This window comes from Panicum virgatum, chromosome 3K (genome assembly GCF_016808335.1).
Source record: "Panicum virgatum strain AP13 chromosome 3K, P.virgatum_v5, whole genome shotgun sequence".
In the NCBI taxonomy this organism is placed as follows: Eukaryota; Viridiplantae; Streptophyta; class Magnoliopsida; order Poales; family Poaceae; genus Panicum; species Panicum virgatum.
The window spans coordinates 22277130-22342080 of record NC_053138.1 but is presented as its reverse complement, the minus strand read 5'-3'; the positions used below and the strand labels follow the sequence as shown (position 1 = coordinate 22342080).

Genomic DNA, 64951 nt, shown 5'->3' with positions numbered 1-64951 from the left:
AGTTTATAAAACATCCGGAGGTGTATGGACTCCACATACACTCTGGGTCTTGGTGCTTCACTCCTGTGGCTCTTCCGACGGAGCTGCTAAAAACATTTAAGCACAAACACTGAGTACAAAAAGGTACTCAGCAAGACTGACCCGACTACACAAGTATAACTATGTATATAGGATCAAGGAGCATGCAAGGTTGTATTTGGTGGACTGGCTCATTGTTCAAACATTTGGACTCCAAAACAGCAACTTCCTAAACCAAGACTCACATATAAACACTAGACCCAAGAATAAATCTAATTCATAGCCATCATGATATCTCTAGGTTCACAAGCAACAACTTGTATACTGGTCGCATCGTAATTAGATACGATGTTTAAGCGAGATCAAACGGCATTCATCTCCGAGAATTGCGGCGATTTTCGAATTGATTTACATCCTGCAGGAGATAACTGGGCACACGTCACGCACAGTTTCCGGTAAACTGCACATGGCAACCTTTCACGAGGAGGATACTAAACTCTGAACCAAGAATACCCAGACCCGGGTTCGCACCCCCGTGAAGGACCCCCGTCGGGCCTGATCACGACACGGGCCTGAGGTGGGGTAACGCTCAGTTCAAGTATTTAGGTCGACCAAGCTACCGGGCTTACTGGTTCCATATGTTAGCATATGACCAGTTGGTTCAACGTTTGATCAAGGTTAAACATACCATGGTTCCTTATTCTTTCTTTGGAAGTAAGGACAGTCAGAACTCCTCTTTTGCTCTGTACTCAACGACCACCATACCATCATCAACCATTGTCTGGTTATATCAGGTGAACCTTCAAGTAATATCTGGACCTTTGGTTGCTTTTAGCGTGGATTTCTTTTATACACTTTGGTTTGATCTATCTAGTTGAGAAGGTGGCAAAGATGTCCTTAAATCAAGGATGTTGAACATGCATCAATTGAGTTTCAAGCAACTCCTAGACTTAAACAGTTCAAATGCAGTACATAAGTAATAACATAAGTTAATTAAAATTAGTAGGCGTAGATGCTCCGGTGCTTGCCTTGCTCCGATTCGGAAGGTGAAGTTTCAACTTGAAGTTCTTGTATGAGCTTGATCATGATCGACTTACTTTCTCCTTTTCTGAATCCTCCGACGTCGGCTTGACGGGCTCGGCTTGGACGACTTTCCTCTAATCATAATGATATGCAGAGTCAGTGTATGCAAAGATATTTTAGAAAATGGATCACAACTTCCCTTTTCGATAAAGTTTCAATCAACCCTAACTACCCTTCTAAAAACCCTAACACATTTTATCATAATTATTTAAGCCTTAAACAAAATTTTAAACAATTATTTAAGGTTAACTTGAATTATTCTATACTAAGAAAATCATAATTTCCTATTTATTATTACTCTTAATTATTTCTAATAATTGGTTAAGAATTATCCATATTTTATAATTATATGAAATAAGGATTTAATTATTTATTTAAATCCCTTAATGAATAAGGAAAATAAATAAAAATCCTTAATATTAACCTAGGGCTTTTATGTTTTTAATGCATAAAAAATAAAACAAACCTAATAAAATTGGTTCGACTAATTTTGGAGATCTCTACAATTTTCTGGAATTTAAACAAGTTAAAAGCAAATAAAAGAAATCTAAACTATAGTTTTGCACAAACCCCCTAGGAAAACTTACTCCTCTCACTTCTACCCTCCCTTTTCTCTTTTCTTTTACTTAGACCCCTCTCTTTTCTTTTCTTCTTCCATTAACTCCTTTTCCCTTTCCTCTGCTTCACGAGACGCACGACAGGGCAGCAGCTCCAGGCGCCGGCGGCGAGCCTGCTGCGCGGGACCAGCGCTGGGCCACGGCCCCCTCCCCAGACAACCTGCGCGCCCCACTGGGTGCCCTCCTCTTCCTTCTCTTTCCTAGAGACTGAGGCCGGCGGCGGCAGCCTCAACCCCGGCAAGGGGTTGGCCACGGCGACCGGCGGCGCTAGGACCTCGGGGCCCCAACCAACCAACTGGTGAGCACCACCACGGCGCAAGGAACCAAACCAACCACTTTTCCCCAACCAAAAATAACTGGAGCTGGGCTCCCCACTGCGGCACCCCATGGCCGCAGCTCGGCCATGGCGACGGCGCGCGTTCCGGCCGTCCCGGCCATAAAACAGCACAGCAAACCACTCCTACTCCTTCTACGCCTTCTCTCTACCCCCCTAGACCGCACAGAAATGACCCAAAGCACTTGGAACCCCAAGCTCACCGGCGAGCTCACCTTCCGTACGGCGGACAGAAATAGGGGCACGGTGACCGGCGGCGACAAGGGATGGCTCGAACTGGAGTTTGCTCAAATAGGTTCGTGGCTTGCTGGTGGTGGTGTGGTTGCAAGTAATCGACGAGAGATGGCTTAATAGCGACGAATTTCGCCGGTGAAGGCAGCTCGGGCAAAGGGGAATGAACTGAGGAGGATGAGATCGATTTGGCCGCCGAGTGATATTTATTCAAACCTTTTCCACCATCCCTTGGCCAGCTCCTGCTGCTCCCTTGCTGCTGGCTCGGGCTGAGGTCAACGCGTGGGTGCGTTGAATTCACCCACGAATTCACCTGGATGCTTCGAGGAAGAAGATAAGGACGCGAAGTACTGTAGCATTCTGAATTTACTGGATCTGTGTTTACCTCCTCTGAAACAGAAAAGTGCAGCCCTCGATTCTCCAAATTCCACTACTAAACTTTGAAATCTGCCAAAACATAAGTTGTAGACCCAACATTTGGCTACAATTTTTCTTTCAGGAACATGTTCAAATTCGGCCATTATCATATTCAAAAACTGCTCTGAACTGGGCAGGTTCAGGTAATTTTCAGACTTCCAGAATTTCAATTCAAACTGCCTCTCTTTGAATTTGATTTTGAACAACTTTCTACACTTTTACATGAGAAAAAATGGCACCTATGTAAATCCTGAACATCCAAGTTTCCATTTTGGTACTTTTCATCCAAAGTTGAAACATAAAATATCATTTTATTCACCTCCAAATTCAGCCATTTATCACTATTTTCGGACTTGCAGAATCTCTTTTTGCTGAATTGTTGTTTTCTTCAAACTTTGAAGCTTCCAAACATTCTCAAAGCATCATTTAAACTTCCCAAACGTAGCACCATTGCAAAGTAGATACTTTGCACTATCTTTTTCATGCCAAACCAAGGTTGACTTAGTCAACAAAAGGTCAAGTAATTGGCTGTTAAACATGGTTACTTGGCCATTTTCATCATTTCATGTAATTGAGTCAATCCTCTCTCTCTTTCTTTGAATTTGAATTTCAAACCTATAGAACTTAATCTGCTGTTTGACACTCTTCAAAGGGCTTAGCTTTCAAACCTTTCAAACTTTTCAAATTTGGACTAATTCGACCAAATTTGACTTCTTCTCCTTTTATTTTCTTCTTTCCGTATTCTTTATACACTTAACCCTAGTTAATTAGGGTTAATCCTTGCTCATAAAAAGGTGGGCTGTTACAACACTTGGACGTGGATTTCTGCCCCTGCTGCGTTAAATTTATCCGCAGAGATGCAGGGGGTGGGAAGTGGTGGAGCGAGACCCCTAGACTAGAGTTTTGGCGGGTTTCACCCTTGGGGGCTGAGTGTGCAGCCCCTCTGTTTTGCTGGGACCAGTCTGACCGGTCGGAGGGACCGGTTTGACCGGTGTCTACATGGAGAACCCATGCACAACGGTCAGACCGGTGGGTTGCACCAGTCTGACCGGTGGTGTCAGGCTGAACCTCTAGGGGCAGTGTAGTATAGTCTTTTCATTGGCACAAATTCTAGTTTTAATAGTTGGAAGATTTGTATCTCAAGTATGTATTTAAACCCGGTTTGTAAAATTATTGTATTCGAAGTTGGTTTGTACAAGTGTGTTTTATCCTATTATGTCGCGTGTTATATTTTCAAGTATTCATTGTGCTTGTACCATCTGCGTCCGCCTTCACGTGGGACTACCGGTGTTGTTTCGATCGGGCCGTGGGTTGAGAAAGGATCGCCAAATTAAGCCATTAAGCTAATGCACCCGATGTGTTCAAATGACGGCCATTACGCTTAATTTGGAGTCTTAATTTGGCGGTTCCGTCACAGCTGGTATCAGAGCCGAAACACACTGGGGGTGGTATGAGCACGACTAATTTTCAGATATTACAAATTAAAAATGAATTCCCGAGAATGAAAGTAATTTAATAGTGTGGGTGGGATTACTTGTAATAGCCCTATATAGTTTTTGCTAGAGTGGTGAGTAAGTGTTCAGTGTTGGTGAGAGATTAATGTAAGGCGCTCATGCATCATGTTAATGTGTATTTTTCTTTTGCATTTGAAAACTTCTGTTGCAAATTAGGCATCATGGCATCCATTTTGTTTGCATGTATGGAATTAGTTTAAGGGTTGTCACCCAAGTTTAGAAGTGAAGTTTAGTTTCTGGGTGGCAACCGGTCTGATCGGTCCTTGACACCGGTCTGACCGGTTGCTCTACGTTGGGCCGGTCACAGCGCCATGCAGACCATGCAGACCGGTCTGACCGGTCCGTTGCTCCGGTCTGACTGGTTGAGTGCAGACAGAGGCCTCTCAGTTGTGTTCAAATGATTTGTTTCCTGCGATTTCATCCATGATTCGGATATTAGTTGCGGTCATGATTATTTTTATGTAATCAAAAAAATGTAAATAATCCAATTATGGTTGAATGCAGAATGGCAGCACCCCCCGAACCCTCCTGATTTGGCCCAGGCCATTGCAGCCATGCTCACCGGACGCGATGAGCAGACGACACTCCTCCGTGAGCTCGTGGCGCAGGGCAGAGCACCGCAGCCTGAGCATCACCACCAGCAACCTATCCCTGGATATGAGCAATTTCTGAGCACCCAATTGCCGTTGTTTCACAAAGCAGATGAGCCACCGGAAGCAGATAGCTGGCTCCGGACCATAGAGTCCAAATTCACCCTGCAACCGTACAATGATGGGGATAAGGCAGGATTTGCTGCCCAGCAGCTCAGGGGTCCCGTACGCACTTGGTGGGACAATCACATGGCCATGTTTTCCGAGGGCACTTGGTTCACCTGGGCCCAGTTTAAATAAGCATTCAGGGCACACCACATTCCAGCAGGAGTGATCAAAAGGAAGCTCACCGAATTCTTGGCCCTAAAACAGGGTAACAACAGTGTTCTACAGTATTCCCAGGCCTTCAACAATTTATCGCAGTATGCGGGATATCACATAGACACTGATGAGAAGAAATAGGTGTGCTTCAGGCAGGGACTTAGCAGCAAGCTCCAAGATCGCCTAGCGATGATTAAGTTTGACACTTTCAGTGAGCTAGTCAATGGGGCTATCATTCAGGAGGACGCCCACCTAGCTCACAAGGCAGAGAAGAAAAGAAAGGCGCCGGCAGTGGGATCTTCGAGCAGCGCTCCCCAGAGGTTCCGTCTGGTACAGTCGGGCCCACAGAGAACCCCTTTTCAGCACCAGCCATAGCAGCAGTGGGGATATAGGCCCCCCTCAGTACACATTGTCACAGGGGACAGCCATGCCTCCTGTTCCTCAGTAGGGTGAGCAGAAGGTATGGGTGCAGCAGCCGGGGATGCGCCCCAATTTATTCCCGTGCTACAACTGTGGGCAGCCTGAACATTTCGCACGCAACTGCCCGATGCCACCGAAGCAGGGCCAGCAGTCCGGTCAGCAGAGTCAGAAGCAGCAAGTGGCTCATTTCAAACTGGGACAAGTGCACTACACCACCCTTGAGGGTATTCCTGAGGGAGCTCCAGTGATGACTGGTATGTTTTCCATAAATGATCAACCTGTTACTGTGTTGTTCGACTCGGGTGCATCTCACACCTTTATCAGTAAAGAGTGTGTTACTAGACATGGGCTGGGTGTAGAAAACATGTCGAAGCTATATCATATTCATTCACCCGGGGGTCAATTGATAACCAAACAAACTACCAAGCAAGTGCCTCTACGGCTTCAGGGAAAAAATTTTACGACCCATTTGATCATGTTGCCAACCCAGAAAGTGGATATCATCCTTGGTATGAATTGGATGAAATTTCATGGGATTATTCTGGACACCTCATCACGTGCGGTGCACGTAAATTCTCCTATTCATGGTTCTATGACATTGTGTCTTATGAGCCCCACACCGTTGAACCATACGGTGAATCTTGTCGAGGACAAGAAGCTAGAGAACATACCAGTGGTATGTGAATACCCGGATGTTTTTCCAGATGATTTGCCTGAGATGCCACCTGGTCGTGAGGTGGAGTTTGTCATTGAATTGCAACCGGAAACAGCACCAATTTCCCGAAAACCTTATCGGATGCCACCGAATGGGCTGGCTGAGTTAAAGAAGCAATTGCAAGAATTGCTTGATAAGGGATATATTCGTCCTAGCACTTCGCCTTGGGGCTGTCCGGCGTTCTTTGTTAAAAAGAAAGATCAAAGCCTCAGGTTGTGTGTGGACTATAGGCTTTCGAATGCTGTCACAATCAAGAACAAATATCCCCTTCCCAGAATTGATATTCTGTTTGATCAGCTATTCGGGGCCAAGGTATTTTCAAAAATCGACCTCCGCTCTAGTTATCATCAGATAAAGATTAGAGCTGAGGATATTCCCAAGACGACCTTCTCCACCAGATACAGGCTCTATGAGTATCTGGTTATGTCATTTGGGCTGACGAATGCCCCAGCTCACTTCATGTACCTCATGAATTCAGTATTCATGCCTGAACTGGATAAGTTTGTCGTGGTTTTCATTGACGACATTCTTATATATTCTAAGAATGAAGAAGAACATGATGAGCATCTTCGCATTGTTCTCCAGCGTCTCAGAGAGCATAAGTTATATGCTAAATTCAGTAAATGTGATTTCTGGCTTAAGGAGGTTCAGTTCTTGGGTCATATTATCTCTGTGGACCCCAGCAAAATTCAAGATGTATTGAATTGGAAGACTTCAGAGTCTGTTACAGAGATCCGGAGTTTTCTTGGGCTAGCAGGTTATTATCGCCGGTTTGTACCGGACTTCTCCAAAATTGCTAGGCCCATGACGGAATTGCTTAAGAAAGGGGTGAGGTTTGTTTGGGACGACAAATGTGAACAAGCTTTCCAGACTTTGAGAAAGTTATTGACGTCGGCCCCTGTTTTGGCTCAGCCGGACATTACTCGGCCTTTTGATGTTTATTGTGATGCATCAGGTACGAGTTTTGGCGGCGCTCTCATCCTTGTTTTGGTTTAGTCGATATTACTCGGCCTTTGACATTTAATGTGATGCAACAGGCACAGGACTTGGCTGTGTCCTTATGCAAGATCAGCGAGTGATTGTTTATGCTTCACGAGCTCTCAGGCGGCATGAGGAGAATTATGCTACTCATGACTTGGAGCTAGCAGTAGTGGTCCATGCATTAAAAATCTGGCGGCATTATCTTCTGGGTAATCCAATTCATATATATATTCAGACCACAAGAGTCTCAAATATATTTTTACCCAGAGCGAGCTGAATTTGCGCCAGAGACGGTTGTTAGAGTTAATTAAGGATTATGATCTGGAAATTCATTATCACCCGGGTTGTTGCCACCATTAGTTTGTTTCAGGGCACCCCGACGTCGATTTCTGCCCCTGCTGCGTCAAATTTACCCGCCGAGATGCAGAGGGGTAGGAAGTTGTGGAGAGAGACCAGTAGACTATAAAGTCGGCGGGTTGCACACTTGATGGCAGAGTGTGCCGCCCTCAGTTTTGTTCAGACCGGTCTGACCGGTGTATACGTGGGGAACCCATGCACACCGGTCTGACTGGTGGGACGCACCGGTCTGACCGGTGGTGTTAGGCAGAACCTCTATGGGTAATGTAGTATAGTCCTTTTCTAGTGTAAATTCTAGTTTTATTTATTGGAAGACTTGTATATCAAGCATGTTTTTAAACCCGGTTTATAAAATTATTGTATCTAAATTTAGTTTATAAGAAGTTATGTATTATTTGTGTCGCGTTGTTCTATTTTCAAGTATTATGTCGTGCTTGTACCATCTGCACCCACCTTCGCGTGGGACTACCGGTGTTGTTTCGATCGGGCCGTGGGTTGAGAAAGGATCGCCAAATTAAGCCATTAATCTAATGCGTCCGATGTGTTCAAATGACGGCCATTACACTAAATTTAGAGTTTTAATTTGGCGGTTCTGTCACAGCTGGTATCAGAGCCGAAACACATCGGGGGTGGTACGAGCATGGCTAATTTTCAGAGATTACAAATTAAAAATGAATTTCTGACTTAGGATGAGATTGGTTTACTAATATGGGTGGAGTTATTCGTAGTAAGCCCTATATAGGTTATGTTAGCGTCATAATTAGATGTTCGTGTTTTGGTTGAGAGGTTAACGCAGCGCGTCCATGCATCATGCTATTTTTGTTTTCTTTAGTTGCATATGTGAGATGACTTATGAAATCATGCATCGTATCATGCATCATGGCATCTGTTAATTTTAAAATTTTGTTTGGGGATTTGTTTAAGGGGTTTAGTATACGACTTGAACTCTAGAATTTTACTTCTGGGTGGAGACCGGTCTGACCGGTCTTAGCCACCGGTCTGACCGGTTGGTCCACGTGCACAGCGCCATGCAGACCATGCAGACCGATCTGACCGGTCCGTTGCACCGGTCTGACCGGTTCAGCGCAGACAGAGGCCTCTAAGTTGTGTTCAAATAATTTATTCTCGGTGATTTCTTCCATGATTCGGATATTAGTTGCTGTTATGATTATTTTTATGTAGCCAGAAAAAAATGTAACTAATCCAATCATGGTTGAATGCAGAATGGGAGAACCACCGAACCCTCCTGATTTGGCCTAGGCCATTGCGGCCATGCTCACTGGACGTGACGAGCAGACGGCACTCCTATGGGAGATTTTGGAGCAGGGCAGAGCGCAGCGTCCTGAGCATCACCACCAGCCAGCTGTCCCTGGATATGAGCAGTTTCTAAGCACCCAGCCGTCGCTGTTTCACCAAGCCGATGAGCCACTGGAAGCAGATAGCTGGCTCCGGACCATAGAGTCCAAGTTCACCCTGCACCCGTGCAATGATGGGGACAAGGCCGGATTTGCAGCCCAGCAGCTTAGGGGTCCCGCACACACTTGGTGGGACAATCACGTGGCCATGTTTCCCGAGGGCACTCGGTTCACCTGGGCACAGTTCAAGGAAGCTTTCAAGGCACATCATATCCCTGCAGGGGTCATTCGCAGGAAGCTCACAGAGTTCTTGGCCCTGAAACAGGGTAACAACAGTGTCCTACAGTATGCCTAGGCCTTCAACAATTTATCGCAGTATGCGGGCTACCACGTGGACACAGATGAGAAGAAGCAGGTTTGCTTCATGCAGGGGCTCAGCAGTAAGCTCCAAGATCGCCTGGCTATGGTCAAGTTTGACACCTTCAGTGAGCTGGTCAACGGTGCTATCATTCAGGAGGATGCCCACTTGGCTCACAAGGCAGAGAAGAAGAGAAAGGCACCAGCGGCGGGACCTTCGAGCAGCACTCCCCAGAGGTTTCGCTTGGTGCAGTCGGGCCCACAGCGTGACCCCTTTCAGCACCAACCACCGCAGCAGTGGGGATACAAGCCCCCTCAGTACACTCAGCCACAGGGGACAGTCAGGCCTCCTGCTCCTCAGCAGAATGAGCAGAAGGTCTGGGTGCAGCAGCCGGGGGTGCGCCCCAATTTGTTTCCGTGTTACAATTGTGGGCAGCCGGGTCACTTTGTACGGAACTGCCCAATGCCACCCAAGCAAGGCCAGCAATCGAGCCAGCAAAGTCAGAAGCAGAGTGTGGCCCACTTCAAGCCGGGGCAAGTGCACTACACCACCCTCGAGGGTATTCCTGAGGGCGCTCCGGTGATGTTGGGTACGTTTTTAGTGAATGAATATCCTGTTACTGTCCTGTTTGATTCTAGAGCGTCTCATACTTTTATTAGCAAGGAGTGTGCTATTAGACTGGGGCTGAAGATAAAGAGTATGCCCAAGCCGTACCATATTCACTCACTTGGGGGAAGTTAATCACCAATCAATTTGTCAAGCAAGTACCCCTACAGTTGCAAGGAAATTTTTTTCCTACGGCCCTGATAAGGTTACCAACCCAAAGGATAGATATGATATTGGTCATGTCTTTTGGGCTAACAAATGCCCCTACTCATTTCATGTATCTCATGAACTCGGTATTCATGCCTGAGCTAGATAAGTTTGTCGTGGTTTTCATTGATGACATTCTTATATATTCCAAAAATGAAGAGGAGCATGCAGAGCATCTCCGCATTGTGCTTCAGCGCTTGCGGGAGCATAAGCTATATGCCAAATTCAGTAAATGTGATTTCTGGCCCACGGAGGTCCAATTTTTGGGCCATATCATTTCAAAAGATGGAATTTCTATTGATCCTAGCAAGATTCAGGATGTCCTGAATTGGAAGGCTCCTACCTCCGTTCCAAAGATACGGAGTTTTCTTGGGCTAGCAGGTTATTATCGCCGGTTTGTACCGGACTTCTCCAAAACTGCTAGGCCCATGACGGAATTGCTTAAGAAAGGGGTAAAGTTTGTTTGGGACGACAAATGTGAACAAACTTTCCAGACTTTGAGAAAGTTATTGACGTCGGCCCCTGTTTTGGCTCAGCCAGACATTACTCGACCCTTTGATGTGTATTGCGATGCATCAGGTACGAGTTTCCACTGCGTTTTCATTCCTATTTGACTCACCCAGCTGTGTCTTGGCCGTTGATATTTGTCGTAATGCATCAGGTACGGGTCTCGGCTGTGTACTCATGCAAGATCATAGGGTGATTGCTTATGCTTCCAGAGCCCTCCGGCGGCATGAGGAGAATTATGCTATGCATGACTTGGAACTAGTAGCGGTGGTCCATGCGTTAAAGATCTGTCGCCATTATCTTCTAGGTAATCCTGTGCATATATACTCAGACCACAAGAGTCTCAAATATATCTTTACCCAGAGCGAGCTGAATTTGCGCCAGAGACGGTGGTTGGAGCTAATTAAGGATTATGATCTGGAGACTCATTATCACCTAGGCAAGGCTAATGTTGTAGCCGATGCATTGAGTCGTAAAGCCAGTTGCAGTTGCATCTCAGCCACAACAGTGCATGACACTTTGTGCCAAGAAATGGAGAAGATGAACTTGACAATGGTGTCTGAGGGTACTCTTGCTAATCTTACCCTCACTCCAACACTTCGGGATCATATTATCGTGGCTCGGAAAAACAATGTTGGCATGAGAAAGATTAGGCAAAGTCTTGAAGAAAATGACCCTCGAGTGGCATGTTTTCATCTAGATGACGAGGGTGTTTTATGGTTTAAGAACCGACTAGTGGTACCTAAAGACCTGGAGCTTCGGAAGCAGATTCTCGATGAGGCTCATCTCTCTAGGTATTCTATCCATCCAGGCAGTAATAAAATATACCAAGATTTGAAACAGCGATTCTGGTGGACAAGAATGAAGTGAGAAATTGCTAAATATGTGTCCGAGTGTGACACCTGTAGAAGGGTTAAGGCGAGCCACTTGAGATTAGCCGGCCCTTTGCAGCCATTGAGTATTCCATCCTGGAAGTGGGAGGACATTAGTATGGATTTCATTGTCGGTCTACTCAAAACTTCCAAGGGGTATGACTCGATATGGGTTATTGTGGATCGTCTCACCAAGTCGGCCCATTTTCTACCGGTAAAGACCACACATACGGCGAAGCCATACACTCAGCTGTATATGGACCGTATTGTGAGTCTTCATGGAATTCCAAAGACAATCATTTCAGACCGGGGTGCTCAGTTCATTGCCCTGTTCTGGGAGCACTTTCACGCCACCCTCGGCATTCAGCTCCTCCGCAGTTCGGCTTATCATCCCCAGACTGACGGCCAGACAGAAAGGATAAATCAAATATTAGAAGACATGCTTCGAGCATGTGTGCTCACATATAGTCAAAAATGGGATGAGTGTTTGCCTTTGGCCGAATTTGCATATAACAATAGCTATCAAGAGAGCATCAGGATGGCTCCCTTTGAAGCCTTATATGGACGGAAATGTAGAACGCCATTGAATTGGTCAGAAGCTGGGGAGAGAACCTTCTTTGGACCCGACATGGTTAGTGAAGCAGAAGAACAGATTCGGGATATTCAGGAAAAATCTGAAGATTGCCCAATCCCGACAAAAGAGTTACGCGGATAAGAAGCGTCAATCTATCCTGTTTCAAGTGGGGGATCATGTCTATCTGCGGGTATCTCCAATGAAAAGGGTTCAACGATTCGGTGTGAAGGGAAAGCTCGCACCTCGCTATGTTGGGCCTTTTCTTTTTGTTGAGCAATGTGGACCAGTGGCATACCGTCTGGAACTCCCTGCTCACTTATCCACAGTTCATAATATATTCCATGTATCTCAGTTCAGGAAATGTCTCTGTGTTCCCACCAAGATTGTTGATATAGAAGAGTTACAATTGGAGCCCGATCTTGTATATCTAGAGCACCCAATGAAAATTGTTGATTTCAAGACTCGGGTCACCCGGAACCAAGTTGGCAAATTCTATAAGGTGCAATGGAGTAATCACTCCGAGCGGGAAGCCACTTGGGAAACAGAGGACTTTGTCCAGTCAAAATGTCCTGAATTGTTGCACGCCTATCGAGATATTCACCAATTCCTATCTTTTCAATTTAGCACTCCATTAAATCTCGCGATGAGATTTATTTTAGGGGGTAGGATTGTAACACTTTAGGTATTAATCACCTGTAATTAAAAATTTATTACAGTCATCAGTTCTAACTCACGCGACAAATCGCTAAACAAAAACTTTTCCTGTCAGCCTGGGCCAGACTGGTCCGACCGGTCGGAGCAACCGGTTTGACCGGTTGAACTGGTTTCCACCGTTTTGGGCCCCACAGTATTTAAATCACTCTCTTCTTCCTCACCTGTGCACTCGACCTCATCAGCTCTCTCACTCACTCTCCCCGAGCTCTCCCCTTCTCAAGCCCTAGGTTCTTCAATCCTTCCTCTTCCTTTGATTCCAAGGCCGGGGAAAGGATCAAATCCACGTGGTGGCTCATCTTCCCCTCGATTCCCTCCCTGGGGTGCCTGGGATTCGAGTTCTTCGTGCAAGGAGGAGTTCACTCAAGGTATGAAGGCTCGTGTGAGTCGATCTCCTTTTCTAGATGATCTTAGGTGATTCCATCTGGTCAAACACCTCCAATGGCACCTTGGAACTAGTTCCTAGAAGGATATTGGAATTAGTGGGCGATTTTTGCCACGCCAAGAATCCTAGTTTTGGTCTGGGTAGGACCGGTCTGACCGGTAGGGGCTTTGTGTTGGCAGTTAAGGGTTCATCGGAACTTCCGATCAAGGGGGTCGGAACTTCCGATGAAATACATCCAATCGGCCGAGGACCCTTTGTAGGAACTTGTCCAAAACTTCCGATAGTAGGACCGGTCTGACTGGTCTGACCGGTATAGTAGTGGCTGATAGGGTTCAATTAGGGTTAGTTGGTGCAATTAGTTAGAATTTATTTTGTTTATTGGTTATTTGTAATTTTTGATAATCATGCATGCATTCTCAAGTCATATGCATATGCATACATGTAGCAGCCGCGGCGGAGGAGATCGTATACGAGGTGGTTGCGGAGCCACCGGAGCTGCTAGAGCAGGCCCAGCAGGAGAAAAGGCGAGAGAACCAGGCCCAAGGCCCAGTGGACCCGAGTGTTGAGCAGCAGACTTAAGGCAAGTCCCGGTGCACATCCGATTATTTCAAATTATGACACCTTTATATGTCTCTATTATTTGTGCATTAGGTTTAGGATTTGTTTGAAACCCTAGTTGCATGATCCCTAGGTCTCCTTGAGTTATACTAGTATGTATAGAACGATAGAAATGCTATGCTTAATAAGTTCCCGATAGAAGTCGAGTGACTTCTTGTCACTCGCAAGATATAAGATATTTAGAAGTCGGGTAATTTCCAGTTACTCGCGAGATATAAGTTATATGTGTTTATATTACAGCCCCTGAGTTATTGAAAGTGATATGGAAATGTGAGACCGGACGGGGAGTGATGATGATGTATAGTATGGCAGCAGGACAGGGTTCCTGGGTACCTTAGCCCCGTCTAAGTCGGTTAAGGACTGGTCATTGTCGACAGTGCTGATCGGGGATTGAGTTGTACTAACCGCATGCCGGGAGTAAGAGGTAGTCGAAACCGGTAAGCCGAGTACTGCTTTGTTTCGAAAGTACAGGAACCCGCACCCAACTCCTGGGGTAGTCTAGTAGTCGCGGAGAAATAGGGATGCATATGTTTATTTTTGGTGGTCTCACGTTGAGCTTGGCTGACCATATGTCGTTGGGCTGGTTCCTGTAGTTCGAGGCGGGGAGGGGAAAGGTCGGTGCGTGGGGTCCGACGGGGCTTTTGCGTGCCATGTTGGTTAGGTCCAGCTTGCAAGGTTAAATCGAATTGATTCGCCGTGTCTCGTGGTTATGAGGGCATTGATCTCTTTACTGCATCGTAGTCTCATGATAGAATGAGGAGGATATGTATAAATATGACAATGAACACATGGAATTATTATGTGATTGCGCCAACATGTTTGCTATAGTTGATTCATGCAAACATTAGATTAGAGTTAATTTGTATAGAATCTGGAGCTAAAATACTAAAAGTAAGGAATTACTTTAGTCGCTTTTCTGCAAAATAACCACCAGCCAAAAGCCTTGCATGTCTAGGTATGTGGGCTAAGTTATACCCACTGGTTGGGTAAGTCTTGCTGAGTATTAGTTGCTCAGGGTTGTTGCCACCATTAATTTGTTTCAAGGCTCCCCGACGTCGATTTCTGCCCCTGCTGCGTCAAATTTATCCGCCGAGATGTAGAGGGGTGGGAAGTTGTGGAGAGAGACCAGTAGACTATAAAGTCGGCGGGTTGCACACTTGAGGGCAGAGTGTGCCGCCCTCAGTTTTGTTCAGACCGGTCTGACCGGTGTATACGTGGGGAACCCATGCACACCGGTCTGACCGGTGTTGTTAGGCAGAACTTCTATGGATAATGTAGTATAGTTCTTTTCTAGTGTAAATTCTAGTTTTATTTATTGGAAGACTTGTATATCAAGTATGTTTTTAAACCCGGTTTATAAAACTATTGTATCTGAATTTGGTTTGTAAGAAGTTATGTATTATTTGTGTCGCGTTATTCTATTTTCAAGTATTATGTCGTGCTTGTGCCATCTGCGTCCATCTTCGCGTGGGATTGTCGGTGTTGTTTCGATCGGGCCGTGTGTTGAAAAATGATCGTCAAATTAAGTCATTAAACTAATACACCCGATATGTTCAAATAACGGTTATTACCCTTAATTTAGCGGTTGTCGCAATCCCGAGGACGGCGGCGGCCTGCACTCTCGTCGCATGGCTGCTTCTAGCACTTCCATGTAAGCAGCCTCTCTGCTCTGGATGCAACCCGGATCATCGACCAACTATCTCAGAATCTGTTCGGGGCGTGCGCGAGGGCTGCAAGCGCCGCCGTCTGTGCTCGGAGCGGACGAGTGCTGGCCTGCTGGGTGCTGGACCGCCGCCGCTACCGCTACTGCTTCAGGACCGCGAGGTGCCGGAGGGCGTGCGCGGAGGACCGCTTCGCCGACGGCCGCTGCAAGCACGGGTTCCCCTACCTGCTGCCCCTCTGCGAGTGCCTGCGCCCACGGTGCGCCGCCGCCGCCGGAGGAGGAGGAGCGACCAGCCTTGCCGCGCTCCGATCCATCCCGGAGTAGTACAGTACTACACTACAGTAGCTACAAGTACATGCTCGATAAACATCGCAAGGTTGCTGATGGGTAAATAGAACTGCTGGGGTCTTACCAAGTTCTAAGTTCTAACCATTTCCAAAGCCACGACGGTCGGCAGGGCCGGATCAGGCGCAGAACAGCAGGGATGAGAAAAGTGAAAAGCGGAGGCATGGACACTAGGCGGCCACTGCCGGTGGCCTGGCCATGGCCAGCGATCGTGTCCTTCACGGGCTCACCACGTGACCATTGGCCTCCAACCAGGCCCCCTCTCTCTCTCCCTCTTCCCCACACCTTCGTCCCCCCCACCCGCACACCAGGGTCCCCTCCGGGCCGCGTGGCGAGGCGGCACGCACGGGGCCGGCCTATGGCGCGAGACCCACCATGTGCGAGCTGTTAATTTACCGGATTCCAATCGCACGGCACGAACCGATCTCCCCCGGTCGGGGCCACCGACCGCCGCGTGAGTGTGCGTGACGCTCCTTCGTTTACCAGTCGCGCTCTGGCCGCGCGCGAACGAGCATCCACATGATCGGCCGGCACCGGCAGTTGCAGATCGCACAAGCCGGGGGCGGCGGGCGAGTCACTTCCGCGCGTCGCTTTGCGCTGCTCCAGGAGGACGCACGAGTACACGACGACGCGGGCGGGAGCAGCGATCGCCGACCAGTCACGGAACGAGGAGGACACAAGACGGACGACGGCTCCGTCATGCTGCGCTTGCTTGTGGGAGGCATTCGTCCGTGGACAAGCAACAAGCACAGCAAGCCATGCGGCGACGCCGAGAATGCAGGGAGGCACGGAGCTCGTGCCGTGCGAAGCTCGTGCCGTGTGAGTGAAGTCGATACGATTTCAAAAGTACATACAGATTGTGATCTGGCTTCAAAGACTCAAAGGCGGATTAACCAAGAGAACAGCGAAACTGAAACTGACTGTTTTCTAGTTTATGTTCTAATAATCCAAGGTTGGAGGGAATGGGAAATAGTACTCGCTCCAGAGCCCCAGTTCCTGATCTGGTGGCTGAAGAACACTAACTGCAATGAGTAGTACAGTACTAGACGCGGACTTATGATCCTCCTCCTAATCAATTTTGATGGCAAGTGGAGTAAGTAGTACAGAGTAGTGCTAGTACTTCTAGAGAGTTTTTGAGTTTGCTAGAGAGGGGAACCCGAAGCAGGGAGGCAGGGAGGGGCCCAGCCGGATCTCGGGTGGATCTGGATCAGGCGGCGGGGGCGCAGCAGCCGGGGCACCGGACGAGCCCGTTCTCGTTGCAGTCGGCGCAGGCGCGGAACCCGCCGCCGCCCTTGAGGCTGTACCGCTTGTGGCTGCCGTCGCAGGCGCCGCAGAGCACGTAGCGCTCGCCGCCGCAGCGGGCGCAGGCGGAGGGGAAGGCGGGGGCGGGGGCCACGATGCGGCGGAGCTCGCCGGACTCGTGGAGGCGCCGGACCTCCTCGGCGCCGCCGAGGTGGCGGCCGCCGACGAAGACCTGGGGCAGCGCCACGCGGCGGCGCTGCTGCTGCTCCGGGAGGAGCGCCGCGAGCTCGGGGAGGAAGGCGCGGTCCATGGAGAGGTCGCGCTCGTCGACGGCGGCGCGGAGCCCGCGCAGGATGGCCCGCACGGCGCGGCAGTCCTCGTAGGTGCGGCGGACCACGCGGAGCGAGGTGAAGTAGAGCACCACCCGCCCGCCCGCGCCGGCGGGGGCGGGGGCGGGGAGCTCCCCCGCGCAGCCGCTGGCGGGCGCGGCCGCGGACGAGGGCTGCTGGAGCGTGCGGAGCACCCGGAGCGCGGAGGCCGCGACGCGGATGCGGTGGAAGACGCGCGGCGACGGGGAGGCGGAGGACGGGTCCCCGGCGGGGTGGTCCGGCGCGAGCAGCGTCCGGAGGTCCTTGAGGGACGGGGAGGGGAAGGAGAGGCGCGGGGACGCGCCGGCGGCGACGAGCGCGGTGGAGGTGGACGCCGCGTTGGAGTCGGAGCTGCGCGTCTTCACCCACGACGGCCACATGGGTGGGATTGGGGAGGGATGCCGGGGCGGCCGTGCGGGAGCGGCGTCGAATGAATGGGAGGAGGTCTGTGCTGTGACTGTGCCCACGCACGCCTAGACCTCTTTGTTTGATGGTTTAGGCCAGTTGTGCGGCGTGGGTTTTATGGGAGGCTGGATGTGGATGGGATGAGCTTTCGTGCAATCCAGCCCACTAGAGCAGCTTCCAATTACAAGCTGATATGCAAATTCCAAACGGATGCAGCCCAAAGTTCAGAAACAAAGTTCAGAAACGGGAGCGGCGTCGAATGAAACGGATGCAGCTTCCAATTCACTACTCTTTTCGGAACAAACGTATCCGAAAATCATATATTATGCGTGATTTTTCATCTAGATGCGTGTAGAAAGTACCTATGATTCTTCATTTCGCTCTACAGCCATGAAATATGAAGTTTTTTTTCCTATTTAGTTTGCTGTCTTTCCCAAATTTTTTAGCCTATTGTTTTTAGCTGTTTAGTCTTTCCCAATTATTTGAGAATGTGCGGGGGTCGGTAATATTCTCTCACGCTGAGTTCGTGGAAGCATCCAATAGAAAGTGATTTCTCCTGGTATCACGCCCATCCCAAGAAGAATAAAAGATTCGCCAAAAAAGGAATGGTCGATCAGTTTCCTGAAAGGGGAGTGCCTCGATAACACTCGGGTAAAATTCAATTTACAAATGGACTAACGGTAAAAACAAAAATCCATCATTCTGGACAAAACATCCAACGTCCAAAAAGATGACAAACAGCAAACATAAAATTGTTTGGGAACAAGAACAATAAAAAATCTGCGCTCGGGGTCAGCCCATTAGCTTCCACTTCCGACGTTGCTCTTCCAATGGATGTTGCCGTGTGAGGACGCCATGGTGCACAGGCTGGTGGTGGCAGCAGTCAGCAGACAGCCGGAAACTTAGCTTTCCATGGACCCGCGGCTCCCCGTGTGCAGGCGCCCGAGGACATTGCAGGGTGCCCAAGTACAACGACGCGGCGAAGATACTGGACTAGTGGCAAAGAAATGTTGGCGGCAGCGGACGGTGGCGGTTTCTGCGAGGGAGTACCCTGCCAGCGAAGAGCCTCAGGCCTCAGCACAGGAATTGGTGCGGACAGTGGCGAATCCAGCAACCAAATCAAGAGAGAGCTCATCTCCCTTCTCTTTCTTTCTCCCCTTCTCTTCTTCTTCCTCCCCTCTTCTTCATTTTTTGGTTTCAAAAATGAAAGGAGTGCTTAGGGGGTATCCATTGATTTTGGCAAAGTAGGGGGGGGCTTGATCCCCCCTAGCCCCTCCTTTAGATCCGCTGTGCGGAGCAGTTAGAATTCCTACTTCGGCGACGAGTCCTCACTTTGGTGACATCCATAAACCATAGCTGCCCAGGAAGAACCACAGGCATGGGCCGCCCGTATTCTAGAAATCAAAATTGGAACAAGAACAATACCATACAACCCACCTCAAACATCAACACAAGGGGAAAAAAATCGAGTGAAGACAAGAAAGAAAAATAGTCGAGTATTGTTTAGTAATTCGAAAATGAAGAGCAAAAAGGTAAGGATTTTGACAGGAAAAGGACAAGGAGGAGTTGCCTGACCGCTTTCAAGGCCTAAAACAAAAGGGCCATGCTGGATTTGGCCCAGTTAGCAGGTATCTTTCGGCCCTCATCTATTGCACACATCGGAGCCCCCTGTGAGCGTGCTTGAAGGTCTTTAGAATTAAAACGGATTGGGCTAACATACAGGTCTTTAGAATTGAAACGGACTGGGCTAAAATACACGCCCTTGACAATCGAAACTAATCGTCGAGGAGGTTACAGCTACAGTGCCACCGAGCGAGAGAGAGAGAGAGAGAGAAAAAAGCAAAGGACCAAAACGAATGCGTTTGCCGGGAGTCGAACCCGGGTTTGGAAGGCAATTATCCTAACCGTTGGACTACAAAAGCTTTGTGCTCCAAATGGTTTGAACCTTTTTAATTCGTTGCATGTTACATCTTGCCTTTAGGATCCAGTGCCCTTTGCACACCGATGCCAAAACCGAAAGCAGAGTGAAAGCGCGCAGCTTTGGGAATATGTAGCCTTTCACTGTTGGAAAAGAAACCTGCCAGCCGGCTCCTGAAAATTCCCCCCTCTGCACTCAGCTTTCGTGTACTTCTCCCTCAGAGCAGTAGCTTTTACGCCCCGCCCTCGAATGGGAACTGTTCCCGCTCTGGCCCTCCGCTGCCGCCGTCGATACTGCACTGCACGCCGTGTTCGGTTTGCCCCTTCGATCATTCAGGAGACCCGTGCACGGATGCCCGATGCCGTTGCACGTCAAGTCGCCGAGCAAAAAGATGTCGCCGGCGGGCACGGAAGCCCGGCACCCCCCGCCCGGATCAGGCGCGCAGCATTCCACCGGCACCGGGGGGCCGAGCTAGCTACAATGGGGATTCCAATTCCCTAGTCCACTAGCACCACCTGAGCACAGTGCACAGTGCCCCTCGCCCGTGCGAACCGGCCGGGCCTGACAGCGACAAGGCCTATTGCCGAAAACCGTGGGTGCAGAGACAGGAGCGAGGTCGGAAATACAGGAACGGACCCGTGTCGAGATCTCGCCGTCACGATCAGCTCGCTGATGTACACACGCATTGGATCCCCGTGGCGGGTGGCGGATCCAGTGCGGCTGCTAGATCCAAACAGACTGAAAACGATCCAGCGCGTAGAATTGCTGACGCTAGCTGGCTGGTTTCTTGACCGAATCGAATGAGGAAGTGTGGACAGAGCTCCGTCTCTTGGACTTGCTTTTAGCAGTCAGCAGATCGTGAGCGGCCAAGGCCGGGGCCCGGCCGGATATATCCCACGAAGTGGACAATTCTGCCAGCCGTTTGAGAGGCTTTGGGCGATCGGCGATGTGCCGATACGACATGGAAGAAGCTCATCACGCGCTTGTCGAGCCGCCATGCCTATTGGCATTCATGCGATCCGGAGCTCGGAAAACGCCGTGGCGACAGGGGCCGAGCTGGTGGCGTCGCTGTAGTCATGTGGAGCAAGCCGCGTGCGGCGACGACCGCGCACATTCTCGTGTGCAGTCGTCTCGGCCTTTTCCAAAACTAGCTCGACGAGCAGCTACGTACGTCGTCGTCTCGCCAGTGGCTGGGTCAAAAGTAAATCGCAAATAGCGTGTGGTGACCTCTCGGCGAATTTCGTTTCTGTTCAGGTCACGTCAACCGATGATTGGACGGGATTACAATCGAGGCCCCGTTTAGATCCAAAAACCCCCCACAGAAACCAAATTTTCCATCACATCTCCATCAAATCGAAACATTAAATGTAGTAAATGATCCATGCATGTAGTGCTAAATATAGGTAAATAAAAAAACTAATTGCATAGTTTTGATGTACGTTGCGAGACGAATCTTTTGAGCCTAGTTAGGTCATGGTAGGACAATATCTACCACAAACAAACGAAAAGTGCTACAGTATTTTTTCCACAGCGCTACAGTGCTTTTCAGGGAACTAGGCCTGTTTAGTTCCCACCCCGTAAACGCAAAAAAGCTGTAAACGCAAAAAAGTGCAAAGTAATCTTGCTAATTTGAAGTACTAAATGAAGTCTATTTACAAAATTTTTTGTATGGCTGAATGTAAAGCGCGAGACGAATCTAATGAGCCTACTTAATTCATGATTTGCAACAGTGATGCTACAGTAACCATCCGCTAATTATTGATTAATCATAGATTAATTAGCATCATTAGATTCGTCTTGCGATTTACAACCCATCTGTGCAAAAAGTTTTGCAAATAGACTTCATTTAGTACTTCAAATTACCTAAATTCCTTTGCAAAATTTTTTTGCGTTTACACCCATCGGATCTAAACAGGGCCTAAACACAGCCCGAGTAAGCTAGTAGTACTCCTGGCCTGTGCGTATATATGCAGTTGCACACAACACTACCGCGCCGACCCTAGCGCGCGCGCACGGCACACCCGACACCCCTGCGTGTACGAGGGGTCCCGTACGCACGGGCACGCGCGCGTGTCCCGCACCAGCACGCGGTACGGCCTGCGGCCTGCGGGCCGGGCGCGATGCCCGTGCCGACGTACCCGGCGCTCCGGCCGGTTCCCGTGCGAGCGCATGGATCGCCGGCATGGATCGTGATCGTCCTGGTGCCCCGCGCGTAGTATATGTATCATGCATCATGCTGCGCCGCACGCTGGCTGCAGGGGTAGTGGTTAATCGTGTGGCTGTCGTACACTGGTAGTAGCTAGGGACATGGCAGCCGTTCTTCTTGTGCATTATATCGATCTGCATGGATGGAGGATGGCACAATGCACGACTCGATCGATCGATCGGTCTGTGCGTGGAGCTCATCATGAGCGCTCAAGCTCAATAGCTCGTCATAATTTACTGGTTCGAGTAGTAACCGTCAAATGCATGATTATTACCCCCTAATAATAATAATAATCATCTGAGATGGCTCTAGCGCGCCCTCTAGTGTGGTCATTACGGAATGAAGCCATAATATCGGTTACGCCATGAGTGCCTACCACTAACAGAGGTGTGTTAATTTGGGCCGTCATCACACAACCATTTCGCAAGCATTTCATTAGGAGTTACAAGTATTACAATAAAGGAACCTCATATGCCAAAACGCAAAGGAAAAATACATAAAAATAAATAAAAAACGACCTAATACTAAGGACACGACCTAATACTAAGGACAAGCAGGAACCAGCCATTTGGGAACACACAAAAAAAATGCGGTGATCCAACATTGTCCTTCTTTCCACACCACGTTCTCGATCACATGATTTGAATCCATGTGTTGTTTGGTTCCACAGACTTTTTTTTTAATAAGTCTCTGTCACATCAAAAAGAATCTTACTATTTTGGAGTATCAAATAAAATCTGTTTATAATTTTTTTATAGCTAAGTGCTAATTCACGAGACGAATCTAATGAGCCTAATTAATCTATAATTTGCTACAGAGATGCTATAATAACCATTTGCTAATCATGAATTAATATACCTCATTAGATTCGTCTCGCAATTTAGCCCTAGGATTCTAGGGTTAGTTTTATAATTAATCTTTATTAAATACTTTTTAATACTAAGATTTTCTTTAATGTGACATGGACTAAAATTTAGCTCCTGAACCAAACACCCCAAACAACCCGAGTATACGTAGCTCCCACGGAATTCTAGCCGACCGATAGAGAAGTAGGGGAAGTATTAGAAGTCTATGTGCCCTAGATTCTTTGTCCTTTGCGTTGGAATATATGATGCTGCTTTTCCGGCCAAAGCCATGATCCACCGCAATGCCAGCGCTCCAACGGCACAGCTTGTGTGAATCATCTTTCCATGGGGCCTGAGGCTGGCTGAAAGCTAGCTCGATCGATCCCATTCGGCTAAAGAGAGACCCCTGTCATTCGTTTTCCATTAACCACGCAATCCTTTATTTATGAGGTGACGTATTTGGAAGAGTAATCAGCAAATATGCAAGAATGTCACTTCGCGGTCCTTTTCGAGGTAATCTATAGCTACTTGGAAGAGTGATTAGCGTACACAGTAGGGTCCTCTTTCGAAGGGAAATATAGTACGTACATACCCGTTGATGAGACTGGACCTGACGGAATATCTCGATGGATCATCCAGTTGCGATTAAAAGTGTTCACACTCAATTATCCGTACAACATACACAGCGGATGTTTAACAGGCTTTGAATGTCGATTTGGTAGGACTTCTTGACCAGTTTTAGGTGAAACCCTACCAAATGGGTAAAAATTAAATAGTTCCATCAAAAAAGTCCTCTCCAAGCTCCAAAACACTTTACACAAAAAAATGAGCTAAAAAAGTGGCTTCTCAAGTTCTCGTCCCTTCCTAAGTAATAATTGCCTCTGAAATTACACACATTTTCATTGAGAAGTAGTTTTCCAAAAAAAAATTTCCCAAATGGCTTTATCTCATGAAAAAGCTACTGCACTATTGAACCCAAAGGCAGTCATTTTAAAAGCACATTGTTAGACCCGAGGCAATTTAGAAATGGCTTTGACTTTGACTCCAGTGGTGTAGTTTTAGTTTTTTTTTTGAGTTGAAGGCTTTTAGAAAAAAATTGTAAAACAATTTCTCAGTGGCAATATGAGTAGTTTTGGGACCTTAATGTTTGGAGAGGGAGAAAAACCAATGAAGCCGGTTTTCTTTTTTCTCCTTAAACTGTTTTAGGGCTTCATGCAGCTTTCTTTGGGCGAAGCCGTTTTTTTATCCGTTTGGGCAGGACTTTAGACCTCGTTTAATTTCCAAAAAATTTAGATAGTACCCGTCACATCAAATCTCCGGACACATGCATGGAGCATCAAATGCAGTTGGAAAAAATAACTAATTACACAGTCTAACTGATTAGCACGAGATGAATCTAATGATGTTAATTAATTCATGATTGGATATTAATTGTCAAGTAACAACGAAACGTGCTACAATACCCAAATACAAATTTTTTCACCAACTAAACACCCCCTGACCGAAGTAAAAGATAATAAAGTTGGCAGAGAAACCATATACGGAAATGGTTATTAATTATGTCGCGTCTGTTGTGTTGAATTGACTATATGTTTATTCCTGGATGCTGCTGCTACCTGATTCTGATTGGCTTCCGAAACAAATTAACCCAGCCACCCAGCTGGGCCCCAGAGCACTATAACGTGATGAGATGTTTTCTCGCCAACCTTTCATGTCAAGAACAAGATCGAATAGAGTTCACTGTCGTAACGAGGAAGATGACTTTATCCAAAAAAAAAAGAGAGGAAGGCGACCGAGAAACACAAGGTGCATCGGGAGTCTAGGAATATGGGCTTCCAGCTCAAATTTTTTCGTTGGAATTTTACTAATTTGAAGTACTAAATGAAGTCTATTTACAAAAATTTTTGCACAGATGAGTTGTAAATCGCGAGACGAATCTAATGATGCTAATTAATTCATGATTAATTAATAATTAGCAGATGTCTACTGTAGCATCACTGTTGCAAATCATAGATTAAGTAGGCTTATTAGATTCGTCTCGCAATTTATAGCCTATTTATACAAAAAAATTTATAAATAGACTTCATTTAGTACTCCATACATGTGTCGAAACATTCGATGTGACGGTTTTTTTGCGTTTACGGGTTTATGACGTGGAAACTAAACAAGGCCATAGGCGAGGTTCTGAATGTAATATGATAGGAGTACTTGTTCACCAGAGAAAAATGGACGCCCGACCAAACCGTTGCTCCCTGTACATGTGTATACACAAACCGAGCGGGTCGCCCGAACAGGCGAAGATAGAGAACCTGCTGGCTGAGGTCGATGGCACGGGACGGGGATCGGATCAGTTCGCTAGCTACCCTGCTGCGCTGCGCTGCGCTGCACTACTGCACTGCCAGTCGGTGATAGGACGGGCACGCACGCGGCTGGATGCCGCCTGCCGCGGTGCCGCCAGCGACGTCACCGTCGTCGAACGGCGAAGGCGCGCGCGACATGGGCTCGCTCGAGCGAGTCGCGGGGTCGGTCGGCGCGGTCGTCGCCAGGCGGCGCTCGGGCGGCCCAGGCCCCGGTGGTGGGCCGCCAGCGCCGATCTCATCTCCTCCCACACTCCCACGTTTCGACTTCGACTTGGTTGGGCGTCCAGGTCTGGGAGCAGACAGCAGAGCGGCAGAGCGATCGACACCCCGACGCGTTTCGTGCGCGCTCGTCTCGACGTACGTACGTCTCTCTCGCTAGCCCGTCGTCTCGAGTCAAACTCAAACGGGGGTACACACAAGCCCTACAGCTTTATTTGTTGGGCGTAGCGTCTGTCTTTGTCTCACAGGATCACTGTTTCAGGAGAAACTGCCATGAACGGACGACTTATGTATACTGTGACGCTGCGGCTTGTACTGTAGTATTGTCACTGCATTGAAATTACCCCGATTAATTTGAGGAAGTCTGAAGCTCAAACTTCGTTTTTTTCCCACGGTAATCAACTATACTATGTACAACCTTAGTGTTTGAAGTTCCAAACATGCGCAACACCCGTATGCGCATGCACACACCTAGGCAGACATGCACAATATACATAATTCAGGGATTCAGGGTGATTGGTTCCTAGTGAGATCAATAGTACCATACATGGCTATGCAAGCGACAAGTATATACTCCCTCCATTCAAATTGTAAGTTATTTTGGCAAATCTAAATACATAACTTTTACTATTCATCTAGATATACAGGGAGGGTGATAAACCTTTGTACACTTCTCCAGTAGGCCAAAGTTTATATATGGGGAAATTCCCTGCAAGGCCCTCAAACAAATCACGCTTCCTTCTATGGCCCTGCAAACTTGCAACTTCCTTATTTGACCCTGATTTCATTTTCCTTCCCTTCCATGGCCCTGCCGTTACATCTGCAGTTAACTCCCAGTTAAAGTGACTGTGAAAAGACAATAGTACCCCTGGCGCACAAACAACAGATATTGAGATCTCATGGAGAACAGATATTGGAGATGTACAGCACGATATTATGCAGCAAATTCTTCACATTTTTAACACACTAGATTCACATACAATATAATAGATTCACATAATAATGTAAATCACACCGGCGGGGGAGAGGCGCGGTAGCTTCAGAGGGAGTTAGGGGTATTTTTGTCTTTTCACAGCCACTTAACTGAGATTTAACTAGAGATCTCACGGCAGGGCCATATAAGGGATGCAAGATAAAAATAGGGCTAAAGAAGGGAGTTTGAACTTTCCAGGGCCATAGAAGGAAGTGTCATTTGTCTCAGGGCCTTAGAGGGAATTTTCTCTTTATATATAGGGGAGGGTGTGATAAACCTTTCTTGCCTTCCATATTGAGAATGAGAGGGATAAAGAAAAATGCTACTTTATATCAACTCATGGCCTCATGGGCTACCGAAGTAGAAGAGAAAACTTAATGGAGTATGTCTCCACAAAGAAAAGTTGATTCAAGGCGATAGCAAGAAACAAATGTTGTTAGGTTCAAGTTGCATCACATTCCATCTATTTTAAAGCAAGACGAGTTAACTTTAATCAGTTACCAGGAGCCTCTTCTCCCTAGGGCACCGACAACGACATCCAACTTGTATATATATGTTAAGATCAAGATGAATCTTGGGCTTTGACCTTAATCGAACCGAGCTATAGTAGAACCTGGTGAACCCTAGAATGTACCGTTGATCATAGTTTCCATAGTAATAGATGCAAGACATGTAGCAAAATTATGAACACAGTATGCAAATTCTGTTAAAGATAAATCAAATCGTCACATTTTCTATATTGATCTCAATATATAAAAGTGACATTGATATAAAAACTCCCACGCTTTAGTTGCACTCAAAATTTCACCATATAAACTACGAATTTTTCAAATATGACCCATTGATTTGCTACTACTTCGTCTCCCTCATCACATTTTCAGGCTTTGCCCTCATAGAAGTACAATCTGGTTTCCATGATACCATTTTCCCCCTCAAGGAAACAGTACCTGTCAGCTTGACAAGCCTAAGAATTTTGCAGTATTACTGTGCTGCCCTCGTCCCCACTGACTGACGTCAGGCCTCGGTGTGCATAGCGTTAGCCGGCACGCAGTCTGCAGTGACGCAGGTAGCAGCTAGCTCAATCCTGCTCACGGTCAAAATCAAATCCCATTCCGCTTCCAGAACCCGGCGGCGGCGGCGCGCGGCCGCCCCTCTCGAACGGCATGACACGCGCGCGCCGGTCGTGAAACGTGATCAGGGGTGGGGAAACTTGGCCGCCGCGTTGGCAGTTTTTCCCCCTCACTGTCCAGATGGGTTAAGAAGTTTAACCCATTTGCGAAGTAAAATAAGCATCAATCAAGCTAGTGCTTAGCGAAAGTGGATTATCAAAGCTGCCGATCGCCACCAGGCCCAACCGATCTCGGAGGATCTGTGACGTACGCGCAAATCGCGATCGGGCCTAATGCTGCAGCAGCCAGAGCCAGCTAGCTTAGCTTTCCGTCGTCGTCGTCGCCGCCTCGTCGGAGCCCTGCTTCGGGATAGAAAAGGTGAGGTTAACCTAGCAACAAGCTAGGGGAATCGATCGTCGTAGGTATTTGACGGCTGCTGGAGTCTGCCACTCTGCAGCCTCACCAAGTGCACTGTTGCTTGGTCCGTGATTGTGACAGACCCGTCGAGTTAAAACGCTTAATTAAGCGTAACCTCCGTCCTTTGGCGCATTAGCTTAATTAAGTGTAACTTGACAGGCTGCTTCCAACCCACAGGCCGATCGAAACACACCAGAAGTCTCGCACGAAGGAGAGCGCGGAAGGTACCAGCAAAATAACAATATTACAAAAATGGAAAATAATAGCAAGACTTTTACAAAGCAGCTTAAATTTAAAATTTACAAATGAAATGATAGCAGTGGACGAGAATCTAGCTTACAGAGCATTTTTACTCGAAAGTAAACAAAACGAACTAAATAAGCCGAGGACTACCGAGACGGGAATACGAGGCGCCACATCGAGCCCACCGATGTGAGACCTAGTTAGCTTCTATACCTGAAATAGGATAAACAACAAACCCTGAGTATACTAATACTCAGCAAGACTTACCCGACCAGTGAGTATAACTTAGCCCACATATCTAGACATGCACGGCCTTTGGCTGGTGGTTTGTTTTGCAGAAAAAGCAACTAGAGGTGTATCCTTACTTTCCATGTTTTAGCCGCATATTTTAGATAGATAAACTCTTACTAATGTTTGCCTATCTAAACACTCAAGTTAGGACATCCAAATTAAGATTCAGAATATTATCCATTTTTATGTTTCTAATATCCTATCTCATTTGCTACGGTGTGACAAAGAGACCAAGGCCCTCATAACCGCGAGACACGGCGAATCGATCCGATTTAACCTTGCAAGGTGGACCTAACCAACACGGCACGTATTTGCCCCGTCGGACTATACATGCCAACCATTCCCTTCCCCGCCTCGAACTACAGAACCACCCCACCTTCATATAGTCAGCCGAGCTCAACGTGAGACCACCAAAAGTAAACATGTGCACCCCGTTTCTCCGCGACTACTCGACTCGCCCTACGGGGCTAAGACACCCAGGAACCCTGTCCTGCTGCCATACCTATCCATCATCCCCGCTCGGTCTCACATCTCCATATCCATTACAATCCATTTCACAAACACTAAAGTATAAAGATAGTAGTGTATCTCGCGAGTAACTGGCAATTACTCGGCTTCTAAAGTTTCCTGTGTCTCGCGAGTGACACGAAGCCACCCGACTTCTACCGGACTTATTTAGCCTAGCACCGCTATCGACGTAGGCTTACTAGTAAAAATTCAGGGAAACCTGGGGATCATGCAGCTAGGGTTCCAATCAATTCCTAATACATAATGCACAAGTAATAGATAGAACATATGCATAGTGAAACATAATTTAAAATAATAGGACATGCACCGGGGCTTGCCTGAGGGTAACACTAAGTTAGTATTAATTTTTGTAAGGCCTTGGGCCCTTCCGACCATTGGGCCAGGTCTTCGGTTGCTTCAGCGGTCCTCCCACCTTCTGGAGATACCCCCGAACGCCGTCTTGTGGTCTGGCTCCACACCGCGCACTTCATGTCCACACACGTGCCCCTAGCGTACCTAAATGAAGTGCAACGATGCATATGCATGAATGCACGAATAATACAGTAAAAAGTAAAGCAATACAAGCACAAGGTCGATATTGCCTAACTATAAACACTACATCTACGGAGGTTGATTAAACCTTACATGAGTCTACACGAAGTTAACCCAACCGGTTTTATATTTTTAGTATTCTCCTATCTCCAACTATGCATTTATAAACAACAAAAATCACTTTGTCAAGCACAACTAAAAGTACGAAGTAAACATTTAGCATGGAGAAATAAAGCTAATAAACCTAACCTTACATTTACCACCGCTCAGACTCGAGACCAAAGATCCGGAAAAGTTCCCGGAGTATCCGGACAAATGGCCGGACTGCCCGGACCCCGACCGGTCAGACCGGTATCTACCTGTCCTGGCCACACTACCGGTCAGACCGGTCCATTCGACCGGTCAGACCGGTCCTACCGAACTAAACCCCAGCTAAGCTACAGAACACTGGTACAACTCCCTAATTTAATTTTTAACATGATTTATCTTAATTGTAAACTACTCCTTAACCTCTAAATATACTAACACATGAAGAACCCACTAACACCTCCAACTATGTTTTCTAGGTCGAAAACTTTTATAGTGGGCTATCTATACATAAATTAAACTACTACCTAAGTTTCATAAATTTTAGACTAATAGATTTCCCGAAACTAATTAAACGAGTCTAAGAACCAATTGAAGTCTAGTAAAGCAAAAAGATCATTTCATGAGATCTAATATTTTCCCCCTGAAGATTTAAATCTAAACATTCAAACAAAATTGACTTTGTATTTTTCGGATTTTTCCTTGATTTGTTACGCAATCTGCAAGTTTCATCAATTGAATAAAAGATGACCACCGGTCAGACCGGTTATTACAACCGGTCAGACCGGTCCTAGTTGAGCCATGGCGCAGGGCCATGGCCGGCGGCGGTTCGAGGCCAAAATCCGGCGAGCTCGCTCGCCGATGGCGAGGGCTAGGTGGGGGAAGAGCAAGAGGGAGACACGGGCTACCTTGGGAGGTGCTCGGCGCGGGGGGGGGGGGGGGCGTCCGGAGACGTGCTGTCCATGGTGGCAGGGGCCGAGCGGCCATGGCGGCGGCGCTCTGGCGAAGAAGCTTGTCGGTGGGGAGGCCGGTGATCTTCAGGAGGTCGAGGGGGAGCCATTTAGGGGCTTGGCTAGGGCAGGGGGGCCGAAGGTGAGGGCGCTGCGTGCAGAGCCAGCGGCGGCCATGGCGAGCAGCGGCGTTGCGCAGGCGCAGGCACACGGGGCCGGCCGGCAGCGAGGCTGGCAGCGCAAGCAGGCAGGCAGCAAGCACGCGGCGACGGCATGAGCAACGGCACGCGCTAGAGGGGGCGGCGACGGCACGGCTCGGCTCGAGCCCTAGCACGAACGGGAGGAAAAAGAAAGGGAAGGAAGGAAGAAGCGACGGCTGGGAGAAGCTTCGGGAGGTGGATAACAACGCGGCGTTGGTGCCCAGGATGGCCGGCACGTGGCCACGGCGCACACTCCGGCGAGGATGCTCGACGCGTGGCCGCCGTGATCCGTGCTGCCGATACCGGTCGGACCGGCCGGTCATACCGGTCGGACCGGTCGGAGTTTGGGGTGTTACGTATGTGACACCCTGGCCCAGGGCTTAATAGGATTAAAAGGATACTCATACCAACAAGTTGCAACTTCTTTTCCGAAAGCCGGTCTCCAAAGAACTCCGAGGTTAAGCGTGCTTGGCCCAGAGCAATTTGGGGATGGGTGACCGACCGGAAAGTTATTTCCGGGTGCGCACGAGTGAGGACAAAGTGTGCAGAAAAGACATGTGTTGGTCTGTGAGGACAGTCTATGTCCTTGAAAGCAGCCAGATGTAAGCGGGCCCGGCCTCGGGGAGGCGGGACGTTACAGAATGGTATCAGAGCCGACTCTCGCGGTTTCACGGGCACGTACGAGCGTAAGTGCGGAGGCATGAGCACGGGCGCGTGGGGGCGCAGATGCCACCGGCATGTGCACGGGCGCGTGGCGGGTCAGTGTGCGGGCATCTGGGATGCGCCGTTGGCACTGGACGCACGGACGTGGTACAGGGACCGTTGGCACTGGACGCACGGACGTGGCACATGGGCTGCTGGCACTGGACGTACGGGACGTGACCAAGAGAGGATGTTCCTGGCTTGGGATTGACCGGCGAGGACGTCGGTCTCTTAAGGGGGTGAGTATGTGACACCCCGGCCCAGGGCTTAATAGGATTAATAGGATACTCATACCAACAAGTTGCAACTTCTTTTCCGAAAGTCGGTCTCCAAAGAACTCCGAGGTTAAGCGTGCTTGGCCCGGAGTAATTTGGGGATGTGTGACTGACTGGGAAGTTATTTCCGGGTGAGGACAAAGTGTGCAGAAAAGACATGTGTTGGTCTGTGAGGACAGTCTATGTTTTTGAAAGCAGTCAGATGTAAGCGGGCCCGGCCTCGGGAAGGCGGGACGTTACAGTGATCAGATCACGCATGTGGCTCACGTTTGAAACGCGCAGAGGGGAACGATTTGACGCCGCAAAGGGCGATACAATTAGTCTAGGAGATGCATGCATGTACAATGTACATGCATCTTGTCATGAGCATGTGCATTCATGCTGATGGAACTTGCTTCTTAATTGAGTGTGGCGACTGAGCAACCTCGATCATCTCTTGATCAGTCCTGCTCGAACTGCCTGTCTGAACTCACAATGGTGGTTAAATTAGCTACTGGTCATCAATAGCTTGGAGCCTTTGACTCCTACTGTGACATGGCTAGCTTCTTGTTCGAGACAAGCAGCTTATTAAAATGACGAAGCGGTTTCAGCCAGACACGTGTGTACGCGTGGAACTGAAGTTCTTGGAAATGCTCGGCTAGCCCAGCTCCGAGGTGAGAATGTGAGAGGGGCTCAGTACTGTCGAGAATGTTTCGGAGTAAAAATGCAGACACTGACGTCTCGCCTAATATGTCAAATTGTTTGACTACTTTATGCACAGGAAAGGACGCTATCGAGTTGGCAGTCTACCACTAATAATCCAATGCAGTTACTATCATCCTACGAAAAAAAAGGAGGGGGTTCAAATTTTCCTGTGTAAAACCGTGGTGTGTTGGCTCCATGGAAGCAAAGCAAAACCGCATGTCTCCTCGTTGAAAACATACGGCAGTAGTAGTATTTCAGAGGCTGCCCAAGTGAGATTGGATTTTCTTCAAAAAAAAAAGTGAGATTGGACACCCTCATACGCAGTGGCGGATGCAGAATTGGAGGCAAGGGGGCTGAAACAATAGAGATGTTGATTTGTGTGAAGATTTAATGGTGATTTGGATGTCTTGCTACAGTGTTTTACGTGTAATTAGGGGAGCTTAAGGGGGGCTTAAGCCCCCCTCCTGTATCCGACCCTGCTCATACGGTGAACAAATGCACTGACAAGGATGTCTGTATTTCAGCCATCTTTTATCCCATATTATCTTCCTATTTTTTTTACCTGCAAGCAGGTTCTCCCAGGCTAGCTGCAGACTGGCAGTGGCCTGCCTTAACTTGGAAGCGAAAAAAGCTAGGCACTAGCAGAAGAGTTGAGGCACTTCTGTTTCGTGCTGCAGTTCAATTTTGCAATTGCTGGAATTTTAGTGGGCTATATACTCGAGTCCGATCCACTCAGCCACTGAGCGTCTGAACCTGCTGGCCAATTTATCCGTGGACTTGTGGAATAATACTCACTGTATACGGATATACGGATCGGAGGTGGCCTGTTTTTCTTTGGAGCTGGTGAAGAGCTCTTGAAATTCTTTTAGCTAATTACTTTTTTCTGCTTGTCTCTTCTTTTCTCTTCTCTTTCCTTCCCTTTTGTTCTTTTGTACATAAACCCTTTTTCTCTCCTTTTGGTAATAAATTTCAGTAGGGGCGCGCCCCTCCTGTTTCCTTCAAAAAAAAATTCTTTTAGCTAAGCTATGCCACATTGGAATTATTTAATTTGAACAACACATTATTTTTTATTTATTGAATTAAATACATTTGTTTTTTACCACTTTATCTTGTCATACACACTCCTAAGCAAATGGTGTGTGGATCTTGCAGAGTTGTCGGTCCTCGAAAAATGGTTTCTTGGCTAGAATTATTCGACACTTCTCATTTGTGGAATACAGGAATAACTAGTGAGATGGCCCGTGCATTTACACGGCTAGTATCGAGAATCTAAATGTTTTTATATATTAATATCATTATTATTATAATAATAATTAAACTTATACTTTTCTTTTATGTTGTTCTTTTACTATCGCACTCTATGTCTAGTTCTTAAAAGTAATTTAAATGTAGATATATTGTCATAAGTTTTTTTGTTAGGGCTCTATTACTATCTCCATTGGTCAATCTCTCTTTTCTTTTAACTTGTTCCTATTCTAACTAAATAATTTTTGTTGGCTTTATTTTTAAATCAATAATATAAGTTGATAATTTATACATAACTTGAGTTATCTTTGCAAAGAAGGTAGCTAAAGGTATTTTTAATTAATCTTTTCATAACAGCAATGATTAGTTATTTTCGTTAGGCATATAAATATTTTTGGCTAATATTATCATAATTGTAGTGGTCAATATTTTTTATTTATTTTCTGATTAGCATGATTATTTATATGTCTTGAGACCGAATATACATAAAGAAGCAAGTGTGTTAGCAATAGAGATTGGAAAAATAAAAAATAACTTTTTATCTCGTTTGATTCTTTTTCGCACTACTTCTCCATCGTGTATTGCGCACCTCTGAACGCTTGCTTAATAAATGATTTGTGATTTTTTCCATCTTCCTTATCATATCTTGTATCGCCGCCACCGCACGCTGTCTAGAACTCTCGATCGTCTTGCTCAACATGTTACTTCGCCCAGTCGCCCGTCTCTCAACTACATGTGATTACCGTCTTCAAGCCTGATAACAACATTGCTTCTTATTCTTCCGGGCCAACTCACAGCCTTCATGGACTGCTGCTCCTGCTAGTCGCAACTCCGGTGTCTCATATCGGGCTAAGCTATAACTTGGTCAAGATGAACACTCAACGATCTGTATATGTGAGATCGATTGGATTGTAGGCTCAAAAGGTGGTTGCTTCATATTTTAATCTAAAAGGTGGTTGCTTCATATTTTAATCTTCCCAATCCGTGTGTACAAATAAGTTTTCTATTTCCATAACTTAAGTTATCACAATTCATATAAATAAGATATAGAGTATTTTAAAATATTTTTAATGGCAGTGGTGAGTTAATTTTAATTAGGCATAAAAGTATTTTGGACAAATTTTATTGTAATGGCAGTGGTGGATAATTTTATTTTTTTTCTTTTTTCTCCGATTAACGTGAGAATTTCTAGACCTTGAGAGCGAACATGGGTATTGAAAATTCAAAAATTTGCATGTCGTTGTACTTAAAGGTCATACTATTTTTTTACCATACATCATCCGGTTCATTATCGTAAATTATGTTTTATTGTTGATTAAAACAATTCAACTATGATCTACCTATAATAACAATTTGATTTGTTGAGCTTTAATAATATTATGCAGATAATTATTCTTATTTTTATTTTATTTTGATTGATTGCTGTTAGCTTTAGTTTTTATTAATAGTATATATTTGTAACTGATACATAGCTAAATGATATTTTATATTTAATTTTTCATAATGGCATTGGTGAGTGATTTTTAATTAGACACAGGGGTATTTTAGGCTATTTTTTATCATAATAGCAGTGATGGGTAATTTTTATTTTTTTTATTTTTTCCGATTAACGTGGAAATTTTTAGGCCTTGAGAGCGAACGTGGAGGCTCCGTTTGTTGGCCAAATAATAAGATAATAGATAGCTTAATAATATTACTGTCACTTCACTACTCCTTGTCATATTTCGGCAACAAAAATGGCCACACATAATACTATTGACCGCCGAATAGATAAGCCCAGATCAAACTGGGGCTGCAGAAAGACAAAATCAAATCAAAATGTGTCCTATAAAGTAGTAAGCAATATTATCTTTAATTTGTATTCCCTTTCATAAGAAAGCAACGCTATCGGGCACAGGTATACTATAGTTCTGTTACTGTCAGGTCCCTCTACTTTTTTTGCGCAGCTAGAGATCCCCGCTCCCATTTCAAATTGCGAAAACTTAATTGGAAAGAGACACCTGAAGCCCAGGTGAGGATGTTCGATAAACAGAGACACGTAAAAGATTTAGACGGATTTGGGGGGGGGGGGGGGGAGGGGGGGGGGGGATAAATAATCAAAACAGAGGAGCCGTGCTAGAGTTTTTTTTTTCTCTGAACCTGATGGTTGTTTGCTTATTGTAGCTTGGACAATACAACTTACACAAAAACACCCGGTCAATATCCTAAATCTTTTTTTATCGAAGAGAGAACAAGCCAGGTTTTACAATGTTCAAAAATCCAAATCATCAAGATAACGGCTGCTTTGTTCCCACTTTTATTGCAAGAAAAAAATATCGCTCAGCTAGCGCATCCATTTCGACGGTAAAGCAGTGCGAAGACTAAAAAAAAGGAACGAAATGCGAAGCTTGGAAGCTGCGTCCTTGCTATGTAGGAAAGGAAAAGGGGTTTAGAAGAAGAATGTGTAGCTAGCCGAAGCTCGATCGGAACAGTACAAGCCTCCTCATCATAGCTTCTTATTCCCGTCCGACAAGCGCTCTGGGTGACACTGATGCCACAACAGTACGCCACTACGCCGGGTGCCTACGAACGGTAGCCACATCTGACGCGCTCCAATGGCCGTACCACCCCGCCCGCCGGCGACGCCGCGGCTAGTCTCCCAGGCAGCACTGCTCACCCATACGCGGCGCGCCCGGCCGCCCCGTGCGCGCGCGATCCCATGAACCCGCCCACGTACGCGTACGCCGCCTCTCCTACGCCGAGGAGGGGAGGGCGGGGGCGGAATTGTGTTCGGGGCGGCGGGGGCCACCACGTGAATGCCCGGCGGCCCCCACCCTCCACGCGCCTCCGCCTATCACCCTCACGCAGGCGCAGCCACGCCTCCGTCCCCTTCGCTCGTTCGCAGCAGGCGGCAGTTCACCACCCTTTCCTCCACCCCCCCCCCCCCCGTCGCTCTCCCACCCGCATCCCATCGCGACCCAACCGCGCGGGCCGGACGGTGCTCTGGTGCCGCGCGTCTCCACTGATCCGCGCGGGCTCGCCCGGCGCCCCGGCCGGGTGAGCTAGCGAGCGAGCTGCATGGATCCCCCGGGGCCAGCCGGGGCGTCCTCGGCGCCGGGCGGCGACGCGCAGGCGCCGCAGCACCATGTGCAGCCGCTGGCCCAGGCGCAGCCGCAGGTCGCGCCGGCGCCGGCGCCGCCGCAGCAGCTGAGCAGGTACGAGTCGCAGAAGCGGCGGGACTGGAACACGTTCCTGCAGTACCTGCGGAACCACCGGCCGCCGCTGACGCTGGCGAGGTGCAGCGGCGCGCACGTCATCGAGTTCCTCAAGTACCTGGACCAGTTCGGCAAGACCAAGGTGCACGCCGCCGGGTGCGCCTACTTCGGCCACCCCAGCCCGCCGGCGCCGTGCCCGTGCCCGCTGCGCCAGGCCTGGGGCTCCCTCGACGCGCTCATCGGCCGCCTCCGCGCCGCCTACGAGGAGAGCGGACACCCGCCCGAGTCCAACCCCTTCGCGGCCCGCGCCGTGCGGATCTACCTCCGCGAGGTCCGCGACTCGCAGGCCAAGGCGCGGGGCATACCCTACGAGAAGAACCGCAAGCGCAAGCAGCCCGCGCCGCCGGCCCCAGGGGAGGCGGCGCCGTCGTCGTCGTCATCGTCATCGGCGGCCGCCGCGGCGGCACGAGAGGCGGCTGCCCCCGCCACGAGCGGCGGTGACGGGTCCAGTGGCACCGCGGCGGCGGCGGCGGCAGCTGCACCGACGACTGGCCAGGCGGGAGGGAGTGGCGGCGCTGCTGCACCGGCCAGCACATCATCCCGAGTATAGTAGAATCACTTTGCAAACCATGGTCTATTTGCTTCTGTACGTCTCGCTAGCTATACCTCGAGCTTTGCAACATTTGAGCTGCTATTTCTTTCTTCTGCCATTTGGTTTTCGGCGTCCTTACATCTTGCTCCTTAGAAATTGCCTCTCCTGCTTGCTGCTGTTTTTTTCCCTCTTCCTTTGGCTGGATTATATTCTTCCTGCTCCCTTATTGAGCTAGTCATTTTCACTATGCTGAATTATCCAGCAGCTACTAGGTCAGTAATAATAATAATACATGGAAATTTGGCAAAAACTGAATGATAATATGGGCCTTTCTGTTTGCTCATGTCCCATGCATACCCATGGTGAGATTAGAGCAAGATTTTAGGCTAATTGGATGTGTTCATGTGTGTTTGAGCACAGGATCTCTCTTCATCTTCTTTGACCGCGACTGTTTCTCTATAGTTCTCGGTTTCCTGGCACACACTCAGTCACCTAGCTCTATAAACATGCATGTAGTGAGATGCAGTACAAATAAGTACTTGCTCATCATGCATCTCATCTCACTTAATTCCGTGTTGCGCTTATACTGTGCAAATAGGTGCAAAGTTAAAGCTTGCATCAATGGCGTGTGCCCTCTCATTGCAAGCTCCTGGTACAAGCGCTGCCGAATCCGCACTGACACCAATTAATTCTATCCCAAAATCTGTCATCTCGTCCTGCCATCATATTAGCCGGCCTGCATCCGCGTGCACTTCCAGCCTGTACATTTATTTGCTCAGCTCGATCACTTGGCAGTTCAGTTCAGTGAGTGTTTAGGATAAGGCGGTCGGCTCAGTCCCCATGGCTGGACGTACGGAGCTTGCCAGGTGGCCATGCACGCGGAGGCTTCAGTTCAGAGTTCTCACGGTGGGGCGCGTCGTCCTCCTGCTGGCGGCGTCGCCGTACCTGGGCTGGGCGAGCTGCTGGTCGTCTTAAATAAAACAGCGCGAGAGAGCTCGGGCGATGGAGGAAGAAGATCTGCGCGCCGCACTGGTCCCCCGCCGGATTGGACTGTTGGATGCCGCGTCAGGCCCATGGCGCGCTGACCGCACGTGCGCACGCGCGCGGCGTCCACCACTGTCTCTCTCTGCGAGGATCTCACTCCCACTGATCACCAAATCATGCGCGCGCGCAGCGCGCAGGCGCACGCACAGGCAGGCAGCCAGCAGCCCAGCACACTAGCTCTCCCCCACTGTTTCAGCTAGCTGCATCTGCAATTCTTCCACGGATTAAAGATTTTTTTTCCCGGCGGCGACGACATGCATGCGCGCGCATTCGCCTCCATGGCCGGTGCAACTAACTCCTCTGCTCCTTGTCCTCCGGATTAGTTTTGGAAAATTTACGGATCCGATCGAGCGTCGAAATGCAGATGTTGATCTGCAAATTTTGATGCTTGGATCTGTGACTTTTTCTTTTAGTTTTATCTTCTGATCTCCCTCCGAATCCCGGTCGCATTCCCGATCTGGCCCCGATCGATCTCGTTCTGCAGGCTTTTCCCCCTTGCCGTTCTGCCCTATTCTCCCCCCTCGGCCTCTCCCCATTTGGATGCGGAGCCATGTTTCTTTTTCGAGGAGAAAGAGGGCGGCAGAGCGGAGAGGAAGAAGAACAGTAGCTAGCCTTTTCCCCTCCTCCTCCCTTCACTTTCTCGCGCGACGGGACGCGCGCGCTCGGTGGGGCAGCAGCCGCGCCGGCCCCGCGCTGGCTAGGCCTTGCCTCATCGATGCGAGGAGGAAAGGGAAGGCTAAGGAATCTCCCCCCTTGTCTTTTCCACACATGCATGGCCCCCCTCATCAGATCAGCCATCTCTCTCTCTCTCTCTCTCTCTCTCTCTCTCTCTCCCTCTCTCCCATCACTATCAGCTCGGCACTGTGGCGGAGCACTGTGCTTGCACTTCTCCCCGGCCGGCCGGTCCATTCTTTTACGAAGCATCTCTCCCTCCTTCATTCGCCTGGCGCCGGCCAGTGCCGCCGTGCAAGCTTGCTGCTTTGCTTGCTATAGCAGTGTGTTGCTCGCTGAAGCCCCAGCTCCGCCCCGGCCGTGTGATTGCTTTCAATTCTCGCATGCCGGGTCTTGTCTGGAATCAATGTGGTAGACCACCACACCAGCCATTGCTTGCTCGATCCGCCCGTGGATGGATCGATGATCGGCAGCTCTCGACAGGGTTTTAAATCTTGGCTGGCCGCCATTGTTCACCCAATAATTGAAAGGGCAAGCTAGGTATAGCTACATAAGGAGTGCAACAAGGTTAGGGTGGTTGTGCTTTTGCTGCCCGCTTTGATCTCATGATCTGGCCGCAACGTTCGGCCAAATAAACACGTACATATTTTTGTTACTATACGGCACAGAGGGCCGTACGGACAGGGAGGTAGCTAGCATTCTAGCAAGCAGCAGCAGCTAGATGAATTGTTCTCGGAGGGAGTGACGACGGCAGGCAGGCATCATTGGATTCTCCATCTGTGATGATTGGGGCCGTGACATAAAAATTTGCGCCCGTACAGTTCGCCCTGCGCCCATAGGAGGCTAGCGTACAAGCCACCCCTTGCTCTCGCGTCGCTTTGTTCTTTCCTGTCGTCCTTGATCTCATTATATGTAAAGAGAGATAGAGAGACACTAGCAAACTGGTGATAATTATATTGAACACTAGCACTTAGGGTTGTTGCTTGTTTAGTGAAGAAACGTACACTAGACGCGCTTTATCACATCTATAGTTTTATGCTGCGTGGCCGTGTCCTATTTATGTACGCAATGCCGAGTTGCCGATCGATAGGTGCTCTATCTGCTGCATCTTCTTACTGCTGGTGACTGAATAATATCGATCAGTACGCTATTAGCTAACCTGTCGTGGTTGCTGACTAGATAGAAGTAACATGGGGTCTCTTGTACGGAGGCACTACTTCTATTAGTAATCCGGTGTATGCGTGCTGCCTGTCGCTGTGGTTGCTAGTAAGTGAGGAAGTGCACAAAGCTTGCCAATGCTTCCACATCCCGCTGCTATCTTTTCTTTCAGAACCTGCAGTGTGTGCAGGGTGCGGTGCAAACAGTACATGAGGTACTGTGGTGTTGGGGCCAGCATGGGATATGCATGGTAGAAGAAGCTAGGCCATGTTTGGATGATGTTACGAAAACTTTTGCACTAAAAGACGAATGCATGCATGAAGTACTAAACGAAGTTTATTTGCAAAACCTTTTTAGTAATGGGTGTAACTTTTCGAGACGAATCTAATGAGCCAAGTTTCATCATGATTGGCTACAGTGATGCTACAGTAACCGCGCTCAATCATCCTCTAATCATGCGGTCAAAGACCTCATTAAGTAGAGCAACTGCTACAGTACCACAGTTGTGGAGGTAATTTTGTAATTAGACTTTATTTAATACCCCTAATTAATAGTCAAAACATCATTTCTCTCTCATCAAAATTTTTCCACACTCCAACCAAACATGGCCCTAAGGTAGAAGACAGGCGCGCAGCTTTCTGTGCAAGAATATAATAATCCATGGCAATGGACCCAACACCTGCAATGCTACTAGTACAAGAAATGTTACCGTTTTATTTTTTTTCATGAATTCAAGGGGGAGCCAGTCTGCTGACCCTACACCTATCATGATGCTTCTTGTTCGGTTCATGAGTTCAGGTGACAACAGGAACTGTGATTTGGAGCCTTAATAATTAGGCCATTGCAACCACTTGATTATTCCTGAGCTGATTGGATGGTGCTGTTAGATTGCTTTGTGTTAATTTATGATCTGATGTTGCTTGGAGATGCAGGTGACTGCGCAGCTATATATCTTACACTAGCTTGTAGGACAAAATCGTATCCGGTTATTTTATTGTAAGATGCATGGATACCAAGGAGAGTATATTTGGAGTTTTATTGTTGTTCTAAGGATCAACTAAATCGTGACCCCTCTAGTCTCGTTTTTGTTCGACATCCTAGAATCTGTGCCATAAAACTGTTTCTAAAATTTGACTACTAATAATGTATTCAAAATTAAACTATAGAGATTAGCATATTAGGACATGATTACATGGTCTATCTTTCAAATGCTACATAAAAGCATATATAGTGTCACTAGCATATTTAAAGAACAAAAAATTGAAAGAAGAAAACATACTCACAAACAAGGAGGGATTAATATTTCCGATCTTTCAATATATTCTTGGTATGAAAAAAATTATATAAATACCTAGTATATTTTGTTAGTTACTTCACCTATCATTTCAGTAGTGTAAACAAATTTATGTGTTGCAAAAAAGGGCACATGTTAAATCGATCTCAATATAAGGTGAAGTCGAAACTTCAATTTTTAGTTAGACCGTACCGGTTGATTTGGCAATAAATTATTAATGCGCTTTGTGATTTTCTTCTAGTGCACCATCACTTTGTTCTTAGAATTTTGCAAAATACTTTTGATAGCAAATGAGCCACTGAGAGCCAAATAGCATGCAAAATTATGCTGCATCACTGGTGACCACAATTCCATTAATTTTTTTGTTTACAGTAAATTAAACCACAGCACCTGTATGTGCAAATCCAACTGGCAGTGCTCATGTACTCCATTATGCTTGTGATTTCTACTTCAAGCTATCTAGTGGTTCATTAGCCCTATTGTTTTCCCCTAAGATTTGACAGAGATGTGTAATCCAATATATTATGCGTGGGTCGGAACTTATTGGTGGTACTGCTTCTCATATCATATTATCATAGATTGTCCTTCGTCATCACTATTGTTTCAAATTAATAAATGTACTATATTTACATATCTTTTTTGGTTCAACTTCAATAAAAAGATACGCAGCGTGCATTCGAGAGGCGAAATGGCCTTTTCCATATCTACTTGTGGGTAGCCCGTTAATCCCTTGGTCCATGGGAAAGACAGTTATTAGGTGCCCCGAGTACAGATACAATTCATGCTGTTTGTACCATTTTTTTATTTATTATTCGAGAGGACTGTACTATATTATGCAAGTATATAGCTTGTTTATAGGAGGCACAGATATAGAATAACATAGGCCCAAAGCTTGGCAGGGTTGAGCAGGCAGAATGATTCTCTCTCCAGTGCAGCGAGCACTCAATATTTCAGGAGCGAATTTAATCGTGGGGCCGGGCCATGTCACCAAGATCATTTCTAATTATTTTCCACCGAATTATGCGCTATGATAACATGGTACGGACGCTGTGTGAGGGCCGAGGAACAAGTCGAAGAATATGTCAGCGTTAGCAGCGCAGTCACTACAAAAGGTAAAAAAAAAGGAAATTTGTTATTCACGCATAAGACCCGTCTCACTAAGAAGTGTCGTTTTACGAAGTTACAAAAAATAAAAGTTTGGTGACTGTGTTGAAGAAGTGTCATGGTGATAACACTTCTCTTATCCCATGAAACTCTACCTCATAAGTAACTCTTCCATTTAATTTACTAATGTGGTATGATATTTAATACTCATAACACTCTTATGATACTCGCAGTGAGAGCAAGTATTATCGGCGGGCAAAGAGATGGCGAGATCGTACCTGGGAGAGAAGACAGGAGAGAGTGAGTGGAGCGGGCGGCTGGTGAAATGTTCGTCAGGAGCGGGTGAAAACACTCACGGTGCTCACTGCTGCACATTAAATGCTAGCGGGCCCGCCACCACCGCGCGGTGATCCAGCACGTAGCCGGCAGCCGACGGAGACTACCTCATAAGTAACTCTTCCATTTAATTTACTAATGTGATATGATATTTAATACTCATAACACTCTTATGATACTCGCAGTGAGAGCAAGTATTATCGGCGGGCAAAGAGATGGCGAGATCGTACGTGGGAGAGAAGGCAGGAGAGAGTGGGTGGAGCGGGCGGCTGGTGAAATGTTCGTCAGGAGCGGGTGAAAACACTCACGGTGATCACTGCTGCACATTAAATGCTAGCGGGCCCGCCACCACCGCGCGGTGATCCATCACGTAGCCGGCAGCCGGCGGAGACCATAGGCCTTCCTCTGAGATTATTAGCATGCTTATCTGTGCCACGGTTGCATGGGCGGTACCCAAAGTGAGCTCTCTTTATTTTTATCAAAAAGGGAAATACACCAGTCTACTGTACTGTACAATACCCAAAGTGAGTATTGTACAGTGTTTATTTATTTGATCTCATGGATCCAGTAAAACTGGTGAGCAAACCTGGATGTAGTGACCTACTCGTTGTTACCCATGCACTCCAATTTCCAAAATATAGATTATTTTGATTTTTCAACACACATAGTTTTTACTAAGCATACTAATATATGTTATGTACATATCCACATCAAAAAATATATATCTAGAAAATTCAAAAAGATTTATAATTTAGAGTTGGTAGACTTCACAATGCTGAAGGTCGGCGTGTTCATGGTTACATGGTAGCTTGGGTACGTTCAATGATAAGAGCACACAGATGTGAACACATCAGATGGAAGAGGACGCGGCCTCCCTCCTAAAGTCCTAATGGAAAGCGTGATCAGGTCGCGAACATAGAGGACGGCGGCCTCGCCCCGAACTGCGATTATTCGCTACGGCCGCTCGTACATGTGTGCCCAAAAGGTGACCGAACCGGCCGGTCAATGGGACGTACACGTACTCGGTCGGTCCGTGCCTCCGTGCGTGCACGTGCCGCGCTGCGCCCCAACCACTCGATCGATCGGGCGTACGGTCCACGGCCACCTGGTCATGCACGCAGGTGCTCGTACGTTCGTGCACGGACGTGCCGTGCCGTGCCCGTGCGCGCGCGCGGGGCGCGGAGGAGCGAGCCACTACTACTCCCGGGATACCGCGAGAGAAATTAAAACGTGCTGCTGGTGCACCGCAGCAGCAGGCTGGGCGTGGGCATTGCGCGCCGCCCGTTACATACTCGAGACTCGAGCGTAGGTGCTGCCGCTGGCCGGTGGTTCTTCGGGTGGAGACCGCAGGAACCGGCGGCAACAGCGCCGGCACCTTCAGCAGGTGTGCCGACAGCGGCCGCCGGCCGACCCCGGCCGCGCCGACCGGCGAGCCTGCGCGCGCCCGGGGTCCGGGGCTGCTGCGGCCGTACAGGCGCCAAAGAATTCATACTCATATGGCTTCCCCAGGACCAAGGTGCCCCGAGCCCCCGACTCGATGCCACCCCCTCCCTGCGCGGCTGCGCCGCACTCCTCCCTTCTGCAGCTCTGCTTTCCCTCCGCCCTTGCTGATAAGATAGATCCTCAGCCCCCTTCGTCTCACCTCATCTGCATCCACCACTTACCGGACCTTTACCCAGGCCAATCCTCTCAATGCAACCTCACCTGGAACCTGATGGCCATGGCCCAGGGATGCTCCTCCTCTCAAGTCTCGCCTCTCGATTTGTTTACACGAGGGAAACAGCAGATAGTTCTTCCTCGTGTTGCAAGATTTGGCATTTCACTCCAGACTCGTACACTCTGTTCGCTGTGCTGTGACTGGTGCTGATTTGTTGTGAGAGAAAAGTGCTACTGGCTGGCTAGTGACTGCTGCTGGTTTAGTGTGAGAGAAAAATACTGTTCGCTATGCTTCCTAAATGATGAGCAAGATGTTTTGGACCGCTCTTTTCGGACCCGCTTCAACGTGAGGCACCAAGAAGATTCATAAACCCATCCGCCCGGTGCTCAGAAGTCTGGATGAATCTAGGGTTACATACTCCACGCAGCGACTAATTAAGCTCCGAATGCTCACGCTCATGCCGCCTGCTCCTGCAGGCCAGGTCACCAGGAGTCCAGGAGGTGCTAAATATTTGGAGAAGTAGAAATACCTCCGGAAAGCTCAGTAATTTCAGAATGTATTGGTAGAAACGAACAAAGGAGCACACGGTTATTTCAAAATCCTTTTGTTCAATGTACAGAAGTTACAGATGAACAAGTATACAAAACATGTTTCAAGCCTGTGTGTGCATTTGTCAGAGCTCAGAACTAGCCTAGTGCTGTAAGCTTATAATATCCTTGTTATTTTGCTTCGATACAAAAAAAAGAATGTTTCAGCTCAATTTATCAGAATCCAGAAGTATGTGTTTACTATACTGATAAGTAATCATCTACATCTGGCCAACCTGTATCTGTACCGTATAAAGAATCTATCTGATCAGAATTCAAAGAATCAAAGAATTGTTGTTCATTGACGACTCTCCTGAAACCGAGTGTAATCTATATCATCCTGATCTTGAAGCTGGTTTGCCAGGACGCCAGAAACTCTTCCTAGCAACAAGAAATTGCTCTTTTACAACGACAGTTTCATAGTGCAGAGACTTCAGGACTGGCCGCATCTTTTTTAGCATTTCTATTTTGTCTTTCAACACAAACCATTTTCCAGGTCTCAGTATCCGGTCAATTTCAGCTGCTACTTCGATGATGTCACACCTAAATAAAGATACAAATATCACCATGGGTTTCAGACAACAAGAGCACAAACAGTAAAAGTCCTGAAGGTTTGATAACTCACCTAGTTGTAAGACTTGCGACGAGATTACTCATGTGGAGAAGATCATAAGTACGAGGGTAGGTGTTGAAAGATTCACACCAGTCATGATATGCCCCAATCAAACCTCTGTTGAAAATAACTGGCAAGGTATCCGGCTGATCAATTGGTACAACATTCATAACCCATAAAGGTTGATCAATGAGTGCTGCTGCAAACCTGATTCAACAAAACAAGCCTGATTAGCATTCACGTCACGAAATGTAATCCAACAAAAAAGTAAGATCTTTAGTATCGGTTTATTACTAAGATTTGGAGGTCTGTTGACTTTGCAATCCAAATCATGTAATAGAATCCCATCAAAAAGAGTAATCACTTAAGACAATTGTAGCAAGGATAATTTAGTTCAAGCCTTCAGGCCTCATGGCTTATCATGAGTTATCCACATCTCACTAACAAAACCTTCAGATTGAAAGACAAAAGCCTCATGCAATATTTTTGTTCGATCCTTGGTGCTCCATGTATCAGAAAGAATTGGAATATATGGCATGATGCATTATGAGCATTAATATTGCCATGCCATACAGAGTAAATTTAACTAACTAAGAGAAGCAGCAGCAGAAATTCATCTTTACTTACCCTCCAAAACCAGCATTCATGTCCATTATGTTACGAATACTTGACCAATTAAGTGGGAGGTCACTGAAATATACTTCTGAAACGACCTGTTTCCAATACTTTGTATCAGCCTCAAACGCCTCTTTGTTATATGCAGAATCACCAGGCACACTTGCATATCTGACATTAAGTCTTTCAGGCCACGGAACAGGCCAGCTGTTTCTTTCATCCGAACTGGAAAGAGAAGTTGCGAAAATGCAACTATCGAGAGGAGCATACCTGCAAAAGGAAAGATAACTGGTCAGGGCAAATGGTATACATGGCATTAGATAGAAACTGTGGCATAAATCATTAATAATATCTACATCTGTAGCCAGGAATGGAGGTAGATGGCACACGTCAATGCTATTTGCCAGTGAACCAGTAAAGTCATATCAGAAATAGGCAATTGGAGGCGACAAGACCATATCCAAGGGTTGTGACCTACCAAGGAAAACGTGAACCATCTGTCTTGGAACATAGAGGGGGTTCATTGGCCTTCCTCTCAGCATAGCAAGAATTTGATGTCGGCTTTTGATATATAACAACTCCAATTCCATTGACGACTTCAGATTTTACCACTGTTCTCCAGCAGATTGATTTAGTCAGAGTAACCATTGCTGCACATGAAGAAAAGGACATTTCAATTAGCATCGTAAAGTTCAGACAAAGTCATGAGGATGTTGAATAGCAGTTCTCAATAGAATAGGGCAGCCCCACGAACCCTTCCAGTCATCCTGGTCTCTTTTTTCTTGACGATAGACGGGGGTTGCAGACCAAATGAAATATCCTCCAGGCCTTAGCACTCTATTAAGCTCCAGCAACGGTTTTCCACCTGCCATTCCGAGTAGCAAATTAGTTAATAGAAAGTGAAAATAAATACACTTTACATAACAGAACGGAAAAAATATAAATGCTACAGTAGGTTGCCTTCTTATGAATATTGTGATGCGATAGAATATTACCATTTGCATACCAATGGACCCTGCACCTTGCACAGTGTACTACATCAAATGCATTATCAGGAAACGGAAGCTTTTGTGTTCCAATCACTGCTAGAAATGCTGGAATTCCACGTTCTAATGCAAACTGTATCTGAGCTTCATGCTCATCTTTTGGGGCAAATGACATCGTAATGACATTCCTGTCAAGCAAGTATCCACCAAAGCTGGCAACACCACATCCAACATCCAAGACAGTTCTTGTATGTATTCCCCACTGAATGGCCGGCATAATCTACAGAGGAAGTTTATCACAAACAAGTTACAAAACAAAAAAGGAAAAACATAAACACAGGAAATTGTTAGGAAAATGATGGCCTAGTACTTAAGAACCCCAGCATAAGTAATTGTTTTAGAAATGCAAGCACAACCTTTATGTTCAATCCTGACCAGTGAAGACTCAACAGTGAATATACTGAGCAATGGCAGTGAAATTGACCTAAGAAAATACATATAAGAAACATCTTAATTCAAACAATGCACGCAACTCACTTGGTCTCAGGTCTCAACAGCGTTAAGCCGTCTCAGGTCTCAACATAGAGAAAAATGATATGGTAATGTTTACCTGTTCAATAAACTGAATGTATCTTCCCACACCATCTTTGAATTGAGTTCCACCTCCAGGGAAAACAAGATAATCACCAGACCTTGTAACCCAGTTCTGATCCTTTTTATACTCCACCAGCTTTGGGTGAGGGACGTTGTTGTACCAAATCTGGATTTGCAGTGAAGTGAAACACAATCAGATAGTCAGTCGCCTAATAGCATCTTTACACAAAAAAGATACACGCCTGACCAAGGTAACTGTGAAGAGGAATTAAGAAATATATTGCTAAAGGGCATTAACTGATTCCAATCATTTGAAAGAACTAGCCCCAAAAAACAGAAAGTTATTTGTCAAAGAGCCCATGTGTGGAAAAAGTATTCTCTGTATCAATGCTATATCATAGATTCCAGATCCGTATAGTAACTTCAAGAAACAGAGATGTTTTTAGTTTACAGTGCCAATCGAGTATTCTAATATGAGAATCAGAAGGGCTTTTCGGATCCCAATCCTTGGCATGTGGTTAGCAGACTAAAATAATGCTAGCATCGCTAGCAGCCCAATCAAACAACCTTCCTCACATCAAGATTCATGAATCATGAGCGCATGATCAGGTTAGCAAAAGAGCCACCAATATTCTGAATGAAGAAATTTGAAAGAGGATCAGCAACCAGAGCGACTTCTCTCCCTTACCGACAAAGGCAAGCGGAGCTATCAGTATCACGGGAGGTCCTCACCATGTCACGGCTGCGCGGCCACGGCACGGGCGTCCGGTACCCGAACGGCAGCGGCACCAGGCACCTTGGGCGCGGCGCCACGGGGCAGTGTCGCTCCCGGTGCTCCATGTGCCGCCTCGACCGCAGCGCCTTGATCGCCCGCAAGTTGTCCAGGCACGGGATGTAGTCCGTCGACGACACGCCCTTCCCCATCCTGCTGCACGTCTGCCACCTCACGCTCGCCGGCAGCTCCCCGTCGTCCCCGCCTGACCCCGCCGCGGCCACGCTTGTGCCCGCCTTCGCGTCCGCCTCGACTCCCCTGGCGCCGCTGCTGTCGTCCGCTCCCGGCGAGCCGCTGCCACCACGGGCTTCCTCCGCGGCGGGTGGCTGCGATGCCTCCCGCTCCGCGTTCGCGGTGGGCAGCGGGCCCGCTGGTTGCGAGTGAGGTGGGCTCCCGCGGGCGGGCACTGGGGTGAGGCTCTGCTGTTGAGGCGAATATGCGGAGGGGGCGGAGGCGGAGACGCGGGAGGGGAGGAAGGCCAGGGATCCGGGCGAGGGGTCGAGGAAGAGGAAGAGGAGGACGAGGGCGGCGGAGATGAAGAGGAAGAGCGAGAGCGAGAGGAGGAAGGGCCGCCTCGCGCGGTCGGAGGACGGGACGGCCATCGCCGCCGCGGCGTGGTGCGAACTGTGATCTGGCCGGCGGGAGTGGAACCAACAGCACCGGAGGAGGTGGAACTGGAAGAAGAAGGCGTCAGTGGTGGTGGGGTTCGGCCGGTGGGTGGGTGGGTGGGGAGGGTGGAAGTGGAAGCGGACCGTCGCGGCCACGGCTGCTGCGTTGGCGGCCGCGGTGCAAGATGGCGAGCGGGCGGGCACCGGGCAAGTGTATGGTGCTGGTCGTCGTCCCCTCTCCAATTGGTGGGAAGGAGCTTTTTGTTTGATTTTTTTTACCGAGAGTTTATTGCCATTTGTGTGAATCTCGAATGGTCTTCAGTTCTGATTTCTTAAGGTTAAGTCCAGGGTAGATTAGTTTGGGGCTGACGAGAATTTGAGTTGATTGATTCTTTTAAACAGAAGAAGAACAACCCATCTAATTGGCTGTTTTGATAGACCAGTAATCTATCGAAGATTTCATAATCACTTTTTAGCTGTGACAGATTTCTCCCATTTATCGGGCAATCATTGCGTCAGAAACAATTAATTACTAGCCACCACCTAGTGGTTCTTGCAACTCGATGAGGATGAGTCGCAGAGGGCCTCATCCCTCTGACGTGTGGAACCCAGTACGGTAGAGGAGTCGCTCTGCTCTACGCCTGTACTGCAGCGTTAACTGCTACAGTACTTAGTTCCCAAGGGTTGATTTCAGGAAATGCTGCATTTGTTGCTTCACCTAAAGTCTGAAGTACATGGCCACACACCTGAATTCCGTAATTGCTTGGTCACCCTTACAATTACAATCGAAGAGAAAGTCGTCGGCCAGTCACAGCCACTAGGAATGTCGCAGGACCACTGGCGTGTGCCATTTAAAGGGCCCCTTTGGAGGGCTCTCGACGGACGGTTCCGACTCCGTGCTATAGTGCCGCGGCACTGTGCTGCATTGTAGCACGGAGCTGCCATTTAAAGGGCCCCTTTGGGAGGGCTCTCGACGGACGGTTCCGGCTCCGTGCTATAGTGCCGCGGCACTGCGCTGCACTGTAGCACGGAGCTGAATGCACCGGCTTTCATTGAGAACCCGGTGAAGCTGCTACTGAGAACCCGGTGAAGCTGCTGAAGCCGGGTTTCACTGGCTCCTCCGGCTTCGCGCTACAGTGATGAACAGTGACGAAGCCGGAGCCGGGGTGAACCCTCCCAAAGAGGCCCAAAATTTAACTCATTCCTTCAATGCTATTGGGCCCACATGTCATAGACACAAAAATCATCCCCTCAATACCATCAGATGGCATTATGAGGATGAGTTAAATTTTCAGTGGCATTCAGAGAATTTATTCGATAAATAACTGTACATGTTCCTCCGTGAGGCTTTGGAACAACTAGATTGGAAGCTATCTGATCTGTGATTGTGCGCGCTGCTGACGCTGGTCCTCCTTCAACTTTTCCTTGGGCGAGAGCTTGCCGCCAATCAGTGTGACCTTCCAGCAGTCCGCTTGGAGGATGAAAACCGAACCAGCTTTTGGTACGACTGCAGGTCCCAAAGTAAGTCACTTAGAAAGGCTGCAGTTGGTATAGCAGAATTTCACATGACTTCATGCAAATAGATATCAGTAACAAGCCTCTGGAGCTGCCAGGTGGGTTATCTTACAATAGCATTGATGCATTTGTAACGAGATGAAAAGAAAATCATCGCAGCATGAACTTCTGAGATGATGATTTCAAATTAAGGATGATACAGGTGTTGAGAGAGCCTCTATTGTAACTACTAAGTTGTTTTTTTGAAAATCAAGAAGAATGATTGAGCAGTACCAACAGTAAATTGAAGCTAGCAATAGAAAACAAAGGTTGATCAATCACTTTAAGAGCCATTTTGTCACACATGACAACTAATAGAGCTTATACAATAGTTCAAAGTGCAGCATCAGGAAGAGAAGGAAAGTACCTCGGAAGCGATTGTCCTCTGATATAATTCCAAAAGTCTCTGCAGTTTCCCGAATCATGATGCCACTTACACCTTCGTATGAAGCAGCTTTGCATTCTGCCACTGGATACCACAAAGTCATATAAAACATGAACCAGTTAAAACAAAGTTAGAAAGAAGAAACAATCCAGCGTGCAACTAGTTCCAGCATATGAATCACCTATTAGAAGGGCCCCATGAAGATCTGCAGAAAGGAGGTTTTCGGACAATTGCGTTTTTCTGTGGGCAAGACAGGACATGTTATTAGCTCATATAATAAGGGACAGAAAAGGCACAATGACGGATTTAGGTACAAGTTTTTGAAAAGATCAAGTTGATCCCCTGCTCTGAGTTTGCTTGTATTGGGCTTATGTCCCTCAGGCTCATTATTGCCTTGATTTTTAATTTCAACTCTTCAAATTTTTAATATTTCATAAAAGTACTTAACTACTTATAGCCTTATACTACAATCAATAATCTCTACCAACTGCGTTAATGGCACCAAATGACTGGGTGAGTTTAGTCCCAACAGTTAGCTTCTGTTCAAGGAGATGCTAGGGTCTTTGAGTCGTCTCAATGTTTTTTTTTTAAGCCAGTCATCTCAATGCTAACTAATAAAGTGCACGCTAGTATATTTCATACTCTTTGGTACAGACACAGACTGATTTTGAGATCCATTGAAGTTCTACAATCAAACAAACAGCATAGTATTCTATAGAAACCAATAAAATCAGAGAATTGAGATTAAGAGATTAAAAGCAGCAGAACCTCAGAGTTTAACTGTCTTTATTTTGTTGAAGCAAACTACAGAACGGGGATCTTATTTTCCATGGAAAGAAGAATGAAAATAAAAGATAAAAAAGGTTCAGAATAACAGAAAGGAGGGTGTGACACCATACGGGGTTATTTTTGTAAGTTCTCTGATATACGCCGCCCACATCTCATGCATTGGCTTATAGAGGTCATACCTGCAAGACCAACATGACATGTAAAAAATTGTGTGGACTCCAAACTTAATAATGTATTATGTGAATTTGAGCATGGATTTACTTCAGTTTAATTGTTACTCTTAAGGAACTCAGTTTTATTTTCATTCATGTCATAAAAAGAAACCAAAAGATAACACAATCATTTTGTAGCGATTGGTCATTTTAAGGCCAACTCTCAAACAAGACTTACTTGTGGAATGCACCATCTAACTCAAATGAACCACATTTCTTATGTTGCTTCAGAGACATGTGATGTTTGGATCGCTTTGAGTGAATCAACAAAGATCTTGCTTGGGCGTCCACTAGTCTAGGACCCCTCTGAACATAGTTATCTAATAGGATTCCCTTTTCCAGCTTCAGCTTTTTGGCTCCCTTCGTAATTTTCCCAGAATCTCCACCTTTCTGAATTATGTCAAATATAACACTCTGGACAACCTCTGTGCTATCAAAATCCTACACCAAAGTTTACGGCAGTAAATACTAAGACATTTTTTCGGCACAGATAACAATAAATTTGAGGCAGACAACCCATATCACAGGGATATTTACCGAAATATCATCCTGTAACAAATTGTCATGAAGGGCACATGAAAGTTCAGCATACACAGGGTTAATTTCTTCACCTACAAAGTTCAGAAGTATTTGTTACATAGCCTTGCACGTGCAGACACAAAGAAAGGTAGGGAGGTTACCTGAGGATGCGGAAGGTTTTTGTTGGCGATTGGAGCCGGAAAAGGCTACACCTGAAAAGCAGCAGCAAGTCAGCAATATGATAGGAAATGGATATAAACAAAAACTTGCATGGATGCATAAAAAAGAATAGTGACAAAACTAAACCTTTATGAGAAGAGGGTTGAGCAGATGTTTGACGAGGTGTGAGTTCTGGAGCTTTGCCTTTCCTTGGCGTATCAAATTTAGGCTTAGGGGCATCTACTTTGCTCTTCTTATAACTCTTAAGCTGTTCATCTTGCAATTTCTTAGCTTTTGCAGCAGTATACTGTTGCTGAAGGGCGTCTAAGGTACGTTTCTTCTGATCAGAGATAGTAGACATTGGGCCTTTTAAGAAACAGGGATCTGATATTGAACAACAGCTTAGTACCTTAACAGCATAACAAACGTTCCAGAATGGTTGCAGTTGCGGAAGCACAACGCAAGTCCTAACGATAATCTGATAATGAAAGTCTGAAACAAGCTAGTACCATACAACGCAAGCCCAGGATATTTGCAGTTACATACTTGCATGTCAAATCTTCTAAATGCCACCCAACCATACTACTAGTGAATGGTCGTAGACAAAATTAATCAATGTAGTTTTGGAAGACATGGGCAACACCAAAGTTTTTAAATTTTTCTCATGGTTAGTGACCCAAAATCAACTATGGATGCTGACTGCCTCGCTCTTCCTCGCAAGACAAGGAACGCAGTCCCACATGCCCCTAGTGCAGAAAAGTCCCAGAGAAGGGACTTCACCTGCTAGCGGAATGCAGATACACCATAAGGGTCGGGCGCCAAGTGGCCGACCCAGGATTTTAACACCCAGTATGCCTAGCCAATACTCCAATATGCAATTTCATATAATCCAACATAGAATTCAGTAACACAAACAAAATTTGGCAAGAAATTCAGTAGAGAACTATAAAATAGCTAAAAGTACGCTGATCTATTTAAAAGATATCGTAGTACCTTCGATTCAAAAACTAAGTTCAAAAAAGCAACGCCATGTCTTGGGCCCCGTTTGGATCTCATGTTGGATTTTGAAATCTTAGACTATGGATGGATTTGCAAAATCTAGATTATATGACTAAAATCTGAATAGTGCTGTTTGGATCCTTGGATACTGGATTTTATGAGTTTTGGTTCATACATCCCATATATGCCCTTGGTATTTTTTTTATTTTTGCCACAAAACGCAGCACAACTTCGCACCAATACACATGATGACATGAAGTCGAACTTGATCATACTTCTGCTCAAAATTACTCACAAAGACACACAAACATACAAACTTCACAAGTATTCACAAATTGCAAGGCACAAAGCATAGACAAATTTACCACCTCGGTGGTTCAGTTCAGTTTTTGGGTTGCTGAATGCTCACTGCTGAGGAAGAGGAATGCCGCTGGCCCGCTGCGGCACCTGGTCAGCCGCAGCCCGCCGGCGTTGCGCCGCCGCCGCACCCGCTGGTGCCTGGGCCCTGGGCCCGGCCGCTTGGCTCCTGGCGCTCGCCGCTCGGCCGCCGTCCGCTGGCTGCGCTGCTCGGTCGCCACAGCTGCCCCCCGTCCCCCGACCCCGCTGGCCGCTGCCCAGAGCTGCTCAGTCGACGCCGCCCGCTGCCCGCCGGGGATTGGATTGGAGCGGAAGGACCCGGAGGACTGGAGGAGTGCTGGTTTCGGTCAGGCCAGGCTGTGTCGGATTTGAAGATGCAGGCGGACCGGCCTGCAGACGCCTGCAGGGCCTCCCGCATCACCTGCCAGCACTACCTAATCACTCTGCAGGAGCCTGCCAATGCATGTCTGCAACCTGCGACCTCCTGCCGGGTTTTGCGGCCAAGATGAAGCAGGCTTGCAGACGCCTGCAGACACCTGCGAGCTAAATAGCAGCTGTCTGATGCATATCTATCTGACTCCAGCTGCATGACTTCTTAATTTGCAAGTCAAATTGCATGCCAAAACAAAACAAGTTAAAGCAGAATGAAATAAAAGAGTCCTGAGCCGCTGGCATAAAAGATTATCTCCCATGCTTTGTCAGTAAAGATGAACATGACTGAAAAAACGTGCAGTGTTCTGAAACAAGTTAAACAACAGAGGGTGCTAATCCCACAGTACCACGCTAAGACAACAAGAATAGGACACACTCACACAAGACAGATCCTGCAGCTAATTCTGAACCACCATCATTGGTAACTTTTAAGTCTAAGCTTGGAACTATTCATGGAGCTACGATGATATAGTCAGATCAGTGATGATCAATCCACGGCAAGAAGCTATCAAACTAGCTTACGACAAGCTCTACAAGAAACAAATGGGCGACAAGAACTTTGAAGTAGCATGGACTCCCTCCTGCAAGTATAATAACAGTTCTTGTGAGGTTCAAACATTCAAATTTCTATATATGAAAGCGCCTGAGCTAGGCGCAAGACTAGGCTATCCACGTCGGCAAAATTTTTTTACTCCGCTCGATCTTGTTTCTACGGTTTGGATTCTTCGTTCATTCACTGGATGTCTGATCTTTGGTCTCGTTTTCACACTGGACGACTTCTGCGCAACTTCCTGCGTGATCGTTCTTTCATACGTCTCCGCAGCGTGCCTATTGCAGTGTTCCTGCACCGGCTCCATCATAATTCGTCACCTCGTTTTCTCCGTTTCACACTGTTCTCGTTTTCTTCAGTTCACACTCACCGTCACGCTTGTTTGTTTTCTTCAGTTCACACTCACCCACGCTCTATCTTCCTTCACTGCCGGGTCCTCCTCGTCCACCCCCACCTCCACGCGAACAGTCCACCCCCACCTCTCTACCATGGCGCGTGGCCCCCTCCGGCGAGGGCGGGCCGGATCCGCGCCGCCCCTGCTCCCGCCGGCCAGGGCGGGGTGGCCGCGGCGGGGCGGCCCGCGCGCCGCGCGGCGGAGTGGCCTCGGCGGGGCGACCTGCTCACGGCGCGGTGGGCCTCGATGCCCTCTCCTGCTCCCTGCTCCCATGGCTCCCTCCTCAAGCTCGGCCGGGGGCGGAGGAGGCCCGCCGACGCCGGCGCCTCTCCTCCCTATCCTGCGACGGAGGCGGCGGCTGTGGCCCGAGGCGCGGTGGCGGCGGCTGGGGCGCGCGGGCGGAGGCGAACAGGAGCATGGGAAGGAGGAGTAGGTCCGGCGGCGGATCCGAGCTCGGCTGCGGCGGATTTGCACGAAATCGAGCTCGGCCTCCCCTTCCTCTCCCTCTCCGTCGGCCGTCACCTAGCGGATCCGTCCTTGAGCTCCCTCCTCCCTCCGCGACGCGCAGATCCGGTGCTGCTCCGCCGCTCGCTGCCCTCGCCCTGGTGCGCCGCCGTAAAAATGCTGGCCGTGCATCTCCCTCACCTGCAGAGGGGGACGCGGCAGGGCTGGCCCTGCTCTGGCCGGTCGCGGACGGAGGCGGAAGAGCTGCAGGAGGCGCCTGCACCGCGCGCACCCGCCTAGCGCGGCCTTGCGCGCACAGACGGCGAAGTGCCGCATCAGCAGCCGCAGGCCGTCTTCCGTCGCGCACGGATTGCCGGCGGCGGCGAAGATGCGGTCGAGCGAGTGCATGGCCTCGGCGAGCTGGCGGTACGCCTCCCGCGAGGCTCGGCGCCGGGCCGCGTCCTCCAGCAGCCGCAGGAGCTCATGCGCCAGCGTCGGGTTGTGGTGCCGCGCAAAGCGCCACCCGTCGGACGCCTCGACGGCGGCGCGGTCCCTGGCGGCCAGGCGCGCGCAGCCGCGGCTCTGCCGGCGGTGACGTGTCACGCGGGAGGTCGTCCTTTTATCTCTATTTCTTCCTTCTCCCTTAGATGTATCTTGTCCCAGCATTCACGTGCATCACAAGTGCTATTTTCTCCCTGCTACTTGCTCTCTCTGACTCCCTCTGCACTTCTCTTTCTCCCTCCAGTGAAGATCGCAAATCTCTAGATCGAACGGACCCCTTGCAACCTCGAACGAGCTCTTCCAGGTATTATGCTTCTGCAGCTCCAATCCTTTTTCCTCTCCTATTCTAATTCTGTTTAATCCTATCAGATACGTTGCATCTCTTTTCTCTTCCGTAGGGTTTTTTAGGAATCTGGATCTACTAATTTCTCTTGGCTATGCTTACTCAGAGAGGCACTTAGTTCCAAGATTATTGAGCTCTGCACCATGCTAATCTATCAATTGACCACGTAGTAGTAGAAGTTCGTACATTATTTTTCCCCATAAGTGCACAAGACAGGAGACATTCAAAGGGGGTACTAATGGTATTTCGTTTTTGGCTTGAACTTTCAGTTCTCTTTAAGGCACAAGGATTGAAGGTTATTTTCTAATTGAATATGAAAAGAGCTAAAACAGAAATATTGACCAACTATGATTTCAAGAACATTTCTTTTTTGAACTGATTGCAGGGACATTTCTTGCTATGGGATGGAACAAATTTTAATCTGTTGTATTAAATACGAAAAAAAATTTGACTACATCTCTGAACCAATACTTTCTTATATTAATTGTTTAGTGGTATGGTGAGAAGATTATGGTCGTACCAGCGAAAGTACAGATTGCATCAGGTTCCTACATCGTTCCCATTGTAAACTGAAATATATGATCGAGATTTAGTCATGAGTACTTATATTTCATACCACGCAATTTCCATAATATATGACTGAATTTCTGCAGCAGTTGAATGGTGAAGCCAGTTTCATTCAAGTGCATCACTCTGATGTATGTGCAAAGCAATGTGAACCATGCAAGAAAGACAAACTTTGACCAAGACTTGTGAGCTGGTCATCAGACTCACAGACAGACAGCCATTACAATATATGAGGTGCACAGCCAGGAGAGAAATGAAGACTAACCTGACTTCACCAGTGAAAGCACCTCCCTTCTTCACTCAGCAATTCTGAGCAGCAACTTGGAATATCAATAGCCTAGACCCTTAATACAATTGATTATACACTGCTGAATAGAGAGGCATTTAAATCAGACTTCTGAATAGACATATAGCAGTAGTGAAAAGTTTACTGAAACTTAAATATGCATGGCATAATTCAGAAGTATGTTAAGCACACTTGGCACTATATAATTTTTTATAAGAACAGTTCAACCAATCCTAGAAACTAAGATGGCAGCACATGAAATTGATCACTATCGGGGACATGAACATTAGCATTTATAGAACTTGGAATCAGATGTTGAAAGCGACAAGGAAGAACATTAGCATTACTTTAGCATTACTTGGAATCAGATGGATATATAGAAGGAAGTAGTATGTAGTACATGATGAGTTTACACATGAATGCATGCTTGATTTACTATATATACTTGGAAAAGCTTATATATGTAAAATTCACGACTAGTAAGTGCACATATATATATATATATATATATATATATATATATATATATATATATATATATATATTGATTGATTTAGCTGAGGGCGCAATGCAACAATCAAGAAACACACTGGCCTCAGCAGCAGCAGCAGCAGCAGCAGCTAGCCGCCACAGCAGCAGCTAGCCGCAGCAGCAGCAGCACACACACACACGCGGACATATAAATTACAAAACACGTACTACGTGCATACATAGACCGGCCGGAGATCGAGCAGCTTCTTATTGAGGCATTACTTGGAATCGTATTGGCAACTAGGGGTCACTGACCAAGTTAAGCTACAGAGATCCATACGACGCAGACCAACCAATTGCTAACGGACGGACCAATCGGAGATCAGATAGGAGGAAGGGGATCGATGAGCCTCGCAGAGCTCAGACGGATCTGGGGCGCGTACCTTTCCTAGCCAGCGGTGTCCCAGATCTGGGCTTTGACGACCTTGTCCTCGACGTGGATGCGGCGAGTGGCGAACTCGACGACCCCAATGGTGGACGACGACGGCGAAGAGGTGGAGGCGGAGGACACGCGGCTCGCCGGATCCAGCGAAGGCAAATGCGGAGCGGAGGGGCGGCGCCGTTGCGTGGAGGCGCGAGGAGGAGTGGAGGTGCGAGGCGGAGTGGAGGGGCGGCGCCGTCGTGTGGAGGCGGAGGGGAGCCGGGGAGGAGGGTTCTTGGATGCGCTCTCGCGGGCCTCGCGGAATACCTGCAGGTGGTCGCAGGCTTCCTGCTTCGGCCCAGCAGGGTTCGCAGGTCCATCCCACTTCAGCCCGCCTACAAAATGCGGTCGCCTGCAGAGGCCTGCTAACACGTTTTCGCAGGGCGGGCCTAGTGGGCTGGCAGGCCCACCTGCGCCTGCCTGCATCTTGAGCCGGATTTGGGCCGGCTGTGTGGGCCGTTAGGATGGGGGAAGGCCCAGAGGGGAGGTAAATTTCAAAACGTCATCAGGTAAATATCAGCGGTTGCAAATCTAATCCCGCAACCCGAAATTTCGGGTACAGGTTCGGATATCAGGTAATTGGGATGGCAACGTATGATATGTAATTTATTTTCATATACAAACTATATAGAAACTCTAATCGGGACTATAATATCCTAATCCGATGCTTACTGTGGAGATGAATTATTTTAGCATTTAAACCCTCCCACCAATCCCATGCTAATCTCACTTTGGGCAACCCCCCCCCCCCCCCACCCCCCAGTGCACCGTGTCGTTTCTCGGCGCCCCCGTCGCTCCTCGCGATCCGGCGCGATAGGCCGCCGCCGCCCCAGCCAGGACGTCGCCCAGCGCCGTCCCTCCCGTTCCTGCCGCTCCCGCCATGGAGGCCGCCCCTACCGCTGCTCAAATGGAGGCCGCCCCTGCCGCTGCCGCCATGGAGCAAGGCGACGTCGGGAGGACGTCACCCAGGCAGCGAGGAGACGGCCCAGCCGCTCGCCGCCCATCAGGAGTTCCCATGGTCCATACACAAATTCAGTACACAGAAGGCACATTTGCCATTACCATCTATTGCAGTACAAATTCAGTACACATTCAGTACACAATGTCTATTTACCATTGCCATTCAGTACATATTCACTACACATTCAGTAAAAATTCGTTGCTTGGCTGATGGCTCCTTGCTCCGCTGATGGCAAATAGGCATCCAGATCGGCGTTGGTGCTTGGCTGATGGCCTCCAGATGTACGTCGGGACTCCTTGCTCCGCTGATGGCACGCAGGCGGTGGTGCTTGGCCGCTGGCTTCACCTCGTCGGCCTGCGCGAGGGGAAACAATAACGGGGGAGGGAGGGCAGGGAGAACCGGGGCGAGGGGGGCGGGGCCGGGGCCGGGGCCAGGGCGGCGCGGCCGGGCAGCGTGAACCAGGGCGGCGCGGCCGTAGATGGGAGACGGTCGGGGGAGGAGACGGCAGCTCCTTGCTCCATGGCGGCAGCGGCAGGGGCGGCCTCCATGGGAGCAGCGGTAGGGGCGGTCTCCATGGCGGGAGCGGCAGGAACGGGAGGGACGGCGCTGGGTGACGTGGGATTGGTGGGAGGGTTTAAGTGCTAAAATAACTCATCTCCACAGTAGCCGTCGGACTAAATCTCATGGTCCTGATTAGAGTTTTTATAATTTACCTACGAAGGTGGTTTGCATAGCATATGTTGCCATTCCGATTATCCCAAATTCCATCACTTCAAAGGTACACCCATTCAGCAAGGTCCGGACGGGGACGGCGTTGGCCGCTGGCACACGGGGGCAGCTGGGCTCAGCCGTGGGGCAGTCGGTGGCGGCGCGGCGGGGCAGCGCGGCGGGGCAGGGGCACAGGGCATGCCGCAGGGGCGGTCAGTCGCAAGGGCAGCCGGGCAGGGGCAGGGGCGGTCGGTCGCAGGGGCAGCCGGGCAGGGGGGCGGTGGCGGGGCGGCGCTGGACGCTGGCGGCATGGCGCACGAACTGGGAATTGAGTCGTTGTTGAGGGATGGCTAGTGTTAGTTCAGGTGTGGGCTACTGGGTTTCATTGGGCCTCATTGTTGATTGTTGTGCTGAGTAAATTCGGGTACTTCGAGTAATTCGAGTACTAAAGGTGTGTACCGGAATTACCCTAAATAAATTCGGGTTTCTCAAAATCCTACCTGAAATAGAATTTGGGTAGTTCAGGTTCGGGGTCGTGTAGTTCAGGTTCGAGTATTAGGTTCGGGAAATGGTGACCAGTGCTACACAAGCCGACCGAGTTGAGGGAGCTTCTCCCACGTTATTTCCCCTCGCTACAAGTTTCCTCGACGAATCCAGAGTGATTCGTTTCCTCCGCTGATTCGACCGCTACCTCGCCTCGACGAGCTCGCCGGCGTTGGAGGAGAGGTAGCTCGACGGATATGTATAGTATTCTAGTATAGTTTGCTAGGTAGTGGTAGTTGATCGGTGGTGTCCCGGTGGCTCTTTGTAGCCTTCTGGTTCTTTTGTCCTTCCAAGCTGTTTTCCAGGATGGTGACGAAGCCATCCCTGGAGATGGACTTGTGAGGTATGTGTACTCCCTGCTCGACAAATCGGGATGATTTGGCTCCTTTAGGACTACTTCGTCGCTGGGTTCAATGTACTCATCTGCAACGCAGGGGCGGAGCTGCCTTGGTCCGTCAGGGCGGAGCTGCCTTGGTCCATCGGGGTCTGGCGACCCTGACAAAATTTGCAAAATACAGTGTAAAATACTGTTTGCCCTGTATTTGAACCCGTCGAGCTAGTACAGCCGACCCCGGTGGCTCGATCGTCTAGCTTCGCCCTGGCAACGCTTGAGGTGCTTGTTGTGTTTGAGACGTCTGATCTTGTTCCTTCGGCGAAGTTCTGGGCGGTGGCCATCAAGGTCTGCTTGGGCGTTCAACGTTTCATGTGCACCTCTATGCCGACTGTTGCAGTATCAAAAATGTATGCGGCCTTTGGAAGCTCCTTCATTTAGGTTGGATTCGGCTTCAAGTTGAACTAGTTGAATGCCCGTGCATTGCTACGGGAGCTGATTTTCTTAACGCAGAAAAAGAGTATACAAGAACAAATTATAATGCAAATGAAACATTCAACTGGATACCAACAGTCTGAGCTAAAGATTCAATTATAAAAAGATGCAAATATGCCAACAAATATTCACCATTGTCACCAAGGTCAACTGAATATTCAAACAAGTGTACACTATATTCTATTTTATATCTCTTCCTACGATGCGGCTAAGATAATTTTTTACGTCCATAGGAAGTAAACTTTTATAAGAATTCAAGTCCGATGTCAACAGATCGACGATGAAGTTCTGACGCATGGTGCGAGCAATAGAGATAATTATTAAAGATAACGAAATATTTTTTTGCACAAAGTAGTATACTCACCTTATAAATTACCGTGCTAAGCGTACTTTTCCACACAGACATATACTGCAGAACCAGATAGCCCGTGGAATACCTACGACAACATTCCTTTCAATCATATTGTATAAGAGTAAATAAAAATTATTTAGTATTTTATAGTAAGTTACCCTCGCTCGTCATCTTGAACAATATTCTTTTCATGTGTGAACTTCCACTGGTATATATCTTCATTCCACCCGGGGATATGAACGTTCATTGCAGCCATATATTTCAGGTAGAAATGTGTAAGAGTCTTTCCATATTTTCTAAATGCATTTCCTTCACACCACTTTGGAACAGGTGATGGATCAATCATGTGCAGTTCTTTTTCCACATGATCCAACACATACAACATGAAGTTTTTCCTGGTGAACCACCGCAGGAGGAACTACAAAAAAACATATTATAGTAAGATATAAAATAAGAATTTTTAAAATCAAGAATTTGGCAGACTTACGTATTTGCAATGTAAGTGATTGTAGTTTAGAATTGACCATGCCCCAATTGCCTCACTCAGCTGGTCACTACGATAGTTTGGTCAAAATTTTGTATCTCGTGTTAAACCACACATCAACTGCAGTATAGGAAAATTAATTGGCATGATCAGTAGTCCACATGTATATTTTTTTTAAAAAATAAGGTTAGTTATATTATTTATGAGAATAAACATGACTATCCACTTACACAAAATTGTAGATCAATAAAATGCTTTGAGATCGCATTATTATAATATCTCAACCGTCGGTACTCACGATATGCCCGACAACGAACACTTAGACCGAACCATTCCTTGGTAATGCCTTTATCTATCCTTAATATATCTTGTAGATCTTTTATAGATAATGTAATAGTGTAAGGTTCGAAGCTCCGCACCCAAGACTTTCTGTTAAGAATAAATGAGTGTCAACGATGCAAAATTAATATTAATAATATATATTGATAGGCAAAATTGTGATTCAGTGGTATATTTTGCAGCAGTACTCGATAAAAAAATGAAAGGAAGCGAGAAGCTTACTCCAAGGCTACTGCATCATCAATTGACCAAAAGCCATTACCACCATCCCCAGGTCGGAAGGAGCTCCATCACCGCGTGGCTTCGATAGGAACCGCAGAAGACACTCGCCATGAACGAGATGAAGGCAACGCCGAAGATCCATCGGTCAGGGACACGCCCCAAGCTCCGACGACCTTGGAACCAGACTCGCCGGCGACGACTAAAGCCGCCGCGAGAAGGCCGAATCTGCTCCACTCTCCAATCTTGCACCAGATCCCAAGCTGGCTCTGCATCTACAGAACAAAAGGCCGGCGAACATACCTCCCTCACAGGCCGACGAGCCGCCGTTGAGCACCTACACATCTTCTCTGTGGCAGAATTGCCAGAATTAATTCGGTTTAAATGCGCTAACCATTACTATTACTACTAAAATAGTTAACACGCACTTTAAACGGAGAAATTTAATAGTCTGTCGGGTAAAATCCCGATAAAACCACTTGATTTCGGATCGAAACAACATACCTCACTCGAAGGTGAGCCCAGAGATTACAATAACCAAAATTTTACAAACTTCAAAAGTAAATATTATTATAAAATGAGTTTGAGAATTCAGATGGAGTACCTCAGAAGTTTGAAAGTAGATAAGTTCTTCAGAGTTTATAAACAACGGAAAGAAAACGATAGCTAGCGTCGATATATGACATCATGATGGAGCCCGTACATGACGTCAATCTCACCAAGCATTCCAAGAGTTACCTGAAAACAATGTTAAAAGCAAGACCGAGTATACTAATACTCAGCAAGGCTGATCCATTTAAGGGTATAGCATAGCCCTTTAACTAGACATGCAAGGCTTATGAAGGTTCTGGAGTTTCTTTTGCTGAAAAGCAACAAAGAGTAGGTCCTTAATTTCAAATTTTAGCTTTCAGATTCTAGTTTCATTAACCATTCTAGGTTTGCACCTATCTATACAAGCATAATAGAGAAATTATTTGCATCCAACAAGATTGAGTATCATCTTTGTTTCACTTCTTACTCTATGTGGCAAAGAGATTAAACAGTCTCAATATCCGTGAGAGGCGGAACAGTTCGAACCGAGTTTCAATCCTTGCAAGGTAAAACCTAACACACACGCTTGGAGCACTGTGGAGTCACTCCAAAGCAACTGTTTGCCTTTCATTCCGGTTCGTGGATCAGGGCCACTCTCCCCGACTATAGGGCACCACTCCTCGTCCCTCATAGTCAGTAGTAGTAGCGCTACTGTAAGGATCGATGGACCAAGAGGGGGGGTGAATTGGGCCTTTTTCAAAATTCTAAAGCAATAAAACAGCCTTAACCTATGCAAGGCTAGTAAGGCTCAATTCACCAACCGGCTAAACAAAGCAAACTACACAAGCTAACAAAGATATGAAACTAAGCAAGGTAGAGCTAAGCTATGATCTCTAAGGTCAAGCACATGAAAGAAAGCATGAAAGTAAGTACTTGAAATGAAAGAGAGTGCAAGAGACAACCGGATTTTTTCCCGTGGTGTCGATGTGTTGGCACACACCCCTAATCCACGTTGTGACACTCACTAAGAGTCTTGTCACCTCCCATGTCACCGAGACTTGGGCGCTCACTAAGAGTCTCCGTTCACCATCCCGGCGTGGTGGAGCTCAAGCCACGTACAAT

General features: G+C 47.6%; 5 protein-coding genes and 1 long non-coding RNA gene across 16 annotated transcripts; 1 reads left to right on the top strand and 5 right to left on the bottom strand.

Annotated features, from left to right (window-relative positions):
• Positions 1-1119: 1119 nt before the first annotated feature.
• LOC120698390 lies at positions 1120-2588 on the bottom strand. The gene is made up of 2 exons (XR_005684833.1): positions 2268-2588; positions 1120-1175 (listed from the first exon to the last, which is right to left on the bottom strand). It is a non-coding gene; the product is annotated as an uncharacterized LOC120698390 (long non-coding RNA).
• A 14076-nt stretch (positions 2589-16664) lies between these two features.
• On the bottom strand, positions 16665-17908 carry LOC120698388 (uncharacterized protein At5g39865-like). Its single transcript, XM_039981967.1, has one exon. The coding sequence runs from the start codon at positions 17787-17789 to the stop codon at positions 17007-17009; it is 783 nt and encodes a 260-aa protein (XP_039837901.1). The 5' UTR covers positions 17790-17908; the 3' UTR covers positions 16665-17006.
• An 18570-nt stretch (positions 17909-36478) lies between these two features.
• On the top strand, positions 36479-37726 carry LOC120698387 (protein G1-like8). Its single transcript, XM_039981966.1, has one exon. It carries the CDS (start codon positions 36655-36657, stop codon positions 37399-37401), a length of 747 nt encoding a protein of 248 aa, XP_039837900.1. The 5' UTR covers positions 36479-36654; the 3' UTR covers positions 37402-37726.
• A 7481-nt stretch (positions 37727-45207) lies between these two features.
• On the bottom strand, positions 45208-49536 carry LOC120698386 (probable methyltransferase PMT23). The gene is made up of 8 exons (XM_039981965.1): positions 48776-49536; positions 48060-48209; positions 47459-47729; positions 47218-47328; positions 46942-47113; positions 46476-46733; positions 45861-46055; positions 45208-45778 (listed from the first exon to the last, which is right to left on the bottom strand). Exons 1-8 carry the CDS (start codon positions 49415-49417, stop codon positions 45571-45573), a joined length of 2007 nt encoding a protein of 668 aa, XP_039837899.1. The 5' UTR covers positions 49418-49536; the 3' UTR covers positions 45208-45570.
• Positions 49537-50611: 1075 nt separating this feature from the next.
• Positions 50612-59065, bottom strand: LOC120698385. 11 transcript variants are annotated; one of them, XM_039981954.1, is made up of 12 exons: positions 58829-59064; positions 57894-57996; positions 57582-57630; positions 54450-54723; positions 53189-53425; positions 53044-53094; positions 52901-52968; positions 52542-52804; positions 52262-52330; positions 51544-51602; positions 51345-51446; positions 50612-50930 (listed from the first exon to the last, which is right to left on the bottom strand). In XM_039981954.1, the coding sequence occupies exons 3-12, from the start codon at positions 57600-57602 to the stop codon at positions 50794-50796; spliced, it is 1281 nt and encodes a 426-aa protein (XP_039837888.1). In that variant the 5' UTR covers positions 57603-57630; positions 57894-57996; positions 58829-59064; the 3' UTR covers positions 50612-50793. The 11 variants fall into 11 exon arrangements, with proteins under 11 accessions (XP_039837888.1, XP_039837886.1, XP_039837887.1 ...); XM_039981952.1 differs by having other exon boundaries at positions 52901-52974; positions 58829-59062; XM_039981953.1 differs by having other exon boundaries at positions 52901-52974; positions 57894-57993; positions 58829-59062.
• Positions 58834-60402, bottom strand: LOC120700728 (predicted GPI-anchored protein 58). Its single transcript, XM_039984966.1, has 2 exons — positions 60204-60402; positions 58834-59201 (listed from the first exon to the last, which is right to left on the bottom strand). Exons 1-2 carry the CDS (start codon positions 60400-60402, stop codon positions 58834-58836), a joined length of 567 nt encoding a protein of 188 aa, XP_039840900.1.
• Between the last annotated feature and the right edge of the window lie 4549 nt (positions 60403-64951).

Bases quoted from the DNA above. Each gene is read 5' to 3' on its own strand.
- LOC120700728 (XM_039984966.1), bottom strand. From the start codon at position 60,402: ATGGAGACCGCCCCTACCGCTGCTCCCATGGAGGCCGCCCCTGCCGCT. The intron at 59,202-60,203 runs GTTATTGTTTCC...CGCATTTTGTAG, and splicing joins CTCCCTGCCCTCCCTCCCCC to GCGGGCTGAAGTGGGATGGA.
- LOC120698385 (XM_039981952.1), bottom strand. From the start codon at position 57,602: ATGCAATCTGTACTTTCGCTG. The intron at 53,426-54,449 runs GTGAGCATTCAG...GTTCAATATCAG, and splicing joins GGCATTCCTCTTCCTCAGCA to ATCCCTGTTTCTTAAAAGGC. The intron at 53,095-53,188 runs GTTTAGTTTTGT...GCTGCTTTTCAG, and splicing joins TCAACCCTCTTCTCATAAAG to GTGTAGCCTTTTCCGGCTCC.
- LOC120698387 (XM_039981966.1), top strand. From the start codon at position 36,655: ATGGATCCCCCGGGGCCAGCCGGGGCGTCCTCGGCGCCGGGCGGCGAC.
- LOC120698386 (XM_039981965.1), bottom strand. From the start codon at position 49,417: ATGGCCGTCCCGTCCTCCGACCGCGCGAGGCGGCCCTTCCTCCTCTCG. The intron at 47,114-47,217 runs GTTCGTGGGGCT...CTTCATGTGCAG, and splicing joins AGACCAGGATGACTGGAAGG to CAATGGTTACTCTGACTAAA. The intron at 46,734-46,941 runs GTAGGTCACAAC...TTCCTTTTGCAG, and splicing joins GATGGTTCACGTTTTCCTTG to GTATGCTCCTCTCGATAGTT.
- LOC120698388 (XM_039981967.1), bottom strand. From the start codon at position 17,789: ATGTGGCCGTCGTGGGTGAAGACGCGCAGCTCCGACTCCAACGCGGCG.